Genomic DNA, 72,089 nt, shown 5'->3' on the forward strand with positions numbered 1-72,089 from the left:
AAGGAAAGCACTTTTCACATCCATTTGATGCAAAGTAAAACCATTGAAAGCAGCATAGGCCAATAGAATGTGAATGGATTCAAGACGAGCAACACGGGCGAAAGTCTCACCAAAGTCCAAACCTTCAACTTGGGAGTACCCCTGTGCTACTAACCTTGCCTTGTTGCGGAGGACAGTCCCATTCTCATCTTCCTTGTTCTTGAAGATCCATTTAGTTCCAATGACATTGTGTTCCTCAGTTGGTTGTTCTACCAATGACCATACTTCGTTGCGTGTAAAACTGTTTAACTCTTCTTGCATAGCAAGGAGCCAGTCATTGTCACACAATGCATCCTGAACCCTATGTGGCACAGTACTAGAGACAAATGAAAAGTGAGCACAAAAGTTTGTTAATTGTTTACGAGTCACTCTACCTTCCGACATGCCGGTGAGGATTTGATCAATATCAACACGACCGGCCACACGTGGCATGATGGAGGTCAGGGTTTCACGAGGTTCGACTTCGTTTCCATCATCAACGTCCTCAACATATGGATCATTAACGTGCGATGGAAGATATTCCTCTTCGCGTTGCACCTGTTGAGGTTCATCATCAACCATATCCATACTTTGGTCTAGCTCTTGAAAGTCAACTTGTTCTTGAGTATGATCAGGGTGAGAGACATGTTCTCCCACTTGATCCTGAACAACTTGCATGATATGTGTGCTAGTATCTTGTGGAGGTACGGGCAGTGAACTGTCTTGAGGATGAGAAATACTCTCATCATCTTCATCATCATCATGGGGTTTTTGTTCCATGGGAAGAAGTGCACCTACACCCATGTTCAGGATATCTTGCGAGGAATCTTCTTCACCTGCATCACTTAGATCAACTTGCTCCCCATGGGAGCGGTTAAATTCATCAAACGTCACATCACAGGTTTCTATAACACATCCAGTGGATTTGTTGTAGACTCTGTAGGCGTGAGAGTTTGATCCATAGCCAACAAAAATCCCTTCGGTTGTTTTGGATTGAAATTTTCCTAACCGGTCCTGTTTGTTGAGGATGAAACACTTGCATCCAAATACACGAAAGCACTTGACATTGGGCTTGTTCCCTGTTAGGAGCTCATACGGAGTCTTTTCCAATATTGCTCGAAGGAGAAGCCGGTTTGATGCATGACATGCTGTGTTGACAGCCTCAGCCCAAAAACTATGTGGTGACTTGTATTCGTCTAACATGGACCTTGCCATTTCCACAAGTGTCCAGTTCTTCCTCTCTGCTGCACCATTTTGCTGAGGGGTGTAAGGTGCGGAGTACTGATGTTCAATTCCCTCATCACTAAGAAATTCTTCTAGGGTGTAATTCTTGAACTCGGAGCCATTATCACTTCTTATTGCCTTGATGGCCTTGTCAAACTTGCGCTGGACTTATTTGGCAAAATCAATGAAGGTGATCTTCGTCTCGTCCTTGGACTTGAGAAATAATACCCATGTGTATCTTGAGTAATCATCAACAATGACTAGTCCATACTTTTTTCCCCCAAGACTTGCCCATGAAGGAGGCCCAAACATATCCACATGAAGGAGCTCTAAAGGCCTTGAGGTGGATACAATATTCTTGGGTGGGTGTTTTGATTGATGTTGCTTCCCAGCTATGCATGCACTGCACACACGATCTTTCTTAAAAGATACATTAGTTAGTCCAAGGATGTGATTGCCTTTTAAGAGATTTTGAAGATTTATCATGCCGACATGGGCGAGCCGGCGATGCCACAGCCATCCCATGTCAGCCTTGGCCATCAGACAAGTTGTATGGAAAGTGCTCTCTTTCGAGAAATCAACCGTGTAAAGGTTGCTATCCAACTCTTCAACAAAGGCCACTTCGAGAGTGTCTCTCTTAAAGACTTTCACATCCGTTGGTCCAAATAGTGTGTCATAACCAACGGAAGCCAATTGGCGAACTAAAAGCAAATGATATTGAAGATATTGGACAAGCATGACATTTGCAAGAGACATGTCATTAGTGATTGCCACCTTGCCCAACCCAATTACCTGCCCTTTCGACCCTCCACCGAATACAATGCTCATGTATGGTCGAATGGCTTGCATGAAGTCATAGAGCAAGTTACTATCTCCGGTCATATGATTGGTGCATCCACTGTTGATCACCCATTTGACTCCTCCGGAGAAAATCGCCTGTACACGAATTAAGACTTGGTTTGAGGTGCCCATTTCATCATGGGGCCTCTCACATTAGTTACAAGAGTCTTAGGGACCCAAATAGCATAAAACTGGAATGCATTACGGGGACCAACGAAATTAGCATAAACCTCTCCTTCCTTTGATTTGCGAAGTACATAGGATGGAGGCATGAACTCAGTTGTCTTGTCGAGAGTGGGCAAACCCCTAGTGGCCGACCCACTCACAACCTTACCTTTCTCCTTGTGTCCCTCTCGTACAAATATTTCTTTAAGCGGGAAGGTGCAGTTGAGAGGAGATACACTTTTCTTGGCGGTGCTTGGATTGAACCCAAGCCCTTCCTTGGCAAAGACTTCATTGTGTTGACTTAAGATCTCATTGAGAGTCTTTTGTCCTTGTGCACATGTCATGAGACCTCTATCTAGCTGTGCCTTTAGCGAACAGTTTTCCTCAAGAATAGATGCCAGTTCACTACTAGAGTTAGCAGTGCAGGTATCAACATTAATAATAGGTGAGGAGTAAGCCTTAGCTAGAGTGTCAAGATAAGTAACCTTGAGTGCCTCAAAGATCTTTGTAAGAACAGTGAGTTTCTCTTCCTTGTCCTTGAGAGACAAGGATAGGCGCTCACAGTCCTTAGAAAGAGAAGCATGAGAATTCACAAGTCGGTTTTTATCATTTAATAACTCTTTGCACACAGATTCAGCCTTTTTCAAGGAGGCAAGATCGTTAGCATGTTTATCAAGGTTTTCACCATCTTTTGAGCATAATGCATCATTTTTGTGCTTCCTCATACAGGACTTTCTACTCAAGGATTTCATTCCTTCCCCTCTCCTCACTGACGAGGGTTTCGAGTTCCTTGATGGTATTGGTGTGCTTACTCACCATTTTCGTAAGTATGCGAAACATAGTGAGCTTCTTTCCTTTAAGAGAGCACATAAATTTGTTTATTTTGGCAAACATAGGATGATCTAAGTCATTGTCATCATAGTGATCTTCCGCATCAAGGTACTCATCAGATGAGGTAGAAGCTAGACTGAAAGAGTTTAACCGTGGAGTTACCTTAACCTTATCATGGGAGCTTTGGTCTTCCTCATCTTCTATGGCAGTCTTTGCCACCAAACACTTGTGGGCGTTGCCCTTGTAGTCTTTCATATAGTTGTAGTGAACAACATCGCCACTTTTTTTGACGAGCCTCAAGGTGTTTTGTGTATCCTGAGCTACTCCGACAACCCCACCAACGTCTTCTGGATATGATTCTTCTTGTGCAACCATTGCTCTTCCATCTCTCCTCTTGAGCTTGGAGTTCATAGGGTTTGGCAATTTCTTCTTTACAAAGGTCTTTGGAAACCTTGGTTTATCTTCTCTCTTCTCATAAGGGCAGTCATTGGAGAAGTGGTTGGTTTCCTCACAATTATAGCATTTTCTTACTTTCTTCTTTGGGAATCTTCCCTTGAATTTTCCTGCACTGAACTTCTTTACAAAGAGAGCAATGTCCTCATAAGATGGGCTTTCATGAGAGTCAGCATCATCACCATCTTCGTAGTCTTCATCACCCTCTTCTTCTTCACTTTCTTCTTCGTCACATTCATGCTTGGCTTTCAAAGCAAGATTGATCTTTGATGTTAAAGTGCCATGCATGGCAAGGTGCTTTGTTGCATTTGCCTTTGAATCTTCAAATAATTGGAAAGTGGATATGATGTCATTTGGGGTCATTTGTTTGAACCCATGGTGCTGCCTTATGTCACATACCATTTGATGGTGGTACGGAGCAAGAGCATGAAGTAACTTGTCCACGAGAAATCTCTTGGTCAGGTTGAAACCATCTTGCGTCTTGTCACAGTCACAGGACTCAATGTCTGCGGCGAGAGTCATGAGACGTTCTAGCAGCTGCTTGGGAGATTCACCCTTTTCCATACAAAAGTTCTGCAATTGCCCCTTGGCAATTTCATATTGAGCAAGCCGAAGAGTGGAGGTACCGGTCTTGGTCCTTATAATGCTATCCCACAGTTCATTGGCGCTTGTGATGTGTATGTAAGGTCTCCGTTGCTTGTCATTCATTCCTTTTCTTATGCACATGATCGCAGTGTCGTTGAGATTCTTGTCATAAGTTTCTCTGGGAGTGAGGCACCTTGGACCTACAAGATGGTAGCCATGCTCGAGGATGTCCAACATCTCATCATTGGCGTACCTAAGATGATCATGCATACCAACTCTCCACAAAGCAAAATCGGAATTGTCATCAAGCAAAGGAGGTTTTCCTCCAGGATTGTACTTAGGTTTCTCAACTTGAGATCTAGCATAAAGCCATGGAACACTGGTTTGGTTATTGCCTCGAGGTTGTTGGCCAAATGAAGAACCGGGCACATTTTTCCCTGAGGCCCTCGGAGATGTGGATGTCCCCGTGGTTAATGATGCCAGTCTTATTTGGACCAAGGCCTTAAGAGAAGCATCATGCTCCTCTTTTTGCTTGGCAAGGGCCCGTTCCAGGTCCTCAGAAGTGAAGGACCTGACTTCCGTGGAAGTCCCGTCCCTCTCCACTGGAGCTTTAGTAATGGGAGTCCCATCCATCTCGCTCTAGGGCGGTTAAGCCACAAGAATAGAGCACGAGGCTCTTATACCAATTGAAAAGGATCGAGATGGACCTAGAGGGGGGTGAATAGGTACAGTTCCAAATTTTAATAGTTACTTAGCAATTTTAGGCAATGGTGCGGAATATGAAGTGTGAGCTTAATAATTGCAAAGACAAAGAGTAAGCTATTTAGAGTAAAGTAAGGCAGCCGGTAAACAATAATCAAATGCAAGTAACTAATAAGGATTAACACAAGTAGAGAGTTAGGGCTAGGGATAACTGAAACTCCAAGAGAGACGAGGATGTATCCCGGTGTTCTCTTCCTTGGAGGGAAGCTACGTCACCGTTAGAGGGGCGGATGTTACCACGAAGGCACACCAACGCCACAAAGGCTCACCCTATTCTCCCTTTGAGACAACACCACGAAGGCGTTTCTCAACCACTAGTGGTAAGCCTTGAGGTGGCTTCCAAACCCTCACAAACTTTTCGGGGGGTAATCACAATGATTTGATTCCTCTCCGAAGACTCCTACCGCCTAGGAGTCTCCAACCTCCAAGAGTAACAAGATCACGGGGATTGCTCAAAACTTGCTCAAATCAAAAATCGCATTGGTGGAGAGGAGGAGAAGGAGACGATCTATCTTTTGATTGGAACAACACTCAAAGGGGCTCACAAATGCTCTTGGGATCTAAGATTGGGTGTGGGCAAGAGTGAGTGAGGAAGAAGGTGTATTTGTAAGTGTTCTTGCTGTGTTGGTCAACCTCTCACGAAGTGGGAGGGGGTATATATATAGTGGGGAGTCTAAAGTAACCGTTGAGGTCATTTAAGTCTGACAGTGGTCGGACATCCGGCAGTTCTCGGATGTCCGGACGCCCACAAGGGGTCGGACGTCCGACAGTGGTCGGTCGTCCGAGAGATGTATATATATCAGGAACCACTATATAGATGAACAGGGACCGGATGTCCGAGACTTTGGCTCTGTTCACGGGCACCGGTTTTCCGAAAGCGGTCGGACGTCCGGCCCTCGGACGACATGGGGAGGCCGGAAGTCCGAGTTATTTGACTCTGGATTTCTCTGGTGCAAGGTTCCGGTTTTCTGAAGTGGTCGGACGTCCGGAGGGAGCCGGATGTCCGAGACATTGGCTCTGGTATAAGGTTCCGGATTTCCGAAGTGGTCGGGCGTCCGGCCCTCGGACGTCCGGAGGAAGCTGGATGTCTGAGGCATTGGTTCTGTTTTGAGATAAAAGCAGAGCAGTGGAGATGTGGTATGAGCAGAAAAGTAGAGATGTAGTATGAGCAAGTTCATCGCAAAACCTGTGATCCCCTCTTAATAGTACGGGATCCCTATACTCAAGAATAATAAATTTAAAGGATAGGCTACATCATCTTTTCTCAATCCCGAGCCTTCTTGATATATAAGGCCCGGTCTTCTCAGGCACATAATTCTCGATCTATTAAGAGTACTTGCCATCCTGAGATACACTCAACAAATAAGATTAGTTTCCTATGTATGTCTTGTCATTAACACCAAAACTCGATTAAGGGCATGACTGCACTTTCAACTGGGCTATGGCGGCCATGGCACCTTCGTCGGACTCGTCATCGACGTCGTCGTCCGTGATTACCTGCCACACTCGAAAGGTTTGGAGAATAATCTTCATCTTCACCGCCCACACGCCGTAGTTGGCGTCGGTGAGCATCGGGTACTGGATGGGGATGTTGCGATGCGCCTGGACGTTGGCGCCGCTCGTTCCTCCACCACTGGTTGCTGACTTGACGCCCTTCTTCACCTTGTCGCCGTTCTTGTTCTCCTTGGCACCGTCCTCGCCGGACTTGACCGACTCAGCGTCACTGTCTGTCATCGTAGATCGTAGATCGTCGAGGCTCTAGATACCAATTGTTGGCTTTTAATCCGTAGATCAAAACAACAGAGAGCAGCAGCACACGTAAGTTCAAAGCTAGCAAGCAAACACACACCCAGGTTGATGGATCAATAGTAGCCACAGCGTATAATACGCGTCTCGCCGGGAGCTAGCTCTAGTTGATTTCAACCAAGTTGACGTAGCAGTTCAAGGGAACTTTGCACCGAAGCGATGTATTGCCAAAGGCTCCTGACGTGCCTTGTTTTATTACTTCTCTTGTCTGTTTCCCTGATTGTTACAAGGTCTGGGATAGACGCATATTTATATACGCATAAGATAGACAACTAGCTATCCGACTTGGTGTACTACAGCTAATACTACTCGGTTATTAGTTGGAGTACTGCTCGGACTAGTACGGCCGTGTTTAACTCTAACAGAGACGCCAGGCGGGCACGGGGCCCCGCGGCGTGGCGGCGGCATGCTGGCTCTTTAGCGTGGCGGCGGCGGAGCAGCGGGCCGACGCGCGGCGGCTGCATCTCGAGGCGACGTCCGGTGACCAGATCTGGCTCCGGGCAGTCTCGGGTGGCCTTGGCTGACGGGGCGGCTGGCAGCGGTGCTCCCGTCCGTGGTCATGGCGCGATGGCTTGGTGGGAGGCGTGTGTGCTAGAAGAGGTGTTGTGCGTGGGGTTGAGGTGTTGGGAGGTGCTCCAGACGAAAGCTTACCGACCGACGGTGTTAGCGTATGTGGACATCGTCTCACCTCCTTGGAGGCACCGTTGAGGAGTTATCTTTCTACACACCCTCGGATCCAGTTCTTCGGGTGAAAACCTTAGGCCCGATTGGGTCGGACGACGGCGTCGGCATCGTCACTTCCTCCTTGGGGGCGTCTGATGGGTAACGTAGCATAAATTCAAAATTTTCCTACGCATGTTCAGATCTTCCTATGGAGAGACCAGCAACGAGAGAGGGGAAAGAGCATCTTCGTACCTTTGAAGATCGCTAAGCGGAAGCGTTGCTAGAACGCGGTTGATGGAGTCGTACTCGCAGCGATTCCGGTCTAGTGCCGAACAACGGCACCTCCGCGTTCAACACACGTGCAGCCCGGTGACGTCTCCCGCACCTTGATCCAGCAAGGAGGAGGGAGAGGTTGGGGAAGAAGACCAGCAACACGACGGCGTGGTGTTGGTGGAGAGACGAGGTCTCCCGGCAGGGCTTCGCCAAGCGCCGGCGGAGAGGAGGAGGAAGAAGTGCAGGGCTGCGCCGAGGGAGAGGGAAAACCGTGTCCTCCAAAGGCCAAAAGTGCCCACTATATATAGGGGAAGGGGAGAGGGGGTGCCACCCCTAGGGTTCCCACCCTAGGGGGTGCGGCAGCCCTCCCAGATGGGGGAGTGGCGGCCAGGGCAAGGAGGAGGGGTGGCGCACCCCTCTGGTGGGCCTAAGGCCCACCTTAGTTAGGGTTCCCCCTACCCCTTTTTCTGGTGCACATGGGCTGGGTGGGGGGCGCACCAGCCCACTTAGGGGCTGGTTCCCTTCCCCACTTAGCCCATCTAGCCTCCCGGGGTCGTCACCCCCCTTCGGTGGTCCCCCGGGACCACCTCCAGTGGTCCCGGTGGTCCCGGTACGTTACCGGTGATGCCCGAAACACTTCCGGTGTCCGAAACCATCCGTCCTATATATCAATCTTTACCTCCGGACCATTCCGGAGCTCCTCGTGACGTCCGGGATCTCATCCGGGACTCCGAACAATTTTCGGTAATATCGTATAACAATTCCCTATAACCCTAGCGTCACCGAACCTTAAGTGTGTAGACCCTACGGGTTCGGGAGACAGGCAGACATGACCGAGACACCTCTCTGGCCAATAACCATCAGCGGGGTCTGGATACCCATGCTGGCTCCCACTAGCTCCACGATGATCTCATCGGATGAACCACGATGTCAAGGATTCAATCAATCCCGTATACGATTCCCTTTGTCTGTCGGTATAGAACTTGCCCGAGATTCGATCGTCGGTATACCTATACCTTGTTCAATCTCGTTACCGGTAAGTCTCTTTACTCGTTCCGTAGCACGTCATCGTGTGACTAACTCCTTAGTCACATTGAGCTCATGATGATGTTCTACCGAGTGGGCCCAGAGATACCTCTCCGTCACACGGAGTGACAAATCCCGATCTAGATTCGTGCCAACCCAACAGACACTTTCGGAGGTACCCGTAGTGCACCTTTATAGTCACCCAGTTACGTTGTGACGTTTGATACACCCAAAGCACTCCTACGGTATCCGAGAGTTGCACAATCTCACGGTCGAAGGAAAAGATACTTGACATTAGAAAAGCATTAGCATACGAACAATACGATCTAGTGTCAGGCTTAGGATTGGGTCTTGTCCACCACATCATTCTCCCAATGATGTGATCCCGTTATCAATGACATCCAATGTCCATGATCAGGAAACCATGATCATCTATTGACTAACGAGCTAGCCAACTAGAGGCTTGCTAGGGACACATTGTGATCTATTCATTCACACATGTATTACTGTTTCCTGTTAATACAATTATAGCATGAACGATAGACGATTATCATGAACAAGGAAATATGATAACAACCATTTTATTATTGCATCTAGGGCATATTTCCAACAGTCTCCCACTTGCACTAGAGTCAATAATCTAGTTACATTGTGATGTATCGAACACCCATAGCATTATGGTGCTGATCATGTTTTGCTCGTGGAAGAGGTTTAGTCAACGGGTCTGCAATATTCAGATCCGTGCGTACTTTACAAATATCTATCACTCCACTCTGGACATGGTCCTGGATGGAGTTGTAGCGGCGCTTGATGTGCTTCGTCTTCCGGTGAAACCTGGGCTCCTTGGCTATGGCAATGGCTCCAGTGTTATCACAGAAGAGTGTCATAGGACCCGACGCGCTTGGAACCACTCCAAGGTTGGTGATGAGCTCCTTCATCCAAATTCCTTCATGAGCCGCTTCTGAAGCAGCTATGTACTCCGCTTCACATGTAGATGCTGCCACGACTTCTTGCTTGCTGCTGCACCAGCTCACTGCCCCACCATTCAACACATATACGTATCCGGTTTGTGACTTAGAGTCATCCGGATCTGTGTCGAAGCTAGCGTCGACATAACCCTTTACGACGAGCTCTTCGTCACCTCCATAAACGAGAAACATTTCCTTAGTCCTTTTCAGGTACTTAAGGATATTCTTGACCGCTGTCCAGTGTTTCGCACCGGGATTACTTTGGTACCTCCCTACCAAGCTTATCGCAAGGTTTATATCAGGTCTGGTACACAGCATGGCATACATTAGAGAGCCCACGGCTGAAGCGTGGGGGACAGAACTCATCTTCTCTCTATCTGCTGCCGTGGTCGGCGACTGAGTCTTACTCAATCTCATACCTTGCAAAACTGGCAAGAACCCTTTCTTTGAGTTTTCCATATTGAACTTCTTCAGTATCTTGTCAAGGTATGTACTTTGCGAAAGACCTATGAGGCGTCTCGATCTATCTCTATAGATCTTGATGCCTAATATGTATGCAGCTTCTCCAAGGTCCTTCATTGAAAAACTCTTGTTCAAATAGGCCTTTATGCTCTCCAACATCTCTATATCATTCCCCATCAATAATATGTCATCCACATATAGTACGAGGAAAGCTACAGAGCTCCCACTCACTTTCTTGTACAAACAGGCTTCTCCGTAAACCTGTATGAACCCAAACGCTTTAATCACCTCATTAAAGCGAATGTTCCAACTCCGAGATGCTTGCACCAGCCCATAGATGGAGCGCTGGAGCTTGCATACTTTGTTAGCACCTTTAGGATCGACAAAACCTTCTGGTTGCATCATATACAACTCTTCCTTAAGATTCCCGTTAAGGAACGCTGTTTTGACGTCCATTTGCCAAATTTCATAATCATAAAAGGCGGCAATTGCTAACATGATTCGGACTGATTTCAGCTTCGCTAGGGGAGAGAAAGCCTCTTCGTAGTCAACTCCTTGAATTTGTCGAAAACCCTTCGCGACAAGTCGAGCTTTGTAAACGGTTACATTACCGTTTGCATCAGTCTTCTTCTTGAAGATCCATTTATTTTCTATGGCTCGCCGGTCATCGGGAAAGTCCACCAAAGTCCATACTTTGTTCTCATACATGGATCCTATCTCGGATTTCATGGCCTCAAGCCATTTGTTGGAATCCGGGCCCGCCATCGCTTCTTCATAGTTCGAAGGTTCACCGTTGTCTAACAACATGATTTCCATCACTGGGTTGCCGTACCACTCTGGTGCGGAGCGTACCCTTGTGGACCTTCGCGGTTTAGTAATAACTTGATCCGAAGCTTCATGATCATCATCATTAACTTCCTCTTCAGTCGGTGTAGGCACCACAGGAACAACTTCTTGCGCTGCGCTACTTTCCTGTTCGAGAGGGGGTGTAATTACCTCATCAAGTTCTACCTTCCTCCCACTTACTTCTTTCGAGAGAAACTCTTTCTCTAGAAAGGATCCGTTCTTGGCAACAAAGGTTTTACGTTCGGATCTAAGATAGAAGGTATACCCAATAGTTTCCTTAGGGTATCCTATGAATACGCATTTCTTCGCTTTGGGTTCGAGCTTTTCTGGTTGAAGTTTCTTCACATAAGCATCGCAGCCCCAAACTTTAAGAAATGACAACTTAGGTTTCTTGCCAAACCATAGTTCATACGGTGTCGTCTCAACGGATTTAGACGGTGCCCTATTTAAAGTGAACGCTGCAGTTTCTAATGCGTATCCCCAAAATGATAGCGGTAAGTCGGTGAGAGACATCATAGATCGTACCATATCTAATAAAGTACGATTACGACGTTCAGACACTCCGTTGCGCTGCGGTGTGCCAGGCGGCGTTAGTTGTGAAACGATTCCACACTTCCTTAGGTGTGTGCCAAATTCGTGACTCAAATATTCTCCTCCACGATCAGATCGTAGACATTTAATTTTTCTGTCACGTTGATTCTCAACCTCACTCTGAAATTCCTTGAACTTTTCAAACGTCTCAGATTTGTGCTTCATCAAGTAGATATACCCATACCTACTCAAATCATCGGTGAGAGTGAGAACATAACGATAACCACCGCGAGCTTCAACGTTCATTGGACCACACACATCAGTATGTATTATTTCCAATAAGTCGGTTGCTCTCTCCATTATTCCTGAGAATGGAGTCTTAGTCATCTTGCCCATGAGGCACGGTTTGCATGTGTCAAATGATTCAAAGTCAAGAGACTCTAGCAGTCCATCAGTATGGAGCTTCTTCATGCGCTTAACGCCGATATGACCAAGGCGGCAGTGCCACAAGTATGTGGGACTATCATTATCAACTTTGCATCTTTTGGTACTCACACTATGAATATGTGTAACATCACGATCGAGATTCATCAAGAATAAACCATTCACCAGCGGAGCATGACCATAAAACATATCACTCATATAAATAGAACAACCATTATTCTCTGACTTAAATGAGTAGCCATCTCGCATTAAGCAAGACCCTGATACAATGTTCATGCTTAAAGCTGGTACTAAATAACAATTATTAAGGTTTAAAACTAATCCCGACGGTAGATGTAGAGGTAGCGTGCCGACGGCGATCACATCGACCTTTGAACCATTCCCGACGCGCATCGTCACCTCGTCCTTGGCCAGTCTCCGCTTATTCCGCAGTTCCTGCTTTGAGTTGCAAATGTGAGCAACAGCACCGGTATCAAATACCCAGGAGCTACTACGAGCGCTGGTAAGGTACACATCAATAACATGTATATCACATATACCTTTAACGTTGCCGGCCTTCTAGTCCGCTAAGTATTTGGGGCAGTTCCGCTTCCAGTGACCTTTTCCCTTGCAGTAGAAGCACTCAGTCTCAGGCTTGGGTCCGTTCTTTTTCTTCTTCCTAGCATCTGGCTTACCGGGCGCGGCAACAGCTTTGCCGTCTTTCTTGAAGTTCTTCTTACCCCTGCCTTTCTTGAAACTAGTGGTCTTGTTGACCATCAACACTTGATGCTCCTTCTTGATTTCTACTTCTGCAGACTTGAGCATCGAGTACAACTCGGGAATGGTTTTATCCATCCCTTGCATGTTGTAGTTAAGCACAAAGCCTTTGTAGCTTGGTGGGAGAGACTGGAGGATTCTGTCAATGATAGCATCATCCGGAAGTTCGACTCCAAGTGAAGTCAGACGACCGTGTAACCCAGACATTTTGAGTATGTGCTCACTGACAGAACTATTCTCCTCCATCTTACAGCTGAAGAACTTGTCGGAGACTTCATATCTCTCGACACGGGCATGAGCTTGAAAAACTAGCTTCAGCTCTTGGAACATCTCATATGCCCCGTGTTGCTCAAAACGTCTTTGGAACCCCGTTTCTAAACTGTATAACATGCCACACCTGACCAGAGAGTAGTCATCACTCCGCGCTTGCCAGACGTTCAAAATGTCCTGGGCTGCTGCGGGAGCGGGAGGGTCACCTAGCGGTGCATTAAGGACATAAGCCTTTTTAGCTGCTTCAAGGATGAGCTTCAGGTTGCGAACCCAGTCCGCATAGTTGCTACCATCATCTTTCAGCTTGTTTTTCTCTAGGAATGCGTTGAAGTTGAGGTTGACGTTGGACATCTACAATATTTGTAAAGACAACTTTTAGACTAAGTTCATGACAATTAAGTTCATTTAATCAAATTAAGTATGAACTCCCACTCAAATCGACATCCCTCTAGTCATCTAAGTGATACATGATCCATGTTGACTAACCCGTGTCCGATCATCACGTGAGACGGACTAGTCACCATGGTGAGCAACTTCATGCTGATCGTATTCAACCATACGACTCATGTTCGACCTTTCGGTCTCTTGTATTCGAGGTCATGTCTGTACATGCTAAGCTCGTCGAGTCAACCTAAGTGTTTCGCGTGTGTAAATCTGGCTTACACCCGTTGTATGCGAACGTTAGAATCTATCACACCCGATCATCACGTGGTGCTTCGAGACAACGAACCTTCGCAACGGTGCACACTTAGGGGAATACGTTCTCGAAATTTTAAGAGGGATCATCTTATTATGCTACCGTCGTTTTAAGCAATAAGATGTAAAACATGATAAACATCACAATGCAATCATATAGTGACATGATATGGCGATTATCATCTTTGCTCTTTCGATCTCCATCTTCAGGCATTGCATGATCATCATCATCACCGGCGTGACACCATGATCTCCATCATCATGATCTCCATCATCGTGTCTCCGTGAAGTCGTCACGCCAACTACTACTATCACTACTACTATAGCTAACCGTTAGCAATGAAGTAAAAGTAGTAAGCACATGGCGTTGCATCTCATACAATAAATTAAGACAACTCCTATGGCTCCTGCCGGTTGTCATACTCATCGACATGCAAGTCGTGAAACCTATTACAATAACATGATCATCTCATACATCATACATGCAACATCACAACTTTGGCCATACCACATCACATGTCAAACCCTGCAAAAACAAGTTAGACGTCCTCTAATTGTTGTTGCAAGTTTTACGTGGCTGATTTGGGTTTCTAGCAAGAACGCCTTCTTACCTACGTGACAGCCACAACGATGATATGCCAAAGCTATTTACCCTTCATAAGGACCCTTTTCATCAAATCCAATCCGACTAGAGTAGGATAGACAGACACCCGCTAGCCACCTTTATGCACGATGTGCATGTCTGTCGGTGGAACCAGTCTCACATAAGCGTACGTGTAAGGTCGGTCCGGGCCGCTTCATCCCACAATACCGCCGGAAAATAATAAGACTAGTAACGGCAAGCAAATTGACAAACCATCGCCCACAACTTTTGTGTTCTACTCGTGCATAGAATCTACGCATAGAAGACCAGCAACGAGAGAGGGGAAAGAGCATCTTCGTACCTTTGAAGATCGCTAAGCGGAAGCGTTGCTAGAACGCGGTTGATGGAGTCGTACTCGCAGCGATTCCGATCTAGTGCCGAACAACGGCACCTCCGCGTTCAACACACGTGCAGCCCGGTGACGTCTCCCGCACCTTGATCCAGCAAGGAGGAGGGAGAGGTTGGGGAAGAAGACCAGCAACACGACGGCGTGGTGTTGGTGGAGAGACGAGGTCTCCCGGCAGGGCTTCGCCAAGCGCCGGCAGAGAGGAGGAGGAAGAAGTGCAGGGCTGCGCCGAGGGAGAGGGAAAACCGTGTCCTCCAAAGGCCAAAAGTGCCCACTATATATAGGGGAAGGGGAGAGGGGGTGCCACCCTAGGGTTCCCACCCTATGGGGTGCGGAAGCCCTCCCAGATGGGGGGAGTGGCGGCCAGGGCAAGGAGGAGGGGTGGCGCACCCCTCTGGTGGGCCTAAGGCCCACCTTAGTTAGGGTTCCCCCCTTCCCCTTTTTTCTGGTGCACATGGGGTGGGTGGGGGCGCACCAGCCCACTTAGGGGCTGGTTCCCTTCCCCACTTAGCCCATCTAGCCTCCCGGGGTCGTCACCCCCCTTCGGTGGTCCCCCGGGACCACCTCCAGTGGTCCCGGTGGTCCCGGTACGTTACCGGTGATGCCCGAAACACTTCCGGTGTCCGAAACCATCCGTCCTATATATCAATCTTTACCTCCGGACCATTCCGGAGCTCCTCGTGACGTCCGGGATCTCATCCGGGACTCCGAACAATTTTCGGTAATATCGTATAACAATTCCCTATAACCCTAGCGTCACCGAACCTTAAGTGTGTAGACCCTACGGGTTCGGGAGACAGGCAGACATGACCGAGACACCTCTCTGGCCAATAACCATCAGCGGGGTCTGGATACCCATGCTGGCTCCCACTAGCTCCACGATGATCTCATCGGATGAACCACGATGTCAAGGATTCAATCAATCCCGTATACGATTCCCTTTGTCTGTCGGTATAGAACTTGCCCGAGATTCGATCGTCGGTATACCTATACCTTGTTCAATCTCGTTACCGGTAAGTCTCTTTACTCGTTCCGTAGCACGTCATCGTGTGACTAACTCCTTAGTCACATTGAGCTCATGATGATGTTCTACCGAGTGGGCCCAGAGATACCTCTCCGTCACACGGAGTGACAAATCCCGATCTCGATTCGTGCCAACCCAACAGACACTTTCGGAGGTACCCGTAGTGCACCTTTATAGTCACCCAGTTACGTTGTGACGTTTGATACACCCAAAGCACTCCTACGGTATCCGGGAGTTGCACAATCTCACGGTCGAAGAAAAAGATACTTGACATTAGAAAAAGCATTAGCATACGAACAATACGATCTAGTGCCAGGCTTAGGATTGGGTCTTGTCCACCACATCATTCTCCCAATGATGTGATCCCGTTATCAATGACATCCAATGTCCATGATCAGGAAACCATGATCATCTATTGACTAACGAGCTAGCCAACTAGAGGCTTGCTAGGGACACATTGTGATCTATTCATTCACACATGTATTACTGTTTCCTGTTAATACAATTATAGCATGAACGATAGACGATTATCATGAACAAGGAAACATGATAACAACCATTTTATTATTGCCTCTAGGGCATATTTCCAACAGCGTCATCTTGAAGAGCTTTGGATCTCGTTTGCACTCTCCAGGGGCTAGACGCTCGCGACATTACGGTCGGCTGGGGCTCTCCAGCAATGTGGATGATCCGCATGGCTTCTTGTGTGGCAACGATGGCCCCTTCAAGCGGAGTAGAATTTGTTGTTGTGTTCTGGTAGTCGGTCTTATCCAGCGTGTTCGAGGGTTCGCCGTGCCTCTCTTGTCTTTTGAAGTCGGAGTTGTTTGAGGAGGAACCTTGCGGCGACGATGACGTGAAGACGGGTGGTCGGTTCTGACGCTGGCTCGGCGCAGGTCCTGTGCTTTTTATCCTACAATGCTCGTCGGCTGAGTCGAAGCTGCCTGGTCGCCGGCGCGTGTGGTGGACTGTTTGGCGTTGTCCGACGCAGGCCTCTTCGCTTGTCTGCAGTGGAGGCTACATCTGTGGTCGTCGATGAAGTCAGAGTCGCCCTCGCGGAGGCGTGATGACGATGACGCCGGATTTCAACCTCGACTGATCTCTTCCCCTCGGCGACGTGTGTGCGTTCTTGTGTAGGTTGCCAGGTCGCCTTGTGTGCCTTGTTGTGGCGGGCGCATTGTGACGGTTTTAGCCCGGTTTTCCGATTATTAACCGGGCAACTCTCTTCGACCTTTTTTAATGAGATCGATACCTAAGGGACCGTGTTTCAAGAATATGAACATTACAGCATCTCTAGTCGTGCCCCCAAGAGGCCCTCGGGCAATTTTTTTTGCCGAGGAGAAAAAATGACCCAGTCGCGCCGCTAGGAGCCCTTTTTCACCGGTTAGGGTCAAAATTGACCCCGACGGTCCCACGCCTAACCGAGCACGCTCGGGGCGCCCAGCGGAGCTCGCGCGAAAAAGCTCTAGACACGTCGAGTCAACGACTAGCGCGCGGTCGTCATCCTCATCGCCTCATTTCTCACGGGAATCAATGCGAAGGTTGCGTCGTCGGTCAGCCTTCCATTGATTCACGGGCGGCGCGTTGAAGGCGCGGCGACGCGCATCCCGGCGATGCATGTCCCGTCCGTTTCTGCCACGCCGGTGGCCACACACCTCTCTCGCCACAATCTTGCCGCTAACGCCCTGTCCTCCTTCGTCACCGGCACCTCCTCTCTCTCTCTTTCTCCTCAAAAATGGTTGTACGCTTCCTCGACGACGGAGCGGCGGCCAATTGCTTCGGCCGTCGTCGGCTCCACGAGGATGAGGCCCGCCTTCTCTACGAGGCAGACTACCCGATGCCATCGAACATGCGGGTGCAGGGATCGTGGAGGTTGAGCACTGGCGGAGTACCGGTGTCGTCGCCGCCCTCTCGAGATGATCGGTGGGCGGAGATCGCGCGCATCTGGTCGTCGCTGCCGGAGAGCTCGCGGAACCTGTCGAGGTACGCCCCCGAGAGCAACACCCTGTGGACGGCGTACTTCGAACGCCGCCACGCGGACCAGCTTGCCGCTGCCAACAGGGTCGAACCATGCAGCTGCCACAACTCTGAGGGGCGCCGCCAAAGGTGGGGCATCCCCGGTCGCACATTGGAGGCCGTCCTCGAGCACATCGAGGGCGGCAACTCATCACGGTTCGAGTACCCAGCGCCACCCGCCTTCTCCCACCGCCGCGGCAGCTCCTCGATGCCGAGGCGGATGGAGACGACGTTGTCCTCCTCGTTCGGCTCCCGCTCCCACTCCTCCGGGTCGCCGGCGCTCCTACCCGTCAAGCCGGAGCCGCAGGAGACACCGCTAGGGCATCACACGCGCAGCTGCGGCATCATCACCAACGAGCCCGGCGCCTCATCCCGCCTCGTCAAGCCGAAGACGGAGCTGGGGCTCCTCCCCGCCAAGGAGGAGCGCGTGGCCATGGGTGCCTACGTCCGGGAGAAGGAGCGCCAGCGCCGCTCCCTTGAGGAGATCGCCGCCCGATGCCGCATGCGCAAGGAGGACGGCGTCGTCATCCTCGACAACAGCGGTGAGGAGGTGTCCGGGCCTTCCAACCCCGTTCGCCACGGCGACCCAAGGCAGGGGTGCAGCAATGACGGCAACGGAGCGTAAGATGACGACTACACCAACTTCTACAAGCTTCTCGACATATAGAAGACGGCGGCGACGGGCGAAGATGTAGTTTCCATTTATGGTTTAATTATGTTTTTGTTTCACTTTTGTACAAATTTCAATGAAAAACTACGAATTTCTTCGAATTTGGGTCGATTTTGGCCAAATTCGGGCCGGAAATTTTTTTTACTGTTGGGTCGATCTTTGGGGGGGGGGGGGCGACTATGAACCCGACCCCCCCCCCCCCCCCCCCCCGGATTTTCGTCGACGTGCCCGCAAACGACGCTATTCACGCCCGTGAAGGGTCAAACGACTGAAGATGCTCTTACAGCTATGTCTACCTTCTTTGATTGCACCTTGCAATTTCTACCAAGATCAAATATGAACATTGTCATAAAGAATGTAATGAAGTACTCCCTGTTCCTAAATCCAAGTCTTTTAAAAGATTTCACTACAAAATTGGATACGTATATATATAGTCATATAGACATATAAAATACAGATTCACCCATTTTAAATCTAAGTCTTTTAAAAGATTTAAAATATAAACTCACCTATTTTAAATCTAAGTCTTTTAAAAGATTTCACTACGAATTGGATATGTATATATAGTCATTTTAGAGTATAAATTTATCCATTTTGCTTCGTATGTAGTCTTTATTGATATCCTTTAAAGACTTGTATTTAGAAATGGAGGGAGTAGCTCACATTCTCACTAGGAAAAGCCATAGATCCACCTAGTCTTATCATGCCAGTGATGTTAAAAAAGACTTGTATTTAGAAATGGAGGGAGTAGCTCACATTCTCACTAGGAAAAGCCATAGATCCACCTAGTCTTATCATGCCAGTGATGTTAAACGATGTATCAGTCTTCAAAGTTCAATACAGCTAACCGAATAGCATTCCCTCGGTAAAAAAAAAGATGATAGTACAAAAAAGTATCTGTGGCCAGGTACCGTCAGCAAGAATCATCAAACAGTCTACAAGAGGAAAAGGTTCTTATTCCATGCCCTTGCATTAAACATGTACATAGGTGCACACGAGGGCCTATAGCCAAGCTCAACGACAATTGGCTGCAAACAGGTAGGTCATCAAGAGAGGGGGATTGGGGGGGGGGGGGGGGGGGGGCTTTTTTTAAGTTAATAGAAACAAACAGAAGCTGATAAATAACCCAGACCCGGTGCACAATTTTAATTACACAGGAGGGAGGAGGATGGTAGGCGGCCACTGCCCCTGAAGGGAAGAAGAGGAAAAACCCGACTGGTTTTGGCCGGACAAGTCGCCAAGATGCACCTGCGAGGAGGGAGGGGTAGTATAGCGACTGTACAATATGGCACATTCTTTCTCACATGAAGTAGCTCAGTGCTTTCTTCTTCCTTGAACCTCCTTCGCCGTAGAGGTCGTTCCACTGAACAAGCTCATTCATGTTTGACGAATCAGACGACACGCTCGCGCAAACCTACGTGGTAAATAACAGATTATCTTATCATCGTCATAAAGCAATGATGAAACAAGCGGGCATGAGTGGATGGATGATAAATACCTGCTCATGGGCAGATTTGAAGTCATCCAAACTAAGAGGACGGACGTCATCGCTTCCATGCAATGCAGGCTCAGGCCTACCTTCTGACTTTGCAACATTCTTCTCCTACATATTATCAAGGAAACAACGTTTAGCGTATATAATATAAATCAAATAAACTAACCAAAGCAAAATGATGAAAGAAAACATCTGTACAATGATGTAAACCAAAGAGCCTTCCTATATAAGTATCTGTTTTAATGCATGCCACAGGCAGACTGATAGCATGCATACCTTCTTTTCCTTCTCTAGGATTTCTCGAATGGGGTAGTGCGCTGCAGTTACACATAGATTCTGAAAACACACCCAGATCAGTGATGTCATCTCGGATGCCTAAGGATACAAGAGCGCAAATAAACATCAAATGTACCTTCAGGTCACTTCCTGAATACCCATCAGTCATATTAGCAAGTGACTCCAGATCAGTGTCTTGTCCTAACTCTTCTTTTGCTAAAATTACTTTCAAAATTTTCTCTCTATTTGACGCGTCAGGTAAGTTTACCATTAGCCTACAACAACAACAATTATTATTATGAACCAAATCGTTAGAAACGAGTAGGCATCAATTAGATGATCCCAGACCAGCACACGAGACTATAGTAATACCTGCGGGGGAACCTCCTAATCACAGCCTCATCCAGGTCAAAAGGTCTATTTGTGGCACCAAGAACCAGTACACGTTCTTTATCTTTCGTGCGCAACCCATCCCAATTTACCATAAATTCATTTTTCATCTTGCGCATGGCTTCATGCTCCCCAGGATTTTCTCTCCTTCCTAACATACTATCGACCTGTCCAAAGTTATAAACTTAATAGACTGTATAAATAGCCAGATAAATCAAATATATGGCAACAAAAGCAATTAATATTCTCCATACCTCATCAATAAAAATAACACTGGGGGATATTTTACTTGCTAATGAAAAAACAGCCTTCACATATTTCTCCCCTTCGCCAAACCACTGAAAGTAGTAGAGAAAATAGCATTTAGAATCAAGAATCACACGATGTACCTCACTCATTGCTCTTTAAGATGAAACCATACCTTCGATGTAATGCTTGACATTGATATATTGATGAAGTTAGCGCCTGCTTCAGTTGCTACTGCTTTAGCAAGCATAGTTTTCCCAGTGCCAGGAGGTCCAAAGAGCAATATTCCCTTGCAAGGCTGCAAGGAATGGATTGAGAGGAGGCACTTCTAAGATCACAACTTAGCCAGCACAACAAATAAGGTAGTCAACATAATCTTCAAACAGGTTGCGAATTAACTAGTAGAACTATTTTTTCAATACAACAACAACAACAAAGCCTTTAGTCCCAAACAAGTTGGGGTAGGCTAGAGGTGAAAACCATAAGATCTCGCAACCAGCTCATGGTTCCGGGCTTCTGGCACATGGATAGCAAGCTTCCACGCACCCCTGTCCATGGCTAGTTCTTTGGTGATACTCCAGTCCTACAGATCTCTCTTTACGGACTCCTCCCATGTCAAGTTAGGTCTACCCCGACCTCTCTTGAGGTTATCAATACCAGATATAAATAAAGGAGAGGCTGGAAACTTTATTGCCAGGAGTCTCTTGTCAGAAGTCAAGAAATATTTTTATTTATCTATATCTATCAAGTTAGACCAGCTTAGCCTTGTAAGAGCCCGGATTCTTCGAAATATTTGACAACAACAACAACAACAACAACCAAGCCTTTCAGTCCCAAACAAGTTAGGGTAGGCTAGAGTTGAAACCCATAAGATCTCGAAACCAAGTCATGGCTCTGGAACGTGGATAGCTAACTTCCACGCACCCATGTCCATGGCTAAGTCTTTGTCGATATTCCAAACCTTCAGGTCTCTCTTAACGGACTCCTCCCATGTCAGGTTTGGTCTACCACGACCCCTCTTAACATTCTCAGCACGCTTTATCCGTCCGCTATGCACCGGCGCTTCCGATGGCCTCCGTTGAATATGTCCAAACCATCTGAGACGATGCTGGACCAGCTTCTCCTCAATCGGTGCTACCTCAAGTCTTCGAAATATTTGACACTTCAGGAAATTCAGAAACAAAAACCTTACAGGGACACTGCAAAGCTACCTAGAGAAACCACAGATTGGCCATGTATAAGTGGTATCATCATATTTGCCTTGCAAAATAATTTGATTTTATGCCTTTATGTTAATTTTGTAGATATACTACCAGTGAAAATCGTAGTCAAAGTTGTGTGTTGAAGACCAAGAAAAGTCAAACTCGCCTTATATTTTGGGGAGCAATTATTATTATTATTGGTTTGGAACCTTTTTAGTACTGATAATATGGAATAGCACGAGTAGATATGGTGTCTTAGTTGTTTTTAACAAAGGGCTGTTAAATTTCTATCATGACATGCAACCTACAGTTGGAAAAATAAATCTTAAGCCCTATGTAAGAGACCATGTGAATACTAGTTTTTTTTACTACCTTCGTTAACTGCCCTTTGCAGAACAATTCCGGCCTTTGCAGTGGGAGCATCACCAACTCCTTCAATGTTTCCTTTACATTCTCCAACGCACCAATATCATCAAAGGTGACTCCGATATCATTCGGTGGTATAACATCTGCCAAAAGCCTTTTCTCAAATTCGTTCTCTGTGGCAACATCCTAAGAAGAAAGTAGCTTAGAAATAAAAACTGAAGAGCACTAAATATTTGGGGAATGACAATAAAGTTTGAAATCTGCGAGACAACAAGTACCTTTAACGATTTTTTTGAGCTCTTGTTATCACTATGGATGCTCTGTAGCATGTCGAGGCCATGCTTAAGGCTGTAAATAGCAAGTTAGTGCTCGAGAGAGAAGACTAAATAAAAACAGAGGAAAAATGAATTTGGCAACAACATAACTACCTTCCGCTCGTGATAATAAGTTTACCGTCCTTGGAGGTTTCAACTTTATTGTGCTTAAGATGATAACTGACAGCGTACCCAACAATCTTGTCCACATCTAAGAAAGTTTGGAGTAACAAAAACGTTAGTTCAATTCTATATATAGATAAAATACGGCGAACAAAATTAACTCACTTTCATTAGTCAGTGACTGATCCTTAATGAACAATTCTTCAAGGTCATTGCATTCGATCGCACTGCGACTCAGAAACTGCATTACAGAGCAATCAGCAATCAGATGATAGTGTCGGGTGATCTAGAAATATACATTTAAATTGGGAGGCAAAATAGCCCATAAGAATCAAGCCGTATATATATAGACGGCAAGAGAAATATGGGCATGAAAATATTTGTAGAACCGAGCAATGGTGAAATTATGCATGAGTGCAGATGTAACACACAATCAAAAAAATCAGTTGAGAAAATATTGCAGAAGGGTTGTTAAAAAACAAATTCAGACAGCATACAATAGAAAGTTACATCAACCAGGCAGGTTGGAACAAACGCCAGCCATAAATGGCTCAGGCCTCACGCAGGAGGATTCAGGTTTTGAATGACCAGACAATATGTATAAACTTGCATTTCATGTGTAGCTTACCGTACGAATGCTAGTGATGTTAGATTTTGCTTTGAGGGTTTCAACATCACGATCCAATTGTTGCTTCCAACTGGTAAGTAATGCTTCGTCCTGAGATTTTTTATCTTTAAGGTTAGACAGTACACAAAATAACCACACCTAAATGAGGCAACAAAGAATATAGTTACCTGTGGAAGCTGGATGGAAATTTTGTTCGGGAAAAGTTTATTTAGATGTTTCATTGCTTTCGGGCTTTCTTTGCTCCTTTCGTGCAACCGACTACCAAAGCTATCCTGAGTTTGTGAATGCAATAATGCATCACAACACAGTGAAAAAGATGGGCAACAACATCAGTGCCATGGTTCATAAGAGTAGCATATGAGAGCACATGCATTTAAAAAACACTCACAGAAAAATAATTTAAAGAACAAGTAAAGTGCAAATTACCGGGAAAAGATCAAAGAGCGTCTGGCTGCTACTAGCGAACTTTGTAAAAAGAAATCCACCAGGATGTGCCTACAAGATAGGAAGCACCATCTTAGCCAATATTTAAAGCTTTCATGAGAGATTGCTAATAACAATCAAATGGAAAAAAGAAAAGTTCTTCAATGCCAACATATTTAGAAACAATACTACCTAATGTCCCCAAAATTAGCAATATCAAACTTCAACATGCCACACTACAATGGGAACTCAACATCAATCCATGCTCAACACAACATAATTTGTCTAATTTCTCGGAAATAATATATGTACCTTCTCTTTACGGCTGTCCATCTGGGTGTGGGATCCTATAATCAGAACACCAGGTGGAAGCAATTCGAGTTTGTTCCTTAAAGATGAAAATGATTCTGTGATTCCAGTAAATGATTTCTCTACATCCTTTAGTAATACTATCAGAGAACCAATGTTGCTTTCTTCTGAGATGATCTGACAGGCAAAGATCATACCATCAGTATTATAGCATGATGCTGATTTATGTTTCTAGTATTCCAAACTCCAAGTAAGACACGCTACCTCAATTAACTCGGTCATAGCTAGCCTTTCAACTTCTTCACTACCAGAAAAATCTGGGCGAAGTAATTCAGCTGCAGAAACCATAGATGGTCAACAGCAAAGAACAAACTGTAAGCACTAGGGAACATGTGGGGTGGAGAAGTTTCAACTAACCAGAACAGAAGAAGCCATGATCTTCCTCACACAAACCACCAAGATCATTACCATCAGGGATCTGCTTGTCGAATCGGACTCCAATTTTAGATGATCCGTTTTCTTCGAAAGCAAGCATCACTCTGCCTCGATAACCGTAACTTGGGCCCCTGAAGACCAACCAAGAAATTTCTAAGCAATTATACAAAAAAGCAATATGATCACTAATAAAAAATAGATGGCCATCAAGACAAAAGGATAAGCAGTTATCCAGCTAAATCTATCGCAGTGTAACTGCAACATAATGGAGAACAATAATAATTGGATTGTGCGTGATTGAAACTCCAGATTAATTTTATGTTGCCAACTTCCTATTATACTGTTCGATGTAGACTAAGTAATTGGAGGTATGAGCGGAATACTTCTACTGACAGGCGGATCCGCTGTCCTATTGATATACATATATGACAGGCCTATAGACATACGTTTCATCAGGTAAATGTGCCTCTTGTCAAAGCATACTTTCTTGTAATTCATAGGAATGCATTCTTTCCACCCACATTTCTATAGATTTTTTCCACTACATATAGGAGAGATTAGATCATCTCTCATACCACCCAATCAATCAACATCGTAATAGCAGTTCAGATTGCACCAACAAAGTTGGAAAAAAAATTAGAGTGGGAATCTTGGCAGCTGGCTGGGAATAAGTAGGAGAAGAGTTACCGATGTATCCCTGAAGGTGGCTGAGCTGGACCCACATACCTCACCCTCTCCCCTACAGAAGATGAAAGTGCAATTATGTTCAAGTAAAATCTAGTTGAACTGGGAAATATTTATCAAATGATACTCAGACGCTACCAAACCTTCTCTAAAAGTATAGCCCTTGGATGTAGCTGTTGAGGACTCCTGTTTGGGCAAAGTTGCAGAATGTAGAGTGGATGTACCCACAATATCAGCATTCACACTGGAAGTTGGTGCAGCAGGTCTTCTGAAGTGCATCGTGTCTGCCAAGGGAGAGCGGTGCTTATGAAGAATTGTCAATTTCTCACCACCTGCCTTATCCCCAGACTTATCAGCCCTGCCAACATCTTTCTGGGTTTCTGGGTCCTTTGAAGGCACCTACATACAGTTTTGTTTCAAATAACAGACACACGGAAATATCACTCTTCAAGGTATTCGCGGACTTTTGAGTATGTCCAGAGTAGGAGAACGTACCCCAGGCAACAGGAGTGAATCAACAACAAGTAGTCTAGCACCAAAATGTTTGGCAAGTGCCTTTATCAATGTTTCCTGATAAATCTCAGAACCTGATGCATGATTAGATGAATACTTATAAGTAATGGTATTCCCAAAAAGCATGTAAGCTGACATACCTCAAGGACATAAATTTGACTAAAAAGAGACAATATGCAATGACAAAAAGAAAAGTTTACCTGATGGACCAGATAATAAAATTCGCTGGTTTATTGATGAAATTTCGGAGAACTGCTTAATGAATTCCTTCTTTTCCAAATGTAGGAATGAACATGATAAAAGCACATTCTTCGTACTCTCACTGCATAAGATAGAGATCAATAAATATATAAAGATATAACACTTGATGGAACAATAAACAAAAACATGCTTCATTCCAAGGGCATAAACCTAACAAACACTGTGAACAAACCGTACCGAACTAAATATTTACTTTTACTCCATCTGCACAACCTCAAAAACTAAGTGACCAGAGACGGCCTTAGTTTTTCATTATGTAGATAGAATACAAAGAACAAAATGTGTCAAAAACTAAGTAACCAGGGACAACCTTCCGTTTATTATGTAGAGTACAAAGAATAAAATGTATGCAAAATTTCAGATATACAGCATAGGAAGAAGCTAAAAAACAGGACTAGAGGCCAAAGCAAATCAAAGGAACATTAAGTCAAAGCATCACCTAAGGTAGTAGGGAAAATTCTCAAATGTAACTTCAATATCACTTGGACTAATAATTCCTTGTTTCATCGCGTCCTTAAAGGCTTGACATCTGCTCGGAGGTAAGCTGGCTGACGTGTTAAGATCCCTGATGAGATCCCTCTGATCTTCAAGAGCTTTAAAAGGATCACCAGTCAAATCGAACTCTGATACAGTTGACCCTGCAATCATCCTCAGAACTGGCCTTATCTTATAAGTTGCAATCTTACCGATTTCATCAAGATGAGCATCAGATCCAAAGCCATTTTGTCGACTCGTGTCATCCGCAACAGCATCAGGAGATATGGGAGTTGCAACCACATCCATTGGAGAGTCTTCAATGTTAGAATTAGCCTCATTAGTGTTTTCCCCATTCTCGCATTCCTTATCAGGGCTGATGCAGTGCCCTTTTGATTTATCAGAAGCAGATGATATGATAGGTTGCACTACTCTCTGATTCTCCTCCCCAGCTGATGCAGGTGGCACTGCCGGTAGGTCCTTCGATTGACTCGATACGGATGCTAACATCTCTGTCCCCGCAACAGTCGAAGTGACTTCTGTTCTGTTCTCCATATGGATATGCTTGACACCGGCAACTGGAGGTTCTAGAAGGCCAACGGCAGATGATGTCACCGCTTTAGCAACTTTATCATTCAAAGGATGCTGAAAAATCTGTATGTAGGTAAAGGAAAAGGAAAGGCAACAGATCTGACGAAGTTCACTATTCTGAAGGGAACACGCTTAGACCAATAAAGGGAAATTTTAATTGAAATTAAGGAAGCTGCATGATTGCATGAATATGAACGACAGTAGGATACATAAGCATGCTTGCCGCATGAACTGAATACGACTTCATCCCCTCCAGTAAGGGGAACTTTCATGCCTGGATTTACGGCCATCCCATTTAATAGGACCACACCTTTGTCGCCTATAACCTCTAACTCGCACGGACCTCCTTGCTGAATAAAACAACAACTGATGATTATTATATACATCAGTGAGCAACTGACAGTGCTCCTGCACTTCTCGCATCGGAAAAATTAACCAGAAAATACAAGGATGTACCTCAACGTGCCGCAGCTTGCAAAGTATTTTGCTGACAGGTTGGTCTTTCAACAATAAGTTACATCTTTTGCTTTGGCCAACAGAAAATTGAGGGACACTGATAGGAAGATGAGGACTCTGATTCATAAAAAATATTTAATATCAGTACGAAATAACAGTACAGTACATCCCCAGTTATGCAGTAATAAATAAAAAATGCTCTCAAGGTCACTGCAACACATACTTTAACCAACAAAGGTAAAAAAGAATACTACAACTTTTGCTACCAGAACCCGTAATGTGACATATTGGCAACATCGATTGCTATAATTTCCAATCATCCTTGTCTATGCTGCTCACTTTCAGTTTGCTCCTACTTCTTTTTCCTTTTACGAAAAAGAAGGAGAAAATCAGTGCCAAATGCGACAATCCTTGGTACAGTCTATCTTCTTTTTCGAGCAACCGGCAGGAGCTCTGTCTTTTCATATAGAAGAGAATTGACCAGTTTATAAGGAGAACTGGCCGAAAACCGAAGAGTCTATTTATGATTTCGCGCTGAACCTGGTAAACGAACAAATAGGAGGTCTTTCCAGAATTGTGAAGTTTTTCCTACGCATCTCAGCTACTTTTACTTCTTCATTATTTTGTAATCCCTAGGGTATGACATAACTAACATAAACACCAACCTCATTGCATAAAAAACAGGGAGATGCCTATATCGACTAGCTACTAATTACCTAGAATTTGGAAGTTCCAGCAGACAATTTATCTTGATATAAGCCTACGTCTAAGCTTTTAGAGTGCCTACTAGCATAACACAAAGTCAAAACTAAAATTTATCGTCTCAGATTTATCTACAGTTGACTTCAATTAAGAAGACTCGTCATGTAGCCTTCCCAGACGAGGAATCTTTTCAGCAAAGTGCTGTGAATCACGAATAATCGCTAGCAGGGAAATGTTGTCAGTTCAGCTAGAACCATCTTGTCGCTTCATTGAGAAAGTAACAGTTCTACATACATGGGTTATTCATACAAATGCATCCCCACATGAATGGCTAATAAAACACACAACTTCTATTGTACTTCGAAATCTCCCTATACTGTGTATTATCTGGGATGATAGTCACCAAGAGAAAGCAGTTACATTTTCTACTCCCTCAGTTCACTATCATAAGATGTTCTAACTTTTTTCTGATTCGGATGTATAAAGATGCATTTTAGTGTGTTTGTCCACTCATTTTTGTATAAAGATGCATTTCAGTTTGTAAGGCGACGCTTTAGACAGACTCTGAACCTGATGGGCAGTAGAATAGAGTACCATTTAGTGATACATACATACCTTGATTAATCCACCAGTGAGCACATATGCATTAGTAGCGATTATTCTAATCCATCCACTATGCAGTAAGCAACTAGCCACTACTATAACAGAGGCAGCAGCAACACCTTGCAACAGAGGAGCTCTGCATAGCATAACACATAACAGAGTAGGAAAGGCATGACAAGCTGGTGCAGATCTGAGCATGGAAGAAGAAGCAAAGGGAAGGGAAGGGGGAGAAGAGAGGGCAGGAGCTATACATTGTGGTTGCGCAAGAGGAGGGGGGAGGAGCTGCAGCCGGAGAGGAGGAAGGGGGGGAGTTGTGTCTGGAGAGGAGGAAGGGGGGGAGTTGTGTCTGGAGAGGAGGAAGCTGCTGCCAGAGAGAGGAGAGAGCTGAAAGCCTGGAGATTTGCACGCTCTAGTTTTGGTTCTCTCTCTTTCTTTCCCCTCCTGTAATTGTTTCACATATGAGACCAGTTTTCCCGCCCAGCCCTTCTTTCTCGCCAGAAATCTCTGTTCCCCTGCCTGGCAAGTCTAAGGCGTCCTCTCTGCACTAAAGCGCCAATCAGGACGCGCTTCAGACGCTTTAATGTCTAAGGCGGACGCCTTAGACACATGTCTAAAGCGAGCTGGACGCTTTGAGCCTGGAAGGCGCTCCGACGCTTAAGCGACGCTTTAGGGACGTTTTACAAACAGTGATGAGAACACGTGTTTAGCTCTCTTGAGAACATTCATGTTTACCAATATTTGTTGTCTTCTTGTTTTATCTACAATTATTCTGTCGCTGAGGTAAGTCAAGCCTCCTCATTTGGACCCATTGCAGTTTAGCTGATATAACTAAGATATCAGATAAGGAGCTTTATCCCCCACAACTAACAATAGTAGTATCAGAAATATATTTCCATCATTATATACATGCTGTGAGCCTGTGACCACCGGGAAAAATCTGATTAACGCTGAAATGGTTATTCGAGAGAATATCTTAAATCTAGTTACAATATGTTGCTGGAAATTTCTTTTGTCCTGCATGCTCGTAAAAAGAACATTCTAAAGACCATGCCAACAATTGCTACTTCTGATTGCAACAAGTGAACATGAACATCTACATATGCTAAATCCAATGTGCTGGGTCCATTTAAGAGGCAATACAATGGCTCCAAAATCTAGGTGGACGTAAGCATTAAATTCAGGCAGTAGTCCAACGCCCTAAACTGTGAGCTCTAACCACTATCACGCTCAAAGGGCATCTCTGATTCCAGGATTTTAATAAGATATCAAAGGGATGTAGGTGCTAAACTATTCTTATGTTGGTCGTTTGATCCAGAGAGTTGTAATACACAGGAATTTTCAGTGTAAGTTCCTTCGCACCCAATTTCATAGGAAAATCCCATTTACTCTTACAGCTTGGGCAAAAATTCCTATAGGGTTCAAGTAATCCGACGGTTATACTATCCCTGCCGTTTTGAATCCTGCAAATAAAAGAGGACCTAGACGGAAAAACTATAATACTACCTATAGGGTTCAATTTGAACTGCAAAAACGTCTTATATTTTGGTACGGAGAGAGTATATCCCACTAAACCCTAGAATAGAGCTACAAAACCACCAGAATCCACCCTAAAGAATCCTACACGTCCTAAAAATCCAGCCTTTACTAAGCAGGGAATCAAAAGTTAACCTCGAACAATTGCCAACATAGAAACCAAGAGGAACCCCCTCACCTGTGAGCACTGCGAGAGCAGCTTGGCCCATGGCGCCGCATGCTGCTGCGGTGGCGTTTCCTTCCTCCTGCGCGAGCTCTCGGCAGCAGCAGCCGGACGGTTATCCCCTCCTTGATCTGCACCAGCGAGTCAAAACCCTAAAAACTCGATCCCGAATCCACCGCACCAGACCACAGGAAGCCCAAAGGAGAGGAAAAGCCCGTACCTTTATTCGTCGGTCTCAAGGCGTCGTCCGCCATGCCGGTGGCCGCGGCCGCCTCCGAATCGTCCTCGGGCCTTCCGGGCGCAGACGACGTCGGCGATGTCGGAGGCTCCGCCTGGCGACGGAGAGGGTTCAGATCGGTGGAATCGAGCGCGAGATTCTTGTCCGATCCGCGCGGGGAGAGGGGCCTCACCTTGGGGCGCTTGGGGGGAGGGGCGGAGGCGGAGGGGGGGGCGGGGGGCGGTGACGTAGAGGAGGGGCGCTTGGCGGCGGAGCTCCGGCGAGTCTCCACCATCGTGTCGCGTTCGCCGGAGGCGTGGCGAGGGTTTCTCTCCTCCTCTCCTCTCGTCTCGTCTCGTCTCGTCTCCACAGGAGAATTTTCTGGTTCGGCTTCGTACGTCGGAAATGGATGTTTTTCTTTTGTCTATAATCTCTCCCTAATAATAAAGCACGTAGTTGTTTCTGTCGTACGTCGTGGCGTTTTTACGAAAAAGTCCCTCTGTTTTCGAGCATTCAACCCGCAGTCCCTGGTTAAGTGAATATGTGGAAAAATGTTTCAGATTTGCAAGAAAGCCCCTGCATCTGTAAAATTTTCAGTCGCGATCCTTTGTTTGATCTTATCCTCTTCCAGCCGCGTCAGAGCAGGAGAAGATGAGTGGCGGCGCCCTTGTCGGCGGACTAGAGGAGATCCTCACCGACGGGGGTCACCGGCGTCGAGGTGGGAAGGAGAGGCCGCCGCTGCCGCCGGCCCCTCGCTCAGGTACGCCCCCCTCCTCTCGTGACCCCATCTCCTCTCTCTCTCTCCCTCTCTGGCACCTTCCGTTCGATCCGTGCTGAGGCCCGACGAGATTGGTTTTCCTCCGAATACAGGGCCAAGTCCGAGAAGACGCGCGAGGCGACGGAAGGGCGGCCGCGGCGCGAGATGGAGACCGGGGAGGCGACGGTGCCGCCCAGGGCGACCAGCGGTCGGAGGTACAAATCCTTTTAGCCTTGATTTCTCGATGCGTGCAAGATAACTACCAGTATTATCATCTGATCATCAAATTTCTTCTTGCTACAGTTACCTCCAAGATCTATGGATTTGCGGATACACGTGAATATAACATATGTTCTCTTCCCTCTAAACCTAAATCAATATGTTTCTCCTACATATTTTGTAACGTCAATTGCACTCCTCTTATTTCAATCAACAGATTAGAAGACAATCGTCAGCTGAGCTGGAGATGTTCAAAGAACGGTGGGAAAAAGCCGTAAGGGAGGATGACGAGTGGATGGATCCTTTTGACGCCTGATTACTTTGGAAGAATTATTATCTGACATGATGATACAAGGCCCATAATACATGGGTGGATGCGTCCACATTCATCATGGAGGTTGGAGCCGAGATCATGTGGGCCTCATAGCAAAGCAGTTACTCTTTTGCTGACTTACACACATGGTTCCGGCTTGGGGTCTTTGAGGAAGAAGGCAGGGTGCTGGAAATCTGCATCCATCATCTGTTTGCTTAGCAGTGTGGGTGTGGGTGTGGAGCTTTGTGCAGGTGCAGCGCCTGGTGGCAAGACAACCCTTTGCATTTGCATTTGCATTTGTAGTGTAGCACCACCTATTGCGGTGGTGGGTGTGGTGGTGGATGGATTGTTGGTTATAAAACTCAAGTAGCTTTTCTTTACGAGGAAACTTCAAACACGCCATGAGCCAACTGAATTCTGTCGCCTGGCCTCTGGGACTCCACATTGACTATGGCCTCCATCAAGATCAATCTCGTCGTGGACAGGTCCCGGAACCACGTCCTGTTCGCTGACACAGGTTTCGACTTCGTCGACGTCCTCCTCACCTTCCTCACACTGCCGCTGTCCACCATCCAGTCTTGCTCGGCAGGCGCGACGTCGCCAGGATGCCTCTCCAACCTCTGCGACAGCGTCGACCGCCTCAGGGACAGCAGGCTACTGAAGGTCGAGGTCTGCCATGGCATGCTTCTCACGCCCTCTCACGCCGACGAGTTCAAGTATGATCTAAATGTGCTTTCAGATAGAGTATTGTTTCAGGTATTCTCGTCGATTTACCTGACTTAAATATCTTTTGTCAGGCTCTCTAAGTCAGCTAACAGTTCTTGCAACGAAGTTCTTATCAAGGGCTCCAAATGTTGTGTGCTCATGGCCAGACTTCTGAATGTCTACAACCAAGCAGGTAGCACAGAGACGTTTGTAAGCCGCAAAGAACGGTTTGTTATCGGTGATGGCATGACAATCAAATCGGCATCCACCAGCAGTCTGCAGTCGCTGCCTCAAACGTTTGGTTCTGATGGGATCGCTCATGGCTTTGAGGAGGTCCAAGTGAGCGTCAGCTGGGAGACTGTAAGATCAACGATTTAGTACGTACGACTTTGCTACGATCATTAGTACAACCATTATTCTGATAGTCCATATTTGCTTTTGATGTATTTTTGAACCCTAGAACACAAGCAGATCTCAAATCCTAATTGTCTCTATTTTTTATAGGTTAGTTCGGGTTCAGTTTTGCAAATCTGCAGCAATCAAGGCCTAATCCCTTCTGCTATTTCAGGTTGATTGGAGTTCAGTTTTGCAAGTCTCTGACAGTCAATTAAAAAAAAGGTGACACCAATGCTATGTGATGTGACATTTTGTTTGTTTGTTGTGTCTAAATAGAACTGAAATGCTACCATGGGCTCAGTTTTTTTAACGTGGAAGTCATACTATCACCATTGCCACTGTCAAGAGCAGGATCAAGGATAAGGTGTCCATTCCAGCAAGATGTCGTCATGAGTTGGTTTACGGTAGCAGATATCTGAAAGACCGGTGCACTGTTGCCGAATGCAACCTCGCCAGAGAATGTACCATCACCTGCGAATTCTACAAAATGTGACAGACTGTACAACCGGTCATGAATTCCCCAGGGATCGAAACGACTGCAGCGCTTCAACCGAACGGACCACGAATTGAGCCTTATATTACGGTAATCTGGAGATTTTGAAATGAGCCTTATAAACCGGTAAGGAGGGAGGTAGAATGTAATAAAGATAAAATATACAGTTTCAATCTAATTCATAAAACATAATATATTTGACTACGTAAGGGTATGTGGATTGTAAATAGGACTATAAACTTCATCTCAAACATATAAATGATTTTAGTTACTGACAATGTCGATATGGTCGCATTATTTATTGCAATGATAGCCAAAGCATTCCGCCATGGATTCTACTGGCCCACGGCCCTCGAGGAGGCCGTGGATCTGGTGGACAAATGCGAAGGTTGACAATGCTTCAGTGCACAAAGCCATATGCCGCCTTCAGCACTGAAAACCATTCCCTTATCATGGCCATTCGCCGTTTGGGGACTGAACATGGTTGGGCCCTTCAAGACGGCTCGCGGAGGGATGACACATCTTTTGGTAGCCGTCGACAAGTTCACCAAGTGGATCAAAGCCAGGCCTATCAAGAAACTTGATGGCCCCACTGCTGTCAGGTTCATCACAGACATCTCTGTCTGATATGGTGTTCCCCACAGCATCATCACCGACAATGGCACCAACTTCACCAAAGGCGCCCTGACGCTCTACTATTCCAAGGTAGGCATCCGGCTCGATTTGGCCTCAGTGGCACACCCTCAGTCAAACGGCCAAGCAGAGAGGGCCAACGGCCTGATCCTAGCCGGCATCAAGCCAAGGCTGGTGGCGCCACTGGTCAGGTCAGCCGGCTACTGGATTGAAGAACCGCCGGCTATACTATGGAGCCTCCGCACCACGCCCAACCAGTCGACCGGCTTCACTCCATTCTTTCTGGTATATGGGTCTGAGGCTATTATCCCCACGGATGTCGAGTTCGACTCGCCTCGGGTCACCCTGTACACCGAAACGGAGGCGAAGGAGGCCAGAGAAGACGGTGTGGATATCCTCGAAGAAGCAAGGGACTTGGCTTTCAGCCGGACGGCCATCTACCAACAGAAGCTGAGATACTACCACAGCAAAAAGATCAGGCCTCTCTCTTTCAGGGAGGGAGACTTGGTTCTGAGAAGAATCCAGCACACTGCCGGCCAACACAAGCTCTCACCCCCCTGGGAGGGGCCCTTCATCATCAGTAGGGCACTGCACAACAACGCTTACTACCTGATTGACACCCAGAAGCCAAGGAAGCGAAGAGGGACGACTCCGGCCAAGAAATGGAGCGCCCATGGAATGCGGCGTTGCTTCGCCCGTTCTATTGCTAGAAGGCAGAAGTCAAGCCAAGGAAAGAGCATGCACATGTATCTTCCTCCCTCTTCAAGGAACAACGAAGGCAATAAAAAGAACATGCTCCATGTCTCTTTTTGTCAAGAGTTTTCACTCAGTGTACGGGCTACACAGCATACCACCTCTTGCCAGCTTAATCAAGCTTGGAGGCTACGCAACGCGGTCCCTTGCTAGCTTTAAACAAGCTCGGTGGCTCGCCAGCCACCTGAACGGTCCACCCTTATAACGGACGCATAGTGTACCGGCTGACTCCTGGTCCTTCGCTTGAGCGTGCGGGCTGGCTCCGGTCGCTCGGTTCGCGATATGACGCCAGGTCAGGTCGAATACATGCAAAGTCCGGCTATACTTGGGACGACCGGCTCGGGCTGACTCGATCGTATATACGATCTCCTTCAAGACTCAAGACGGCCTCTGATTGCCGAGACTCAAGACGGCCTCCAATTGCCGGGAACAACAAATACGATAAAAAGAGCATGCTCCATGCTTCTTCTTGCTAAAGAGTTTTCACTCAGTGTACGGGCTACACCGCGTACCACCTCTTGCTGGCTTAATCAAGCTCGGAGGCTACGCAGCGCGGCCCCTTGCTAGCTTTAAACAAGCTCAGGGGTTCGCCAGCTGCTCGGACGGTCCACCCTTGTAGACGGGCACATAGTGTACCGGCTGACTCCTGGTCCTTCGCTCGAGCCTGCGGGCTGGCTCCGGCCGCCCGGTTCGCGATATGACGCCAGGTCAGGTCGAATACATGCAAAGTCCGGCTATACTAGCGACGACCGGCTCGAGTTGGCTCATTCAAGCCGCCCTCTGATTGGCTTATGTCTTGTTCTCTATGTCTTGATGGCTTCGGATAAGAGAAGTCGGCCAGGAATCAAAAGACGGGATCATAAGACAACACGCTTGGTGACGAATATAATGCTGAATATATACATTCATAAAAGCATTGGCCCACGTCCCATGTTCGTTACATCCCTCCGGGGGTAGAACCAAAAACACAGAAGGACACCGGTTACGGGACAGCGGCCTCAGTGGTCGTCTCGGCCGCTGCTCCTGATGTGGTAGCATCACCGCCTCCGGCTCCTCCCGAGGTAGATGCGCCGTCTCCCCCGCGGTGGCCCCCGGCTCCGCCAATCCCGAAGTCGGCATACGCCGCATCGCTGGAGGCGGCAGCAGATTCCGCAGCCCGGACCGCTTCGTCGGAGCTACCGTCGGCGTCGTAGGGCTGAAGGCCATGCAGATCTTCAGCGATCACGCCGCCGTCTTCACCCCGCTCCAAGACGAAGTCATCCCAGGCTGTGTACTCGGCGACGGTGCTGGCTCTCACACGGAGCTCCTCCTCCAGGCATTGCAGCTCCGCTTCGGAGCCGTCGCGCTGGGCAGCCAGCTTGCCCAAGTTCAGGTTTCGATACCATGACTTGGCCAAGCGTAGGGCCATATAAGCCCCAGACCATGCTGCGGAGGCACGCCAGGTGTCCAGGCGCTCTCCTCCCGCTGCAAGCCAGCGGGCAAGCCGGCTCATGGATGTCGGCTCCACGTCCTCCGCCCATAGGGCCGCCACATCGACGAACCTGCAACCTGGAGCTGAGCCACAGACTCGCCCAGGGCGTGCAGGCGGGCCCGAAGGCCCACCCCGATCTCCTCCACGCTCCAGCCGGATGTAGTATCTACCTCCTGCCCGGCCGCACGGCACACCTCAATGGCGGTGACGGCTGCGACCTGGGTCTCGGGGAAGAGATCTGGAGTAACGGCAACCAGGACGTAAGAACACAGCAAGAAGAGGAGACGGCAAAAAGACCAAACACGAAACAAGGAAAAGAGACCCACGCTAGAAGGCGCCGTCGGTCTCATGAGAGACCTCAAGGACCTCGTGCTCCCGCACCTTACTCGCATGAGTAAGGCGGGCGATTTCCTCTTGGAGGGTCGCGGCAGACTCCAGAGCCTTGGCCAACTGCGCCTGCTTCTGGGTAAGGGCTCCATCCTTCTCCCTCAAGGCGGCGTACTTGAGGTTCACCTCCTTGAGGTGAAGCGACGCGAGGCAGTCCACGTCGGCAGAGTAGGAGGCCTCCTTCTCCTGCAGCGTGGCCCGCAGCCACTCCAACTCGACCCGGCCGGCCGCCTCGAGCTCCTTCTTCTCCGCCTGAAGAAGGTCCAGCTGCTCTTGGAGCTGGCCACCGGCGTCGCGCAGGGCATCGCACTCCGCGGCAACCTCGCCCAGCCGGGCTTCAAGCTCGGCAATCCGGCTATCAGCCCCGAGGTGTTGGTCCCGTAGCTCGTTGTACGCCTGTACTTGAGCATCGTAAAGCGCCTGCCAAAGGGGATAGAAAGGGAACATGATTAAGATTCGACCTAGTTAAAAGCCTAACCAGCCCGATTCTTGGGGGCTACACCCAGTGGGTGCGCTTGCGCGCCCCTACTGAAGAAAACTGTACAGAAAAAAGGCCTCCAAGATATTCGGATCGGTTGGCAATCAACCCGCCCGATTCTCGGGGGCTACACCCAGTGGGTGCGCTGTCGCGCCCACACTGACGCCAAGAAAAGAGAAAAAAAAGTACAAAGAAAAACCAAAAGAAGGCAAGGCCTACCTGGGTGCGGGCTTCAAGGCGCTCCATGTCGCTGCATATCACGCAGGCTGCCTGCTCCACCTTAGACCGACCGCTGAAAAACAGCGTCACCAGCTCCGGTACACCGAAAAGAACGGTGCCGGCGGGAATTCGCACGCGAGCCAGGTTCGCCGCCCGCCATGTCTTCATGGGCCGGCTCTCAGCCCGGCCCCCGGCCCTTGGCGCAACAGGGCCGGGCCGGGGAACGACGATGGCGCCGGCTCCTGGTGCCGGCTCGGGCGCCTTCCCGACCGGTGCTACCTCCCCCGTAGGAGGCGGATGAGCCGCGTCCGGCGCATCCATGGTCGCCCCTGGGGCATCACAGACCGCGTCCGGCGCTGTTAGGTCCAGTACTGGCGTGTTAGGAGCCACTTCGGCCCTGGGAGAATCAAGGATCGTCTCCAGGTCCACCTGCTCCGAGGCTGCCGGTTCAGATGGTTGGGCCCCTTCGGTCCTTAGGGCCGTCCTGGAGGCGGCCTTTGTTGGGGAACATCGCATGGGAAACAAAAAATTTCCTACGGGCACGAAGACCTATCATGGTGATGTCCATCTACGAGAGGGGATTTCCGATCTACGTACCCTTGTAGATCGCACAACAGAAGCGTTAGTGAATGCGGTTGATGTAGTGGAACGTCCTCACATCCCTCTATCCGCCCCGCGAACCGTCCCACAAACCGTCCCACGATCCGTCCCATGATCTAGTGCCGAACGGACGACACCTCCGCGTTCAGCACACGTACAGCTCGACGATGATCTCGGCCTTCTTGATCCAGCAACAGAGACAGAGAGGTAGATGAGTTCTCCGGCAGCGTGACGGCACTCTGGAGGTTGGTGGTGATCTTGTCTCAGCAAGGCTCCGCCCGAGCTCCACAGAAACGCGATCTAGAGGTAAAACCGTGGAGGTATGTGGTCGGGCTGCCTTGGAAGAGTTGTCTTAAATCAGCCCTAATAGCTCCATATATATAGGAGGAGGGAGGGGAGGCTAGCCTTGAGGCTCAAGGAGCCCGACTCAAGGAGCCCCAAGGGCTGCGCACCAAGGGGGAGAGGAGTCCTCCTCCAATCCTAGTCCAACTAGGATTGGAAGGTGGAGTCCTTCTCTTCCTTCCCACCTCCCTTTTTTTTTCCTTTTCTCTTTGATTTTCTATCTATGGCGCATAGGGCCTTCTTGGGCTGTCCCACCAGCCCACCAAGGGCTGGTGCGCCACCCCCAAGGCCTATGGGCTTCCCTGGGGTGGGCTGCCCCCCCGGTGAACATCCGGAACCCATTCGTCATTCCCGGTACATTCCCGGTAAGTCCGAAAAACCTTCCAGTAATCAAATGAGGTCATCCTATATATCAATCTTCATTTCCGGACCATTCCGGAAACCCTCGTGACGTCCGTGATCTCATCCGAGACTCCGAACAACATTCGGTAACCAACCATATAACTCAAATACGCATAAAACAACGTCGAACCTTAAGTGTGCAGACCCTGCGGGTTCAAGAACTATGTAGACATGACCCGAGTGACTCCTCGGTCAATATCCAATAGCGGGACCTGGATGCCCATATTGGATCCTACATATTCTACGAAGATCTTATCGTTTGAACCTCAGTGCCAAGGATTCATATAACCCCGTATGTCATTCCCTTTGTCCTTCGGTATGTTACTTCCCGAGATTCGACCGTCAGTATCCGCATACCTATTTCAATCTCGTTTACCGGCAAGTCTCTTTACTCGTTCCGTAATAGAAGATCCCGCAACTTACACTAAGTCACATTGCTTGCAAGGCTTGTGTGTGATGTTGTATTACCGAGTGGGCCCCGAGATACCTCTCCGTCACACGGAGTGACAAATCCCAGTCTCGATCCATACTAACTCAACGAACACCTTCGAAAATACCTGTAGAGCATCTTTATAGTCACCCAGTTACGCTGCGACGTTTGATACACACAAAGCATTCCTCCGGTGTCAGTGAGTTATATGATCTCATGGTCATAGGAACAAATACTTGACACGCAGAAAACAGTAGCAACAAAATGACACGATCAACATGCTACGTCTATTAGTTTGTGTCTAGTCCATCACATGATTCTCCTAATGATGTGATCCCGTTATCAAGTGACAACACTTGCGTATGGTCAGGAAACCTTGACCATCTTTGATCAACGTGCTAGTCAACTAGAGGCTTACTAGGGACAGTGTTTTGTCTATGTATCCACACATGCACTGTGTTTCCAATCAATACAATTATAGCATGGATAATAAACGATTATCATGAACAAAGAAATATAATAATAACTAATTTATTATTGCCTCTAGGGCATATTTCCAACAGTCTCCCACTTGCACTAGAGTCAATAATCTAGTTCACATCACCATGTGATTCCAACGAACCCAACACCCATATAGTTATGGGGTCTGATCACGTTTTGCTCGTGAGAGAGGTTTTAGTCAACGGTTCTGAAACTTTCAGATCCATGTGTTCTTTACAAATCTTTATGTCATCTTATAGATGCTGCTACTATGTGCTATTCAGAAATAATCCAAATATCTACTCTACTATATGAATCCGTTTCACTACTCATAGTTATTCAGATTAGTGTCAAAGCTTGCATCGACGTAACCCCTTACGACGAACTCTTTAACCACCTCCATAATTGGGAAAAACTTCCTTAGTCCATTTAGTTACTAAGGATAACTTTGACCGCTTATGAGTGATTCAATCCTGGATCACTCTCTGTACCTCTTAACAGACTTGCTGCAAGGCACACATCAGGTGCGGTACTCAGCATGGCATACTTTAGAGTCTATGGCTAAGGCATAGAAGACAACCTTCGTCTATTCTCTTTATTCTGCCGTGGTCGGGTTTTGAGTCTTACTCAAATTCACACCTTACAACATAACCAAGAACTCCTTCTTTGTTGATCTATTTTGAACTCCTTCAAAAACTTGTCAAGGCATGCATCTTGTTGAAACTTCTATCAAGCGTTTCGATCTATCTCCATAGATCTTGATGCTCAACGTTCAAGTAGCGCAATCCATGTATTCCTTTGAAAAACTCCTTTAAAACAACCTTTTATGCTTTACGGAAATTATACATTACTTCTGATCCACAATATGTCAACCACATATACTTATCAGAAATTCTATAGTGCTCCCACTCACTTCTTTGGAAATACAAGTTTCTCATAAACCTTGTACAAACCAAGAAGCTTTGATCATCTCATCAAAGTGTATATTCCAACACCGAGTTGCTTGCACCAGTCCATTGAAGGATCGCTCGAGCTTGCATACTTGTTAGTATCTTTAGGATCGACAAAACCTTCTGGTTGTATCACATACAATTTTTCCTCAAGGAAAACATCGAGGAAACAACGTTTTGACATCCCATGTGCAATATTTCATAAATAATGCAAGAAACTACTAACATAATTCTAACCGACTTTTAGCATCGCTACGATTGAGAAAGTCTCATCATAGTCAACTGTTTGATCTTGTCGGAAACATCTTTGCGACAAGTCGAGCTTTTCTTAATAGTGACTTATCACCATCATCGCCTGTCTTCCTTTTAAAGATCCATCTTTACTCAATAGTCCTATGACCATCAAGTAGTTCTTCCAAAGTCTACACTTTGTTTTCATACATGGATCCTCTCTCGGATTTCATGGCCTCCAACCATTTGTCGGAATCCGGGCCCACCATTGCTTTCTTCATAACTCGTAGGTTCACTGTTGCTCAACAACATGACCTCCAAGACAGGGTTACCGTACCACTCTGCAGTAGTACGCGACCTTGTCAACCTACTAGGTTTGTAGTAACTTGATCTGATGCTCGATGATCACCATCATTAGCTTTCACTTCAATTGGTGTAGGCGCCACAGGAACAACTTCCTGCGCCCTGCTACACACTGGTTGAAGTGATGGTTCAATAACCTCATCAAGTTCTACCACCCTCCCACTCAATTCTTTTGAGATAAACCTTTCCTGAAGAAAGGATCCGTTTCTAGAAACAAACACTTTACTTTCGGATCTGAGATAGGAGATGTACCCAACTGTTTTGGATATCCTATGAAGATGCATTTATCCGCTTTGGGTTCGAGCTTATTAGACTGAAACTTTTTCACATAAGTGTTGAAGCCCCAAACTTTCAAGAAACGACAATTTAGATTTCTCTAAACCTCAGTCTATACTATGTCATCTCAACGGAAATACGCGGTGCCCTATTTAAAGTGAATGCGGCTGTCTCTAATGCATAACCCATAAACGATAGTGGTAATTCGATAAGAGACATCATAGCATGCACCATACCAAATAGTGCGTGGCTATGACGTTCAGACACATCATCACACCATGATGTTCCAGGTGGCATGAACTGCGAAACAATTTCCACATTGTCTTAACTGCGTACCAAAACTCGTAACTCAGATATTCATTTCTATGATCATATCGTAGACAGTTTATCCTTTTGTTACAACGAACTTCACTCCGAAACAGAATTGAACTTTTCAATATTTCAGACTTGTGATTCATTAAGTAAATACTCTTGTATCTACCCAAATCGTCATTGAAGTAAGAACATAATGATATCCACTGCGTGCCTCAGCACCCATTGGACTGCATACATCAAAATGTATCACTTCCAACAAGTTACTATCTTGTTTCATCTCAATGAAAACAAGGCCTTGCTCATGTGTTATGATTTGCATGTCACTAGTGATTCAAAATCAAGTGAGTATAAAGATCCATCAGCATGGAGCCTCTTCATGCAATTTATACCAACATGACTCAAGCGACAGTGCCACAAGTAAGTGGTACTATCATCATTACCTCGTATCTTTTCGCACCAATATCATGAACATGTGTAACACTACGATCGAGATTCAGTAAACCATTGAAGGTGATTATTCAAGCAAATAGAGTAACCCTTATTCTCTTTAAATGAATAATCGTATTGCAATAAACACGATCCAATCATGTTCATTCTTAACGCAAGCACCGAATAACAATTATTTAGGTTTAACACCAATCCCGATGGTAGAGGGAGCGTGCGACGTTTGATCATATCAACCTTGGAAACACTTCCAACACGTATCATCACCTCGCCTTTAGCTAGTCTCCGTTTATGCCGTAGCTTTCATTTCGTCTTACTAATCACTTAGCAACCGAACCGGTATCCAATACCCTCGTGCTACTAGGAGTACCAGTAAAGTACACATCAACATCATGTATATCAAATACACTTCTTTCGACTTTTGCGAGCCTTCTTATCTACCAAGTATCTAGAGTTGCTTTGCCTCAGTGACCGTTCCCCTCATAACAGAAGCACTTAGTCCCGGGCTTGGGTTTAATCTGGGGTCTCTTCATTAGTGCAGCAACTGCTATGCCGTTTCACGAAGTATCCCTTCTAGTCCTTGCCTTTCTCGAAACTTAGTGGTTTTACTAACCATCAACTATTGATGCTCCTTCTTGATTTCTACTTTTGCAGTGTCAAACATCGCGAATCGCTCAAGGATCATTGTATCTATCCTTGATATGTTATAGTTCATCACGAAGCTCTCACAGCTTGGTGGTAGTGACTTTGGAGAACCATCACTATCTTATCTGGAAGATCAACTCCCACTTGATTCAAGCGATTGTCGTACTCAGATAATCTGAGCACACGCTCAACGATTGAGCTTTTCTCCTTTACTTCATGGACAAAGAATCTTGTCAGAGGTCTCATACCTCTTAATAAGGGAACAAGCATGAAATCACAATTTCATCTCTTTAGAACATCTCTTATGTTCCGTGACGTTTCAAAACGTCTTCGGCGCCTTGCTTCTAAGCCATTAAGTATTTTGTACTGAACTATCGTGTAGTCATCAGAAACGTGTATGTCGGATGTTCACAACATCTACAGACGACACTCGAGGTGCAGCACACCGAGTGGTGCATTAAGAACATAAGCCTTCTACGCAGCAATGAGGACAATCCTCGGTTTTACAGACTCAGTCTGCAAAGTTTGCTACTATCAACTTTCAACTAAATTTTCTCTAGGAACATATAAAAACAGTAGAGTTATAGTGCAAGCTACATCGTAATTCGCAAAGACCATTAGATTATGTTCATGACAATTAGTTCAATTAATCATATTACTTAAGAACTCCCACTCAAAAAGTACATCTCTCTAGTCATTTGAGTGGTACATGATCCAAATCCACTATCTCAAGTCCGATCATCACGTGAGTCGAGAATAGTTTCAGTGGTAAGCATCTCTATGCTAATCATATCAACTATACGATTCATGCTCGACCTTTCGGTCTCATGTGTTCTGAGGCCATGTCTGCACATGCTAGGCTCGTCAAGCTTAACCCGAGTGTTCCGCGTGTGCAACTGTTTTGCACCCGTTGTATGTGAACGTTGAGTCTATCACACCCGATCATCACGTGGTGTCTCGAAACGAAGAACTGTCGCAACGGTGCACAGTCGGGGAGAACACAATTTTGTCTTGAAATTTTAGTGAGAGATCACCTCATAATGCTACCGTCGTTCTAAGCAAGATAAGGTGCATAAAGGATTAACATCACATGCAATTCATAAGTGACATGATATGGCCATCATCGTGTGCTTCTTGATCTCCATCACCAAAGCACCGGCACGATCTTCTTGTCACCAGCGTCACACCATGATCTCCATCAACGTGTCGCCATCGGGGTTGTCGTGCTACTCATGCTATTACTACTAAAGCTACATCCTAGCAATATAGTAAACGCATCTGCAAGCACAAACGTTAGTTTAAAGACAACCCTATGGCTCCTCCCGGTTGCCGTACCATCGACGTGCAAGTCGATATTAACTATTACAACATGATCATCTCATACATCCAATATATCACATCACATCGTTGGCCATATCACATCACAAGCATACCCTGCAAAAACAAGTTAGACGTCTTCTAATTTGTTGTTGCATGTTTTACGTGGTGACCATGGGTATCTAGTAGGATCGCATCTTACTTACGCAAACACCACAACGGAGATATATGAATTTCTATTTAACCTTATCCAAGGACCTCCTCGGTCAAATCCGATTCAACTAAAGTAGGAGAAACCGACACTTGCCAGTCATCTTTGAGCAACGGAGTTACTCGTAGCGATGAAACCAGTCTCTCGTAAGCGTACGAGTAATGTCGGTCCAAGCCGCTTCAATCCAACAATACCGAAGAATCAAGAAAAGACTAAGGAGGGCAGCAAGACGCACATCACCACCCACAAAAACTTTTGTGTTGTACTCGAGATTACATCTACGCATGAACCTAGCTCATGATGCCACTGTTGGGGAACATCGCATGGGGAACAAAAAATTTCCTACGCGCACGAAGACCTATCAAGGTGATGTCCATATACGAGATGGGATTTCCGATCTACGTACCCTTGTAGATCGCACAGCAGAAGCGTTAGTGAACGCGATTGATGTAGTGGAACGTCCTCACGTCCCTCGATCCGCCCCGCGAACCGTCCCACGAACCGTCCTGCAATCCGTCCCACGATCTAGTGCCGAACGGACGGCACCTCCGCGTTCAGCACACGTACAGCTCGACGATGATCTCGGCCTTCTTGATCCAGCAAGAGAGACGGAGAGTTAGATGAGTTCTCCGGCAGCGTGACGGCGTTACGGAGGTTGGTGGTGATCTTATCTCAGCAGGGCTCCGCCCGAGCTCCGCAGAAACGCGATCTAGAGGTAAAACCGTGGAGGTATGTGGTGGGCTGCCTTGGAGAAGTTGTCTCAAATCAGCCCTAATAGCTCCATATATATAGGAGGAGGGAGGGGAGGCTTGCCTTGAGGCTCAAGGAGCCCCAAGGTCTGCGCACCAAGGGGGAGAGGAGTCCTCCTCCAATCCTAGTCCAACTAGGATTGGAAGGTGGAGTCCTTCTCTTCCTTCCCACCTCCCTTTTTTTTCCTTTTCTCTTTGATTTTCTATCTATGGCGCATAGGGCCTTCTTGGGCTGTCCCACCATCCCACCAAGGGCTGGTGTGCCACCCCCAAGGCCTATGGGCTTCCCCGGGGTGGGCTGCCCCCCCGGTGAACATCCGGAACCCATTCGTCATTCCCGGTACATTCCCGGTAACTCTGAAAACCTTCCGGTAATCAAATGAGGTCATCCTATATATCAATCTTCGTTTCTGGACCATTCCGGAAACCCTCGTGACGTCCGTGATCTCATCCGGGACTCCGAACAACATTCAGTAACCAACCATATAACCCAAATACGCATAAAACAACGTCGAACCTTAAGTGTGCAGACCCTGCGAGTTCGAGAACTATGTAGACATGACCTGAGTGACTCCTGGGTCAGTATCCAATAGCGGGACCTGGATGCCCCTATTGGATCCTACATATTCTACGAAGATCTTATCGTTTGAACCCAGTGCCAAGGATTCATATAATCCCGCATGTCATTCCCTTTGTCCTTCGGTATGTTACTTGCCAGAGATTCGATCGTCAGTATCCGCATACCTATTTCAATCTCGTTTACCGGCAAGTCTCTTTACTTGTTTCGTAATACAAGATCCCGCAACTTACACTAAGTCACATTGCTCGCAAGGCTTGTGTGTGATGTTGTATTACCGAGTGGGCCCCGGGATACCTCTCCGTCACACGGAGTGACAAATCCCAGTCTCGATCCATACTAACTCAACGAACACCTTCAGAAATACCTGTAGAGCATCTTTATAGTCACCCAATTACATTGCGACGTTTGATACACACAAAGCATTCCTCCAATGTCAGTGAGTTATATGATCTCATGGTCATAGGAACAAATACTTGACACGCAGAAAACAGTAGCAACAAAATGACACGATCAACATGCTACGTCTATTAGTTTGGGTCTAGTCCATCACATGATTCTCCTAATGATGTGATCCCGTTATCAAGTGACAACACTTGCCTATGGTCAGGAAACCTTGACCATATTTGATCAACGTGCTAGTCAACTAGAGGCTTACTAGGGACAGTGTTTTGTCTATGTATCCACACATGCAGTGTGTTTCCAATCAATACAATCATAGCATGGATAATAAACGATTATCATGAACAAAGAAATATAATAATAACTAATTTATTATTGCCTCTAGGGAATATTTCCAACAACCTCGCTAGCTGGCTCCTCCACACGGGCATGTGCGGAGGGGTCCTGTCTAGCCTTCGCACGCTTCTCAGCCGGCCTCTCGACCCGGCTGGGGCGAGGCTGACCCAGGGCGGCCTTCCCCACAGCCGTGTCCCACCGGCGCTTGGACTCTATCTCAAGCTCCCTCTCGGCAGCATTAGCTGCTGCCCAGCCGGCCCGCTCGGCTGCGGAGGTGGTGTCCTAACCGCATCCTCCGCCTCCCTGTCAAGCCAAGCTTCTCAGGAACAAAGCTCATCTCCAGATGAGGAAGGGAAAAGAGGAGGAAACCATACCCTGCAACTACCGAGGCCTGCCTCCGGCCACCGCCACGGCACCTCTTGGCGTCGTCTGCTCGCTGCCCGGCTGGAGGTCCCGGCGCTGGTCGCTTAGAGGCCGGCCGGGAAGCTGTGGCACCCTTGCCCTTCTTCCCGACTGCCTCATCAGCAGCGGTCGCTCTACCACCTTGACACCGGCCGCGCGTCAATAGGGGGCTCGTGACCTCCTCCACCTCGTCGGAGTCTTCCTCGAAGGCTGCATCAGAACAGAATGAGGCTTCCTCATCATCGTCCGTCCAGTCTGCTACGGCGTGCCGCGGGTACTCACCAGACGGCTCGGTCCCTTCCGACTCCAAGGGATCTTCCGAGCCGGTGGAGGAGTCTAAGCGGGGCTCCATCGCACCCTCATCCTCCATCTCGGAGGCGTCGGACACCTCCACGTCAGGAGCAGGCTGACGGAGGGACCCCTGCAGGGTCTTGAACATCTACAAGAAATGAATTCAACCAGGCTCAGCAACGCCACCGGCTTCAAAACAAAACGACAGAAAAGAAGGGAGTAAGGCTACCATCGGAGGCGGGTGAGCCCGGTTGAACAGGGACATCCCCCATGTCCATTCCCCGCCCTCATCCATGCGGGCGGTGGAGATCAGGTTCACCCTTCGCGCTACAGCACCCGGGGTGAACCTCTTGGTGGACAGCCGGCATGGATCAAGCCGGCCGCTCATTTGGCAGACCAGATGCGGCCGCCTCTGCAGAGGCAGAATCCGTCGGACCACCATGGTGGCGAGAAGGTCGCGACCGAGGAGGCCGCTCTTCCCCAAGATATCGAGGTGGGCACAGATAAGCGCCACCTCAGGATGCGGCCTAGGGGTCTTCACATCCCAGTTCCGCCGCGTCGGAGGAGCGATGGCGAACGGGGACATGTTGAGGGCGTCCTGGGCCGGGTCGGCGCTCTTCACGTAGAAGAACCCCTTCTGCCAATGCTTGATGGAGTCTTGCAGAGGCATCTGGGGGAAGCCGGACTTCGGGCGGTGATGCACCAACGCGGCCCCGCACGGCATCATGGGGCATGGCCCCTTGAGCTTCTCCGCCTCGGATTTCTCCATGGCGATGGATTGCTGCTTGAAGAAGAATAGGCTGCGCCACAGATCGACGTGAGGCTCGATCCCCATGAAGGCGGCCAACTGCAGTATGGCGTTCGGCGCCAGATGATGCGGCTGCAGGCCGAAGAACTGGAGCCATTCGGCGAAGAAGGAGCTAGCCGGGAGCCCGAAGCCCTGGTAGAAGTGCTCGACGAAGACCACAACCTCTCTCGCGACGGGTGCGGGAGAGGTCTCGGAGCTAGGAAGGCGCACCGACACTTGGGAGGCCGGGGGCAGCAGTCGATGGTGACGAAGCGCATCGATGTGCTCCTCGTCGACGTCGCTGCCCAGCCAGACTCCCTGCGAGGACGCCTGCTGCGCTGACGACTTCTTCGAGGAAGATCCGTCGGCCATGGCTGCGGGTGGCGAGAGATCGAAGCAGTCGACAGAGGTCTCGACGATGAAGAGGAAGAAGATGAAGGGCGCGAGCTCTTCTTCTCAGGACGCAAGGAGGAAGAGAGCACGGAGCAGGGCGAGAAGAAGGGGCGAATGGCCTCCTCGAAACCCTCGCGTCCCATTTAAACCCCCACGAAGCATCATGGGGAGGGGATCCGGTGCGTGCCGGGCCCCATTAATTCCATGTATTACGGACGGTAACGCTCCCCTAAGCCCAACCGTCGCGGAGTAAATCCGTAGAGGATCTCCCGCACGGAGGCCGAGAGGGCGTCGTGGCGGGACCCAGGGCCCATGCCCGACACCGTCAGCAGTAATCACCATCATTATGCCAGGCGGGGCCTGGCACGTGGCGTTCTCCGGGCCAGTTACGACTGGACCGAGGCGTCGCTTCGAAGCCATCCGATTCCGAAGCCGGCGTCCTTCACCGCGAACAACAACCAAAATATCAAGACAAATCAACAAGCCAGTAAGGCCGCCCGCCCGGAGGCGGCAGGCCTCGCGAGCTTCGGGGACTACTGCGGGGGTATAACCCCGGGGTAGGCTCATCAAGCATGTTCCTTCATTTCCGGCCCAATGGACATGAACGTATGAAGATTCCCAAGGCAGTCTTGGGACCGGCTAGGCATCACCTGCCGGCTGGAAGACGAGGCGGCCACCTTTCTGGCCGGCCAGGCAACCCATGCCGGCTAGAATCCAGGCGGCCTCCCCTTTAGAGCCGGCCTGGTCCCGCTAGCCGGACTGGGGAGGAGGCGGCCACGCTCAAGCCGGCTGGCCAAGTAGGCTAGCCGGCCGAGGATCACAAGTCACATCAGATCGTAGGTTAGGAAGAGACCTCACGATTAAAGGTAGCTACGCGTCAGCAAAGGTACAGGATCAGGGCGCCCGGCATGTACGAGCGTCGACGGCCACGCCGCTGACCTACCCCGGCTCTGATCCATCACCTAGCATAGTGTCGAACCATCACACTCCCACTCCATTACTGCACTCGGCGTGGGGAACAGTGGAGGTGTCCGTACTACCTGGCCATGAAGAATCTCGCGGGGCGACGCTTGACGTACCGCGCGTGCTCAGCCTCATTGGCCAGCCGGCGGGTCCCACAGGCAATCGAGACCATGCAGCCGGCGGACCCCTCATCAACAAGACAAGACCCTTGTGGGCCCCTGGCCAGCCGGCGAAGCAGCCAGCCGGGTCCCACGCTTGTACCCTTTATCCATATTGTAGGTCGGCGGGTTCGTCTATAAACCCCCCCGGTCGCCCCCCATGCAAGGGGGCCGATCACTCGCCAGTCATTCAACACTACACACTCACCAACCCACACAGAGATTGAGAGAGGTAGAGACGAGCCGGCTGCTCCCCTCTTCCTCCTCCCAACACAGCTCCAGGAGCGATATTGTACTTTGTTCCTATAGATCAAACACACCGGCAGGATTAGGGGTGTTATCTCTACGGAGAGCCCTGAACCTGGGTACATCGTGCGTCCCATGCGTGTACCAACCTGATTCCCAGTGCCCACCTTTGTCCCTTCGGTTCTCACTGACTTTAGCCTACCTATGGCATATGTTGTGAGTATTCACCGACAATCATTGACCCTTAATACTTCTACAAGAATATTGATGTATCCTATTCAAAAAAAGATGGTGGAATACCCGTCTCCTAAGGTCATCCGTGGTCTTGCACGCCCCTCCATTGTCTGATTAATTCATGACGTCCCCTCCTTTCCGACGGACGGTACATCATCTGATATCGTTAGTCCGTACCAACCGCATCGACGGCTTGAGAGATCAATAACCTATGATCTGCGTTCGCGTGGGGTGACCTAACGTCTTTTTTCTCGACCCCGACCCTGCATTCCTACGTTGGGCGGGTAGGTGAGTCTTGTCCATTTGTTGTTCAACCATATTGTTATATATACACGGTTATTGAACTGCATCAAGACACGACTATTTTTTTCAACCAAACATCACCCAACATTATTAGAGAAAGGCTATCAAAATTAACAAGTGTAAGCATCAAACCAAGTAAAGATCCTATTACACAGCCTACACTTCTAACTAACTAGCTTAGTTAGACTTTACTATTTATTAAGTTATGGAGATTGGTGAAGGCTTGAACCAGATGGGTGTCTGACGGGGGGAATCCAGCTAGCGGGTCGAAGTCTCATGTTGGCGACCCTCTCTCCTACTTCGGGATGTAGAGTATGACGACACATATCAGGGTATGGTGCATAGAGATCATGGTATGTTGTGTACACACAGCACGCTGCCATCAGGATCATGATGTCGATGATCTTCAAGTTAATTGGATAATTCAATCCGGGAAATAGAGAGCGTGTGGTGAGGCTACCGTAACATCCAAGATGTGACCATGTCCTTACTTTGGCATGAGGGTGTTGATAGGGATAGAAGTGCATCTCATCATTTTACAAAAATGAATATTGTTACAAGTACATGTACAGAAGAGATGAGTATATGAAATTGGCTTACACTTGCCACAATCTACAACATGAACAATACAATACAACAATATGTTCAATCACCATGTAGAAGAGCAGGGCCCGACTATGGACGAAAACAAACGATAAAAAACGACGTCCATCCTTGCTACCCCAAGTTGCTGGTCTGGAACCCATTCTATATCGATGAAGAAGAAGAAGAAGATGAAGAAACTCCAAATAGAACAATCATCGTGCTCATGTCAAAGTATCGCTTTACCTGTACCTGCAACTGTTGTAGTAATCTGTGAGTCACACGGGCTCAACAATCTTATTTTTAAAGGTATCAGGACTAACAAAGCTTAATGAGTGAGGTATGGTTAAGTGGTGAGGTCGTAGTAAACAACTAAGCATTTATTTGAGTGGCTAACTTACGAGTACAAGAATAAAAGGGGGGTGATCTACGCACAACGAACGTGAACAAATAATGATCTCGAAGAGATCCTAAACACCTACTTACATCAAACATACCCCCACTATGTCCTCTTCTGAATGCAAAACTCACGAGAAGAGACAGTCATGGTTACACACACAGTTGGCATATTTTAATTAAGTTTACTTCAAGTTTTCTAGAACCGGATGTTAAACAAAGTTTTCAAGTTGCCACGTAACCGCGAGCACGACTTCCCAAAAGATTTAACCCTGCAGGGGTGCTCCAACTAGTCCATCACAAACTACCACAAGCTGCGTTGGAACCTCGACCGCGGAAAACCCGTGATCTCCTCGGATTCCTAGTGGAAAACCTCAAATTTGAGATAGCCCAAAGTATCCTCGGAATCCCTCGCACAAGACATTCGAGAAAGGTAAAACAAATCCAGCAAGGCCGCGCGACGTGTCGACGATCCCGATAGGAGCCACGTATCTCGTTCTCAGGATACGACAAATAAGCACATCGTATAGTGGCCTGATAGACATCACCCGAGTTTCCCCAGGTTGGCCCCGCACACGGCTCTATTTAGGACTAGCACCATCAGCACTCAGTCTCCCTGTATTATGTTGAATTACTCCTCGGGTTCATGACACCCTATGTTTTTTAGTATTATTATGTTGGGCAAATATAGTACAAATATTGGGCCTTGCCAGACGAATTTTATTCCAAAACAAAAGTCAAGGGGGTCTCCATAACAACCCCAAGCATGTTAGGAGCGCTCAATATGGAACTTAACACCGGTAGCCAAAACTAAGGCGACAAAGATGGAACAAAATACCAGGCTAGAAGGCTTAGCCTTCCACCTTTTACCAAGTATATAGGTGCATTAAATTAAATAGCAATTATATGGTGATATAACAAGGAACCCATGTGGTCACATGGAAGCAACTACACCTGCAACTATCAATGCTATAAGAAGGTTGAGCAAGCGGTAACATAGCCAAACAGTGGTTTGCCGGGTTGTGGAAAGGTTATAGGTTTTTCATGGAAAAGTTGGGAGACTGACATTTAAGTGGTAGGCAGCAAGACATAGAGAAACAAACGAGACAACTAGCATGTCAATGATAGTAATGATATCTAGGGAAATGGTCATCTTGCTTGTGACCTGCTTGGAAGAAGAACGAGTCTGTGAAGAAGACGAACCAACGTAGTCGAACGAATCCTCACACTCCGACTCGCTTGCGGAACACTATCGATAAGAAAAAATTCAGAAACAACAATCAACACACGATAAACACCACAACATATGCACGACATGATGCGCAATAATATGATGCATGTCCATTTAATTAAGCATGGCATGACACATCACAACAATCGAATACCACGCATTAAGCGAAGCTCAATATGCATCGAGTTGCACATTGACGAAACTGTTGGGGAACGTTGCATGGGAAACAAAAAAATTCCTACGCACACGAAGACCTATCGTGGTGATGTTCATCTACGAGAGGAGATTAGATCCACATACCCTTGTAGATCGCTAAGCGGGAAGCGTTAAGAAACGCGGTTGATGTAGTGGTACAACTTCGTGATTCAAATCACCGTCGTCCCACGATCCGTTCCACGATCCGTTCCGATCTAGCGTCGAACGGACGACACCTCCGCGTTCCGCACACGTACAGCTCGATGACGATCTCGGCCTTCTTGATCCAGCAAGAGAGATGGAGAAGTAGATGAGTTCTCCGGAGGCGTGACAGCGCACCGATGGTGGTGATGATCTACTCCTGCAGGGCTCCGCCCGAGCTCCGCAGAAATCCGATCTAGAGGAAGAACTATGTGGTATAGGTTTGAGTTGCATGTGGCAAAGTTATGTCTCAAAAAGCCCTAAACCTCTAGTATATATAGGAGGAGGGAGGGGCAGCCTTGGCGCCACAATGGAGGCTCCCTTGTGTCGGCCGAACTAGAGGAGGGAGGAGCCCTCCTCCAACTCCACTTGGATTAGGACTCCTTCCTTAATTTCCCACCTCTTTTGGATTTTCCACTTTTTCCTCATGGCCTTTCCTTGGATGAATTTGTCAACCCATTATGCCTTATTGTGCATCCAATAAACCCACGTGGACCCCTTGGGGTGTGGTGGGCCCACCCAGTGGGCCCCCGAAACCCATTCGTCACTCCTCGTACACTGTCGGCAATGCCCGAAAACCTTCCAGAATCCAAACATCAACTTCCTATATATCAATCTTCGTTTCCGGACCATTCCGGAAACCCTCGTGATGTCCGTGGTCTCATCCGGGACTCCGAACAACCTTCGGCACCAACACATATAACTCAACTATATGTAACGACTAAGATGCGGTCCTTTCCGATCTGGGGATCGAGGCCCCGAATTGGAAAGGAGCGCATCTAAGCGTCTCGCAAACAAGGTATCATAGCACATACATAATAACAATAGATAGACAATCAGGGATTCAATTGTCATCTCACAAATATATCAGAGTACATCACGCATACAACCAAAGTAGTTCCGCTACGGACTACAAAACAAGGGAAATGGCTATGCTACCCCGCCTGCTGGCCCACGATCACGACCACGCCTCAATCTTCTGGATAGTTCACGTACAGGCGGTCGTTCTCCTCGTCGTACTGCCACGCCAGCTGCATGCTGTCGGGATCACCTGTCTCTGGGGTACCTGAACCTGTTGGTGTTGTGAAGGAATCTGTGAGCCACGGGGACTCAGCAATCTATGACCTCGGTGCCAGAACTAGTCAAGTTATTAGGTTGGATAGGTGGAGTATTTAGGTTGCAGCATCCTAAGCTTGATATGGTGGCTACCTAACGTAGAACTTGTATGGAGGTGTTCTATACTAGCGGTCGATTATACCTGATCACTAAGTGATCCTGAACACCTACCTACGTCAATCATAACCCCACCGTGTTCCCGATCGAAGAACGATCTTCGAAGGGGACAGTCACGGTTACGCACACAGTTGACAATTTTATTAGCTTATGTTTAAGTTATCTAATACCGGATGTTAACAAAATATTCCAAGTTGCCACATAACCGCGGGCATGGCTTTCCAAAAGATTAAACCCTGCAGGGGGGCTCCAACTAGTCCATCACAAACGTACACGGGCCACAAAGTAATCCTCTATCACGAATCTCGTGATCTCGTCGGATTCCTTAGAGGAAAACCTCAACTCTGGGGGAACCAAAGCTTCACCGGGATTCCTATACGCAAGATATATCGCTAAGGTAAGACAACTCTAGTAGGACCTCCCGTCGTGTCGACGACCCCGATAAGAGCCGTGTATCTCAGTCTCAGGACATGACGGATGGAAAAGCCTACAGGAGCCAAACCTCAAGTTTCCTGTGGTGGCCCCCGCAGTCTGTCCATTTTGGACCAACACTCATGAGGAGCACTGGCCCGGGTTGTTGATTAAAGATCCTCGGGGTGATCATTCCCTATGCAGATTATTGTTAAGTGATTAGCAAATTAACACCAATGTTGGGTCCTGCCAAACAAGTCTTAGCACTACGCGATTTATCAAGGGGGTCCCCATAACAACCCCGAACGTATTAGGAGCGATCAATATGGAATCAAACACCGGTAGCCGGTAACTATGGCGGCAATAACGGAACAAGACACCCGGCAGCCTTCCGTTATTTACCAAGTATATAGGTGCATTAATTAAATAACAGAATTAAGATAATGATATCAAGCTCATGTTATCACATGAGGCAAAACACCTCATCTAGCAACGCTAACATTAGTAGCTGAGCAAAGCCTACTTAGTCATTCAAGTTTGCTAGGAAGGGATCAGTGTATTGGGTTTCATGGCAATTCAGGAGGCAATTATTTCAGTGGTAGGCAGCGAGCATATGATGGAAGAAACGTAAACTAGCATAACAAGTTTAGAGATGGAATCAAGGTCATATCATCTTGCCTGTGATATCCTCAGCTTGGAATGGTTCTTGTTCGTCCTGCACGTACTCTCCCGAATCCACGTACTCGTTCTCCGATCCCGGTGCTACCCAACATAATAATAACATCCAATGAACAACAGCACCACAAGATGCAACAAGCACATGATGCATGAGATGAATATGAGCATGCAACACTATTTCTATCACTAGCACAAGCTTGAGAAGCTAATACATGTTCCTGGACAGAACTGAATCCTAAGCTATTTTTACATGCATGAGGATGACAAGATCAGATGCTTCTCGTGAAAACGATGGAAAAGCATATAAAGAACATATCAATCGGAGCTACGGATCAACGGGAATCAATGAAACAAGATATGAAGAGCTACGTGTCAAATTCATCACACCACACCCAAATGGCACAACTCTGGTATTTCCAGGTTGCCAAGACATAAAAAAACCAAAATGGATGGGGTGGAGCAAGGAAGAACACCACATCATCAACTAAGCACTCTCAAACTTCAAAATGACAAAACTACACAATCTGCCATAAACTGCATCATAGCACTTTGTGAGCTACATGCAAAGCACCTACACCAACCCAAATATGACAAATAATCTATGTGGCTGTAGGTATCCAAGAGTACTACAAGCACAAGCAAGAATCACACACAAAGGAATTAAACACAGAAAGTTACAAGGCTGCAAACTTGCCCAAAAATATCAGATTTCAGGGACTTAGTGAAAATTCCAGATTGTCACTATCTGCCTATGCTCCGAAGCATTTTGACAGCAGCCAAAACAATATCTACAGGACTCCAAATGGAATGAAATTTTACAGGGAGCTAGACAAACATATCAGCTTTAACTTTCCAGTTGAAAGCTAAGGCTAGATCACAACACATTGACCTGCACAACCTCATCAACGGGAGAAGAAAATATAAACAGATTCTCAGACAATGAAAATCTCAGATTTTCACTAATCTGGAATTTCAGACACATGCCTACTTTGAGTGGGCACATCTTGCACACATGGGTTCCTAAACATGAGATGAAACCAACATGAGGTAGAGGGGGTCACCCTCTACTAGCACAACCAAGAAGCAAACCTTTGTGCTCAACAAATCACATGGAACCAAGCTCTAAACATAGAAGAAAATGATAATATGTCATCTCCAGAAAATGTTCCAATGGCAAAACTAAGTTCACGAATGGATTCTTTGGGAGATTCTACCCCAAAACCATATAAAATATGTATGCACTTACTTGGAGCTAGTGACCACAAACTAGGAGGGAAGAAACTACAAGAAATCATACATAGTGAATAGTGCAACATTTCATGTGCATTTCACTAGAACACTATCTACACAAGCACTTGCATGACCACAACACCAATGGTGACATGAGGGTTTTGACTCCATGTGTGTGTGCCATGGCCATCACCATTCCCAATCATACCTACAAGGCAAACACACCAACACAAGACACATGCACCACTCACATATGGACATATGAAGGTGCACCTTGTTCTAGTAGGTGGGGATTCCACACACACAAGCACATGCTCACAATCCATGGTGCACATGAAATATGTTCATGTGTGTGTGTGCCTCACACACGCCACTCCACAGCCACATGCACACAAGTATATGCACACTAAGTCACATAAGCATAAACCTTATAAGATGCATAGCAGAAGATCTACCAGTGCAGCCACATAAACAATAATAAGCTTGCAATCCTACTAGCATAAAACAACCTACACAAGCTCTACTAAATACATCTTCAACACACACAATGCATCAACATGGAAACATAGCTAGCAACACACAAACTTCCATGCAGATTATGAGAGGGGGTAATTCACAACCTACATGTGCAAAAATACTACACGACTACAAAGAACATGGGGCTACATAAAAATCAAACAACAAGGGAAAGAAAAATAAAAGGAGCAAGGAAAGAAAAAAATGGGCAAGCCTGGGATTCGATCCCCAGTGCCCCTGGTACTGTCCTGTGGTGCATACCACCCTGCTACCATGCACTAGCTCGACAGGGAAGGATAGCTAAGCAGGTAAAACTGCTCTGCTGCTGCAAACGCTACTATTGCCGAAAAGAAATGAAAAAGGGGGTTGCACCAGGGGGACTCGAACCCTGCACCTGTTGGATATTCTCAGAGACACACCACTACACTACGACACGACTTCTGAAAGAGTAGAGTTGTATTGCGAAGTATACTGCTTCTGCTCCGTGCCTGCTCTACACAGAGGTGCACCGGCAACAAGGAGGTCGTCGGTGCACTACTCTGCTGCTGCTGCTGCTACGCCGCGTCAGGGAGGCCGCCGAACCCCGCGACTAGCTACTGCACCCTAGCTACTGCACCGCTAAGCTACCGCTACTACACGGCACCCCCAACAACTTCACGCACCACGAACTACTCCTGCTGCTCGGGACAAGGTCGCGCAACTACTGCTCTTGCTGGATCTACACGAGGAGGAAGGGAGGAAGGTGGCGGGCTCACCTTGGGGAAGGTAGAGGAGGCGCACGGTGGAGGACTCCGGCCGAAGAGGAGGTAGACACGCGGGAGGATCCCCTGTTGCAGATCGCTGTCGAACCAAGGAAGACGAAGCAGATCACCGGAGCAGACGTGTTGACGTGCTCCTGGCCGTCGATGCAGAGGTTCCCCGGCCTTAGCTAGGTTGGGAATGGAGCGCGGGGTGCTCTGCCAAGCCCCCGGACATGGCGGCTTCGCTGGTCGTCGACGAAGGTGGGGGTAGACGGCGGCGAGCACTACTCTCTCTCTCTCTGCTCCTAACCTACAGAGAACTTACCAGGGGGAGGAGAAGAGAGATGGGAAGGAGATGGGGAATGGAGCAGCGGCGGCGGATGGGAGAGAGGGAACCCTAGGAGAGGGAGGGCACGGACGCCCACGCATATAAAGGGGGGACCTCGACGTTAGTGCCTCACGGCGGCAACGCGTGCTCTCTGGTGGACTGACGGAAAGGGGCAGAGAGGAGGGAGACGGCGTCTGCGGTGGAGCAGAGAGGGACGTGCGCTGGGCTCCTGTGCGCAAAGGACTGGGAGTGATGGGCTGGCCTTGTGGGAGGGAGCCCACAAGGTGGCGCCACTTAAATGAAAAGAATATCCTGGACCTTTTCTATTTACAGGAAAAGCCTGAGGAGATATTAATACACAGGAAATCCCACTGGAGATAAAAATACAACAAAAATACCACTGTCCTAGGAAAAATACAACCTATTTGAATAAAATAACAGAGATGTATTTCGGGCAACTAAATATTTACAAAACAACATTGTCATTGGCTGTTTTGTAACTAGTTGCACCTTTTAAACTTGTTTTTAAAATAGCAAACATGCCCCTCCATATCCAACACAAAATCTGCAAACTCATAGGCATTTTTTTTAAACAGGAAAGGAAGAAGAGTTTCTTGAGCTTGGAATAAAAGAGAGATGAAAGGTTTTAAATCCTAAGCAACCCAACATAGATGAACCTACTTGCACAAGTCATACTCCACACAAGATCATATCTCACATCACCACATAAGATCACATGAAATCACATCACTCAAAGCAACAACACCTAACACATGGAATGATATGAAATGATATGTATGCAAGCAAGGGAAGAAATAAAAGGACACATGAAATCATACATGCCAAGGACTCTCTCATATCAATGCCAAGGTGGTGCCACATGGAAGGTTACAAAAAGGGAAGGCTTTACACTTGGGGCATTACAAACTCTCCCACACTACAAAAAAGATCTCGCCCCGAGATCTACGCCTGAAAGAACTCCGGAAATTCAGAACGGAGGTTATCCTCGCGTTCCCAAGTAGCCTTTTTATGGGAATGGTGTGACCACTGCACTTAGAGAATTTTGACGGTCTTGTTGCGGGTCTTGCGCTCAGTCGCCTCGAGAACCGCAACTGGATGCTCACGATAAGAAAGGTTAGGCTGAAGGTCGATGTGTTGAAGATGAACAATGCGCTTGGGGGTCTTGAAGTACCTCCGAAGCTGAGAAACATGGAACACATCATGGACATTTGCAAAGTTCGACAGGAGCTCAAGCTGGTACGCAAGGTCGCCTCTATTGCCAACCACTCTGAACGGACCAATGAAACAAGGCGCAATCTTGCCTTTGATGCCAAAGCGCTGCATACCCTTCATAGGCGACACCTTGAGATAGACGAAGTCATCAAGCTCATAAGACATGTCACGGTGCTTGCTATCATAATAGCTCTTCTGACGGGACTGAGCTGCTCTGAGGTTGTCGCGAATGACTCGACACATCTCCTCAACTTCTTATACCAAATCATTCCCAAGGATCTGACGCTCGCCGGTCTCGGACCAGTTGAGCAGGGTACGACACTTCCTGCCATAGAGAATTTCAAATGGAGCCTTGCCAGAACTAGCTTGATAACTTTTGTTATACGAGAACTCCACAAAAGGTAGACAATCCTCCCACTTCATGCCAAAAGAGATAACACAGGCTCTCAGCATATCCTCAAGAACTTGATTCACTCGCTCCACTTGACCACTAGTCTGAGGATGGAACGCTGTGCTGAAGCGGATCTTCGTGCCCATAGCAGACTGAAAGGAGTCCCAGAACTTGGAAGTGAAGATACTTCCGCGATCCGAAGAGATCATCATAGGCACAGCGTGCAAGGACACAATCCTAGAGGTGTACAACTCTGCCAACTGAGCTGCTGAAATGGATTCCTTGACTGGAAGAAAATGAGCCACTTTACTCAACTTGTCGATGACGACGAAGATGGCATCATTACCCTTCTTGGACTTCGGAAACCCGGTGACGAAATCCATCTCAATGTGATCGAACTTCCACTCGGGAATGGGCAATGGATGCAAAAGACCCGCTGGACGTTGATGCTCTGCTTTCACCCTTCGACATACATCACATTCATTTATGAACTAAGTAATCTCACGCTTCATACGAGTCCACCAGAAGGTCTGTTTCAAGTCATGATACATCTTGGAGCTTCCAGGATGAATAGAGAGCAGAGAGTTATGAGCTTCCTCCATGATTACCTTCATGAGATCACCTTTCGGGACGACAAGGCGATCCTCGAAGAACAACGTGTCTCTGGCATCAACAGTGAAGCACTTATACTTGGGGAGACTCTTTCCCACGTCAATCTTGACCTTCTTCACCATAGCGTCAAGAAGCTGTGCTTCTCGGACCTAATCTTCCAAGGTAGGAGAGATCTGAAGGTTTGCAAGAAATCCCTGAGGTACTAGCTGAAGGTTGAGCTTCGTGAAAGACTCACAAAGACCAGGCTGGAGAGGTTGCAGAATCAGACTGTTGCAGTATGCCTTCCTGCTCAAAGCATCCGCCACGACATTAGCTTTGCCTGGCGTGTACTCAACGCTCGGATTAAAATCCTGGAGCATCTCCACCCAACGTGTTTGCCGAAGATTCAGGTTAGGCTGAGTGAATATGTACTTGAGACTCTTGTGATCGATGAAAACTTCAACCTTACGTTCCAACAAGAGGTGTCTCCAAGTCATCAGAGCGTGTACCACAGCTGCTAGCTCAAGATCATGCACAGGATAGTTCTTCTCTGCTGGCTTCAACTGCCTAGAGGTATAAGCAACCACCTTCTTATCTTGCATCAGGACTGCACCAAGACCCTGGAGAGAAGCGTCGCAGAATACCTAGTAAGGCTTGGAATCATCCGGAGGAACCAAGACTGGAGTGGAGGTAAGCTTCTCTTTGAGTGTGTCGAAGGCCAACTGACACTCTTGAGACCAAGCATACTTAACACCCTTCTGAAGAAGACTTGAGAGCGGCTTGGCGATCTTGGAGAAGTTCTCAACGAACCTTCTGCAATATCTAGCAAGCCCGAGAAAGCTTCGAAGCTGCTTCACATTCTACGGAGCCTCCCATTCAACAATGGCCTGAACTTTGGAAACACTCTAGCCTGAGATCCCTGGGATCCATAAGGACACGGATGTGGCCTTGGTCCCCTGACTGGTGGTAAGAGGGGTCCCCGAAGAGGTGTGACTCCTCCTATAGCTGGCCAGTCAACGTGGGCCGGAAGATGGGTCCTAACAGGGTTCAGCATCTCCATCTCTCCATACCCTGTCTGGACTATCGGTGCCAGCTGCGTCAAAGCTGTCCACAGGCGGGCACGGGTAGCGTAAAGCTCCATGCGGAGAGCACGAGCATCCCTGTCTCTGTTCTCTAGCATCTCAACAGTGGACTGCAGAAGTGGGTCCTCCATAGAAGAATCAAAATAGACTCCACTGAGGTATCCCTCTTCACCAGACTGAGAGGCCGGAACATAGCAGAACTCTGAATTCTGCAGCAGTGCATGTCTCGCTCTCATAATAGTCAGCATTGAATATGCAGCATCTTGTACTGCCATGTCAACGGTGACTCCCAACCCATAGGACCAATGGATTGGCTTCTCCGCTCCAGGGTAGTCTGGAAATACCCTAATAGTGTAGATGTACTGGCTCTGGTTGAAGTCTCGGTACTGTTCCTCCACTGTGTACTCGGGGTACCAGCGGTAACCGCACACCGACATCATCCTGACCAGCATGGCCGTATGACCCGGTACATCAATGCACCTGGTCAGACGTACCACCTGACGAGAAGGACGGCCAGGCATCTGTAAATAGAGAGTAATGCAGAAGCATTAGAGCTCTGAATGCAAAATTGGGCAGCATAACGGCTGTAAATGCTCAAAAACAAATTTTGAGACAACCCAAAAATGAAATAGCGTCACCACTCAACTATCAAGTTCAACTCTCTGATCATCAAACTTACTTCCTGCTTCCTAGGAATAAAAGAAACCCAATATCTCTCGACCCGCAGTCCTATAATCTACCGATCAAAAATCCGAGCCTAGGAGAAGATGAGTAACCTAGTCCTTAATTCCCGCGGAAAAGACGAGGAGGACCAGAATAGAATATCTTGAGAAGAGAACAAGAGTGTTACGTTCCCTTCCACAAACAATTCCCTTATATATAAGTAAAGCAATTCTAGACTCAACTTCGACCAGTTTGGCTTAGTAATCCTACAGTCAGTCAGGCTCTGATACCAACGCTGTCGGGACCCTGATCCTAAGCCATAGGAATCCAGCATGTAACACATCGCATCTCTTTGTGGTCTCACGCACGGTTAACTCCACGGCTGCAGCCTTACCTTAGCGGGGACCGTTTGCGTCTTTTGACTCACGTATGCGATCGTGTCGCTAGCATTCCAATGTCAAAGAACCCGGATCGACATGTCTAGTCATAAACCAAAGTGGCAGTTCCGCACAAGGACAGGCATACATGACCCAACAAAGCAGGTGTCGGTCATCAACGAACGTAGACGAGTCGTAGCAAGCTACAAGGACTCCATTACATCATGTGACATTTCCCCAAAGGGGACAGACACATCAGCTAAGAAGGACACATGCCGGTCAACCAATGCGTCCGGAGCAGTAGCGAACTACCAAGGCTCGTTGGATCACAAAGGGGCATTTCCTTGTAAGGAGTGCTACTAAAGTTCACGACTAGGTAATTGAACCCCATACATATCAAGTAAGACACACGTACGCATGGCATACCGATATGTATAGATACATCGATGGCATCACAACATAACCATAAACATACAAGCTTTATTGAAGAGGCTCGGAAGAGCCACACACATATTATTACACATTAAGGGTCTCACGACCCAAAATATCAGTCACACAATACAAGCCAGCGGAAGAGTTATAAGCTGTCTGGGTACAGACAGAGCAGCTAGGAGGCACATGGCCTGACTATACTACAGAGCCGACGTAGGGCCAGATCATAGCTGGGACACCAGCTACTCGTCGTCGTCGATGTCTATGAAGAACCCTCCATTAGGGTCATTAACAACCTCTGCAACATGACTAAGCAAACATGAGTACGAAGGTACTCAACAAGACTTTAGGATGGCTAACTACTCATGCAAGGTATCAAGAAGGTATTGTGGGGTTTCATGCGGAAAGCCAACATTTGACTCGTGGCTAGACAACTTGCTTTTGAAATTAGTTTTGACAACTAGATTTCTCGCACACGAGTCCACTAACACCACAACAATACACTATCGTGGAATCATTCCGTCTCCATACGGAAATGCCGTCCACGACACTCACGCTTATCTTGACAATTTTATGAGTAGCCATTGAAGTTATCTATGAACAACATATGTCTCCAAGTAGTCCATATCCGCGGACGCGGCTATTCGAATAGATCATAACCCTGCAGGGGTGTACTTCGTCACACACGCTCCCGCCACTTATCGCCATGTGCACGTCATGCACCTCGGCAACCTTCAAGCGGAAGCCCAGCGAGGGAGTCGGCCACGACCGTTAACCACACTAGTACCTAGTCCAGGTTTATCGCCTATCTGAGAGTAACCCGTACGGAAGTCCGGCCGAGGTTTCCGCCACGGCCTCAAACGATGTGCGCAGGGTTCCCAAGCCCACCATCCGGGTGCCATTTGGTACACCGTGCCACTGCCTACCGCATCACGGTCCACCTCTCAGGTCAGCACCATGCACGGCCTCCAGCATTACTATAAACACCAGAAACTACTTGCAACTCCTGGACCGAGTACTACGCGATTAATAGGCCGAGCGGGGTCATATTTCAGGGCCCAGCATGTGGTAGTATCTAGTCTTGGATTTCATACACGGAACTCAGTTCCTAAGGACGGTTCCAATGAAACAACCCGCCATGTACTCCTACACAGCCTTTCACCGGTACCTTTACCAAATCAAGTTCAACACACGACCTTTGCTCACCGAACACATTCCACATTTCTGTTCATCTCCCAGATGACAGACCATACACAACTCTAAGCATAGCATGCATAGCAGGATAAGGCACATCATAGCTCAAGCAACTACCAGGTATGCTAGGTTGCAAGGTTCGGCTATTTACTGTGACAAGGTTAAGTCATGCAAAGGAAGTGGGTCCAACTATCGTGGCAAAAGCAGTTGAAGCATTTGATCCTAATGCATTAAATAGGTGCAGGAGAAAGAACATAGGTGTTATCGGGATGATCAAAAGGTTGCTTGCCTTGTTGCTCAGAGGAGGAACGATATCCGTCGGACGGATATTCGGTGGAATCCGGGGGTGCGGAGCCTACCGAATTGAACGGCAACATTCAATAACAATCATATGCAATCAAGATGATGCATGAGCATGACATGAGAATGCAAAGTGATGAGTTATTATAATCAAGATGTTTTAGGTTTAGAGTTGATTTGAATCACATTCGAATAGCAATTCAAACGGGTATTCCCGGATACCGGTTTAATTGATTCGACCTGATGCTCAGATCAACCTATTGTTAACATGCATGAAATGTCATGTTATGGTACTGATTTACATCTAGGGCAGTGTGTGATCATTGCATTTATAATGAAATTTGGATATTTTTGCAAATTCCATTTATAAAGTGATTAAAAGAATTGAATTATTCCTTATTTCACAATTTAGGGTTCTGTAACTTTTCAAACATAGTTGAAAATAGCATAATCAGAATCCTTGAATTTTTCTGATACTTTTTCATATATAAATTATTTTCATTGGAGTTACAGATTAATTTCTATGATTTTTGCAATTTTTAGCAATTTCCTCAATTATTTCTATACTGGAAATTCCATTTATTGCATCAGGCTGACGTCAGCAGGTCAGCCGACCTGTGCAGGTCAAACCTGACAGGGGGGGCCCCACTGGTCAGCCTCTCTGGGCTAATCCCGCGCTGACCAACCCCTAATTGGGGTTTGACCAGGCGTGGGGCCCTTTGGCAGCGACTCAGGGGAGGGCGATTAGGCCCTAATGGCCGGCCACGTCGACGGCCACCGGAGGGTGGTCGCCGGCGACCAAACCCGCGGCGAAGGGCTCGTCGGAGGCGACCTAGACGGCGCTGCACAGCACCAAATCGCACGCGGATGGCAGCTACAGCTAGCTCGCGAAGCGGCCGATCTGGCAGGACCAACTGGGGAGGCTAGGGTCGCCGGAAGAGGCGTCGGCGACGAGCCGGAGCGGTGGCCGAAGCTCGGGCGTCGTCGGGGGGCTTGAAACAGAGGGTTCCACGCTTAGATCTTAGCTGCTACGGCATCTACGCGTCGTCCTGGAGCTTCTGGTGCTCACGGGAGGACGAGCTGGACATCGGAGGGCTACCGGCGACGAGCGGCAGCGGCGGTGCTCGTCGGGCTCCGGTGGAACTAGGGCTAGAGGAGGGGATCGACGGGGAAAGCTTAGGGAAAACCACCGCATGCTCACAGGGAGTGCAGAGAAGAGCTCAGACGGCTCGGGGAAGGCCTGGGGGCGACGAATCGACGGGAGAGGTCCGGCGGCCGGAGGAAGAAGACGACGGCGTTGCGGGCGTTGCAGGGCTCGAGGGGACTTCGGCTTCTGCAGAGACGACCAGGGCGACGAGGCGGATCTAATGGCGTGCTCAAGGAGGGGTTCCTATGGCCAGGGCAACGGCCAGCTCGAGCTCGAGCTCGGCTCTAATGGCGGCAGTAGGGAGAAGGAGGGGATCCAGGCGGAGGGAAAGAACCGAGGCGGGGAATGGATAGGGGAGGCTCTGGGGAGCTTATCCCCACCGTCGCCAGCGCGAACCGGCGGCCAGGCAGGCACGCAGGTGCGTGGCCGCGCCGGAGCAGGCGGCGGCCACCTCCTGCTGCCTACTGGCGCGGGGAAGGGGACGAGCGGCGAGATGGGCTGGGCCTGGCGTGGGCGTCAGGTAAGTCTTTTCCTTTTTCTTCTGCTTTTGTTTTTCTGTTTTGCTATTTATTGCTTTGCTAATTATTTCAGCTCCAAAACAAAAAGTAAAAACTATTTTAAACCTCCTGAAATATTTGTTATAATGTCCCCACTCATTTCCAAGACTTTCAACATTTTTGGAAAATTATAGCTTCTGTTTTCAAATTTTTAAATTTGAAACCAGTGGCTTTTGCATTTATTTAAAATGCTTGAAGTGCCAAGGAAATAGTTTTCTCCAATGCTCATTTACTTTCATGATTTATCAGAAAGTTTGAACATTTCTTGAGGCCATTTTGGGTTCATTGATTTTGAACTAGTTTGAAATTTCCTTTAGTTGAAATGGTGGCTAGGGTTTTGAGTTTTTCCTTTGCCACTTTGTTGTTTTTGTTGAAACTTCTTAGATGCAAATGCAAAGAAGACATGAGCACAATGCTATCTAGCTTAGGTTTTAGGGATGTGACAACTCACCCCCACTCAAAAGAATCTCGTCCCGAGATTTAGAAGTCGTCGGGAATAACGCAGGATATTCAAGTCGGAGACGATCCTCTCTTTCCCAAGTTGCCTCCTTTTCAGAATGATTTGACCATTGAACTTTAAGAAACTTGAGGTTTCGACGTCGAGTGGTACGCTCAGCTTGATCAAGAATACGCACGGGGTATTCTCGGTAAGAAAGGTTATCTTGGAGATCAAGCGTTTCGTGGTCCACTTCACGGATAGGATCCGAAAAGCAACGCGTGAGTTGCGAGACGTGGAAAACATCATGAACTTTGGAAAGATGCGGAGGAAGTTCCAATTGGTAGGCAACTTCTCCTCGTTTGGCAAGAATGCAAAAAGGTCCAATGTAACGAGGAGCCAACTTGCCCTTGATACCGAAACGATGGGTACCCTTCAAAGGTGTAACCCGAAGATAAGCCTTTTCGTCAACTTCAAAGGTCACAGCCTTATGATGACGATCATATTGACTCTTTTGACGAGACTGGGCTGTTTTCAACTTTTCACGAATAATGCGAACCTGCTCTTCTGCATCCTGGATCATGTCCGGGCCAAAGAGTTGCCTCTCTCCGGTTTCTGACCAATTAAGAGGTGTTCGACATCTTCGTCCATAGAGAAGTTCAAAAGGGTCTTTGCCCAAGCTTGATTGATAACTATTGTTATAAGCGAATTCAGCGAATGGAAGGCACTTCTCCCAATTCATACCGAACGAAATAACACAAGCTCGGAGCATATCTTCTAGGATTTGATTCACTCTTTCTACTTGACCACTTGACTGGGGATGGAAAGCAGTGCTAAAAGATAAGTGAGTCCCCATGGCATTCTGAAAACTTTCCCAGAATCGAGAAGTAAAGATACTTCCACGGTCCGAGTTAATTTCCAGGGGAACACCATGAAGAGACACTATTCGAGAGATATATAACTCTGCTAGCTGGCTAGCTGTTATACTCTCACGAACAGGAAGAAAATGAGCCACTTTGGAAAGACGGTCAATGACCACAAAGATAGCATTGTTTCCTTTCTTGGTCTTGGGAAATCCGGTAATGAAATCCATGCTAACTTTATCCCATTTCCATTCAGGAATAGCTAAAGGTTGAAGGGTGCCAGCAGGCCTTTGATGTTCTGCCTTAACTCGACGACAAACATCGCAGTTAGCAACAAACTCAGCAATTTCTCTCTTCATCCTAGTCCACCAGAACCTCTGGCGTAGGTCCTGATACATCTTAGTACTACCGGGATGAATGGTGAGAGGGGAATTATGAGCCTCCTTAAGGATTAACTGCCTTAGATGTGGGTTCTTAGGAACCACTAAACGATTCTGAAAGAACACCACACCTTGATCATTCATGGAAAATTCTTTAGCGTTTCCGCTAAAAATATTCTCCTTGATCCGTGATATACCCTTGTCACGCTTTTGGCCAGCTATAATTTGATCCTTAAGAGTAGGCTTCGCCACCAGGGTAGAAAGGAATCCTTGAGGAACGATATGAAGATTCAACTTCCGAAAGTCCTCATGGAGAAGTGGTTGACCTTGTTGTAGCATCAAATTGTTACAATAAGATTTACGACTTAGTGCATCGGCCATAACATTGGCCTTCCCCGGGGTGTAAGTTATCCCTAAGTCGTAATCCGAGATCAACTCAACCCACCATCTTTGCCTGAGATTCAAATCCGGCTGGGTGAAGATATATTTCAGACTTTGGTGATCAGTGAATATTTCGCAACGATTACCCAAAAGGTAATGTCGCCAGGTTTTTAGTGCATGGACCACAGCTGCAAGCTCAAGGTCATGTGTGGGATAATTATCCTCATGTGGACACAACTGGCGAGATGCGTATGCGATCACATGATGATCTTGCATGAGAATGCAACCTAATCCTTGTCGCGAGGCGTCGCAATAGATAACAAAGTCCTTAGAGAAATCTGGTGGTAGCAACACAGGTGCGGAAGTCAGGCGTCTTTTCAGTTCCTGAAAACTATGCTCACACTGTGGTGTCCACTCGAACTTTTTATCCTTCTTGAGGATTTCAGTCAGAGGCTTTGCAACCTTGGAGAAATTCTCGACGAAGCGGCGACAATAGCTCGCTAGACCAAGAAAACTCCTAACTTGCTTAACCGATTCAGGTTGAGTCCAATCAAGGACAGCTTGAACTCTCTCGGGGTTGACAACAATACCTTTACCAGAGATTACGTGGCCTAGATAGGTCACTTCTGGTAACCAGAATTCACATTTTGAAAATTTGGCATAAAGGCGATGCTCTCGAAGTTTCATCAATACCAGCCTTAGATGCTCGGCATGTTCTTGTTCATTCTTGGAGTAGATGAGAATATCATCGAGGTATACTACGACGAATTTATCCAAATACTCCATAAAGATTGAATTCATCAGCCGAGAGAAGGTGGCTGGGGCATTGGTTAAGCTGAAGGACATAACGGTGTACTCATATTGGCCATAACGAGTAACAAAGGCCGTTTTTGGAATGTCCCCGTTCTTAATCTTGATTTTATGGTATCCCAACCTCAAATCCATTTTGGAGAAGACTGAGGATCCAGCGAGCTGATCGTACAGATCGTTGATCCTGGGGAGCGGATACTTGTTCTTTATGGTGACCAGGTTAACTGGTCGGTAATCTACAACCATCCGATCCGTTCCGTCTTTCTTCTTGACGAAGAGGACGGGACAAGCCCAAGGAGAAGAGCTAGGACGAATGAAACCTTTGCTCAAGGCCTCATCTAATTGCTTCTTAAGTTCGGCTAGCTCCAGGGGTGCCATCTTATAAGGTATTCTGGCTATTGGGACAGTCCCCGGAACAAGATCTATCACAAACTCTACATCTCTGTCAGGTGGAATTCCTGGCAGTTCCTCTGGAAAAACATCCGGGAAGTCACGGACTACCGGAATGTCTTCAAGTTCCGGAAGAGGGTTGGCATTTAGGGAATAGAGTTGGCATTTGGCAACTCGAGTAGAGACATTTACTATCTCACCCGAGGGATGGGTAAGCTGGACATTTCTAGAGTGAGTATCAATCTTGGCATAGTGAGCTGACATCCAGTCCATGCCCAAGATGATATTAATATCCGAAGATTTCAATGCTATCAATGAGGCTAGAAAAACTAGCCTGTCTACTAGAATTTCATTGTCATAGGTTATCCTAGAGGTTTGCCATTTACTACCAGGGGTTTGGACAACCAATGGGATTGGCATATCACAAAATGACATATTATGCAACTGTGCATAACTTTCTGAAATGAAGGAATGAGAAGACCCAGTGTCAAAGAGAATGGACGCTGGGTGATGATTAACAAGAAGCGTACCCAGCATGACGTCGGGATCCTCTGCAGCTTCTTCTGCTGACACATAGTTCACACGGCCACGTGCAGGAGTTGGCTTCACATAAAACGCTTTGCCCGACTTGGCCTGCCCGACGGACTTTCCGGGTTGCTTGGCACCCACATTCTGAGGACACTCACGGGAATAATGCCCTGGTTCTCCACACTTGTAGCATATCACCTGGTTGGTACGTGGTGCAGCATTGCTAGCTGGACCACCATAAGCTTTTGCTGGAGGGTTGGCCTGATTCGTCTGAGGCGCCACATAGGATGGCCTCGGGGTGTATCTTGGCGGCAGAGAACTGTTTGGAACCCACAACCTGCGTTTTGGAAACGCGGAACCAGATGACGAGCCAAAGTCACGGGAGTGCTTCCTTGTGGCTTCGAAGTCAGTATGACCAGTCTCCGCACTGATCGCTTTGTTGACCAGGGCTTGAAAGCTTGCACACTCATGGAGGCGCAGATCTCGACGGAGCTCAGGGCTCAGACCCTTACGGAATCTTGCTTGCTTCTTGGCGTCAGTAGACACCTCTTCTGTTGCATAGCGGGCGAGGTTACCGAACTCGCGGCTATAGGCATCCACAGACAACTTGCCCTGAGTGAAGACACAGAACTCCTCTCTCTTTCTGTCCATCAGACCCTCTGGGATGTGGTGCAGACGAAAAGCTGCACTGAAGTCTGCCCATGTGGCCACTGGTTCAGCGGGACGCATAGCTTCAAAATTCTCCCTCCACAGATTGGCGGGTCCCTCCAGGAAATACGTCGCAAAGGTCACCTTGTCGGCCTCAGACACATTCACAGAGCGAATCTTGCGTGAAATGCTGCATAGCCAGTCATCAGCGTCGAGGGGATCGACGGAATGATGAAACTTTGGAGGATTCAGCTTCACAAAGTCATTGAGGGATACTGCAGCATTCCTAGGCTGTCGAGCCGTATTCTGCTCAATACGCTCTAGCAGTCGGTTGGTCTCCCTTTTGTTTCTTTCTGCCTCAAGCATCACTTCTACCAGAGAAGGTGGGTGAGGCAGGTCTTCCTGCGACGCTTGACTACCCTCACCTTGCTCATGAGCTGGGGCACGGTTCAACCTGGTGAACACCATCCTGACAAACAAACTCATAGCTTAGACCAATATCATATCATTACTAGCTATGGATTAAGAATGTACTGAACACACGGAATGCGGAAATGAATATCCGAACAACATGGTAACAAGCAACTGCTATATATACACCATGGTTCATACACACCCTTACATAGTTCAGTACAAACTTACTCGAAGAGCAAACTACTGAAATGGTGGAACTACTCATCAGAGGCTTACTAGCTTCCTATACATTATTTATCTAGGCCTCCGGAATTCGTTTCACATTACTACCATACTCCACAAGTCACACAGGACTGTGAACGTACGGCTACTACCATACTATCCTTCCGCTCACAGCTCAGGCATCCGCATAGAACATCTCATAGAGATTACCTCCATGACCTGGAAGCTCAACCTGCGGATCAGGAAACACTCTAGCCTGAGATCCCTGGGATCCATAAGGACACGGATGTGGCCTTGGTCCCCTGACTGGTGGTAAGAGGGGTCCCCGAAGAGGTGTGACTCCTCCTATAGCTGGCCAGTCAACGTGGGCCGGAAGATGGGTCCTAACAGGGTTCAGCATCTCCATCTCTCCATACCCTGTCTGGACTACCGGTGCCAGCTGCGTCAAAGCTGTCCACAGGCGGGCACAGGTAGCGTAAAGCTCCATGCGGAGAGCACGAGCATCCCTGTCTCTGTTCTCTAGCATCTCAACAGTGGACTGCAGAAGTGGGTCCTCCATAAAAGAATCAAAATAGACTCCACTGAGGTATCCCTCTTCACCAGACTGAGAGGCCGGAACATAGCAGAACTCTGAATTCTGCAGCAGTGCATGTCTCGCTCTCATAATAGTCAGCATTGAATATGCAACATCATGTACTGCCATGTCAACGGTGACTCCCAACCCATAGGACCAATGGATTGGCTTCTCCGCTCCAGGGTAGTCTGGAAATACCCTAACAGTGCAGATGTACTGGCTCTGGTTGAAGTCTCGGTACTGTTCCTCCACTGTGTACTCGGGGTACCAGCGGTAACCGCACACCGACATCATCCTGACCAGCATGGCCGTATGACCCGGTACATCAATGCACCTGGTCAGACG

At 47.6% G+C, this 72,089-nt stretch overlaps 1 protein-coding gene across 2 annotated transcripts; it reads right to left on the reverse strand.

Moving 5' to 3' along the window:
- Positions 1 to 19,255: 19,255 nt before the first annotated feature.
- On the reverse strand, positions 19,256 to 31,110 carry LOC123448411. 2 transcript variants are annotated; one of them, XM_045125273.1, is made up of 28 exons: positions 30,913 to 31,110; positions 30,723 to 30,834; positions 30,518 to 30,633; positions 27,502 to 27,618; positions 27,255 to 27,395; positions 26,667 to 27,108; positions 26,420 to 26,573; positions 25,920 to 26,041; positions 25,702 to 25,793; positions 25,350 to 25,605; positions 25,210 to 25,261; positions 24,505 to 24,653; positions 24,352 to 24,422; positions 24,091 to 24,264; positions 23,782 to 23,850; positions 23,523 to 23,627; positions 23,356 to 23,445; positions 22,893 to 22,968; positions 22,719 to 22,815; positions 22,569 to 22,638; positions 22,297 to 22,476; positions 20,898 to 21,020; positions 20,731 to 20,814; positions 20,459 to 20,643; positions 20,223 to 20,361; positions 20,087 to 20,146; positions 19,814 to 19,918; positions 19,256 to 19,729 (listed from the first exon to the last, which is right to left on the reverse strand). In XM_045125273.1, exons 1-28 carry the CDS (start codon positions 31,012 to 31,014, stop codon positions 19,616 to 19,618), a joined length of 3,597 nt encoding a protein of 1,198 aa, XP_044981208.1. In that variant the 5' UTR covers positions 31,015 to 31,110; the 3' UTR covers positions 19,256 to 19,615. The 2 variants fall into 2 exon arrangements, with proteins under 2 accessions (XP_044981208.1, XP_044981207.1); XM_045125272.1 differs by having other exon boundaries at positions 26,420 to 27,108.
- Positions 31,111 to 72,089: the final 40,979 nt, after the last annotated feature.

The sequence above is a fragment of the Hordeum vulgare genome, chromosome 4H (genome assembly GCF_904849725.1).
Source record: "Hordeum vulgare subsp. vulgare chromosome 4H, MorexV3_pseudomolecules_assembly, whole genome shotgun sequence".
Classification (NCBI taxonomy): Eukaryota; Viridiplantae; Streptophyta; class Magnoliopsida; order Poales; family Poaceae; genus Hordeum; species Hordeum vulgare.

What these genes read in the sequence shown, in the direction of transcription:
- LOC123448411 (XM_045125272.1), bottom strand. Translation starts at nt 31,014, where the DNA reads ATGGTGGAGACTCGCCGGAGCTCCGCCGCCAAGCGCCCCTCCTCTACG. An exon ending in GCAAGCTGCGGCACGTTGAG is followed by an intron (nt 27,396 to 27,501) that starts GTACATCCTTGT and finishes TGTTTTATTCAG; the next exon opens with CAAGGAGGTCCGTGCGAGTT. An exon ending in TGGACAGCCGTAAAGAGAAG is followed by an intron (nt 23,851 to 24,090) that starts GTACATATATTA and finishes CCTATCTTGTAG; the next exon opens with GCACATCCTGGTGGATTTCT.